Raw genomic sequence first — 72089 nt, 5'->3', positions numbered from 1 at the left:
GATGTTTGATGTTAGCACTGGGACTGATAGCACTCTTTGGAAGAGAAGACCTTGTACAACTAAAATGAAGATGAGAAGATTGAACCAATACTCAGGTCCTTTGCAATGGGTTAAAATGATGTTGACAAACTGGAAAGCACAGAAACCTGAAATCAAACAATTTTGTTATAGTAAAACAGAAAAAGGCACTGCAAGTACATAAGATATGGCTGAAAATGTATGTCTGAACAACAAAAAGAAAAAGGCTATATAACCAAACAATAAAAATGTAATCCAATTAATTTATTAAATCAGAAATAAGGCATACATTATTCATACGGCAACAAAGAACTGGTGGGATTACAAGCCTGAAGAAGTTACAGAAAATGAACATGTCAAAATACTCTGGGACTTCCAAATTCAGACAGACAGAGTTTTGGAGCACAATACTCATGACCTCAGAATCGTGTTAAAAAACAAAGTATGGATCGTCAATGTTGCAATCCCAGGCGACAGCAGGGTTGAAGAGAAACAACTGGAAAAGTTCATACAATATGAGCATTTAAAGATCAAACTGCAAAGACTCTGGCAACAAGCCAGTAAAGGTGGTCCCAGTGGTGATCGGAACAGTGGGTGCAGTGCCTAAAGACCTTGACATGCACTTTTTATGTGTTTTTTTGTTTTGTTTTTTGGGTGAGGGTGAACCATGAACACCTTTTTCCAAGACGTCATACTAAAATCAGGGCAGTTAATCAGTATGAGAATAGAGCAATCCTCCAGATGTTGTTAGGCTGCAATAATAATAATAATAATAATAATAATAATAATAATTTTATTTCTTACAACATCTCTAAAACACACAATCACCTAAAAACATTCTACAAAATACACATATTACGAAATATAACCAAATTATATATCTCAGGATTCCACAGGATGGAGGAATGATGATTAAAGTATTATCAAACTGTGGTGTGCAGGTAAGGAGTGCAGATGCACTTTTTAGTCACATGGTATCCAAATTGCATTTCATTCAGCTCTATATTTGCCAGACCACATCTAGAGAACTGCATTTACTTCTGCACACCACATTTTAAAGATGGCCAGTGGTACTATCAAAGCAAGACTTTGATAGAAGGCTCAGGCTCCTCTAGTAAAATAAATTGCTAATTTATCAAACAGTTGTCTATTATTACAGTTGTTACTTACTTTCACTGAATGCATATGTTTCTCCCTTGAGTTCTACTTCATATCTTGGATTGCGGAATTCTACACAGTGGAACCCAAAATAAGGCTGGTTTTCTTTGCAAACGCAGGGATCTTTTTTTTTGAAAGGAAAAGATATGATGAAGTAGAGAATAATGGGCAGTAAGCAATGCAAAAAAAAAAAAACCCATACAGGATTATGTGCAATTGACTCTTGGAAAGACTTCAGACTTCGGCTTCAGGATTTGTGATTTTAATGTTTTATATTAATATGTTAATTCCATGTTTAAATTTCTAAATGTTGTTTCTGTATCTAATAGGGTTAATTTAATTTATAGTTATATGTTACAGTTACTTTTATACTATAGATAGATAGATAGATAGATAGATAGATAGATAGATAGATAGATAGATAGATATGTTGTAAGGCATTTAATTTTTGCCATGAATTTACTGGAAACTGTTTTGAATCCCCTTGGGGAGAAAAGCGGTATATAAATGAAGTAAGTAAATAAGTATTTCACATGATCAGAATCATAATATCAGCTGCTCCTCTTCTGTTATGGAAGTAAAAAGCCTAGTCTTGACATGATCTACTGTAAATAAATGTCGTAAATAAATAAATAAAATAACTTTGAGTGCATCTACACTGTAGAAATAATGCAGTTTGGCACCACTTTAACTGTCATGGTTCAGTGTTATGGAATCATAGGAGCAGTAGTGTTTACAAAATCTTTAGCCTTCTCTGCCAAAGAGGACTGGTGCCTCATCAAATGACATTTCTTGTGGCTCCGTAGTAGTGAGTCATGGCTGTTAAAATGGTCAAACTGCATCAATTCTACACTCTAGATCAGGGGTCCTCAAACTAAGGCCCGGGGGCCGGATGCGGCCCTCCAAGGTCTTTTACCTGGCCCTCGCTCAGGGTCAACTTAAGTCTGAAATGACTTGAAAGCACACAACAACAACAACGACAATCCTACTCATCAGCCAAAAGCAGGCCCAGACTTCCTATTGAAATACTAATAAGTTTATATTTGTTAAAATTCTTCTTCATTTTAATTATTGTATTTTAAGTGGTTTTGCACCATAAATAAGATATGTGCAGTGTGCATAGGAATTAATTCTTTTTTAAAAAAAATTATAATCCGGCCCTCCAACAGTTTGAGAGACTGTGACCTGGCCCTCTGTGTAAAAAGTTTGAGGACCCCTGCTCTAGATGTACCCTTTGTGTTATGCGGATTAAAAACAGTTCCTTCCAGGATCAAGATCTATGTACCAAGTCACTGTGGAAATAAACACTAGAGGGCAGCAATAGGATAACAGTTTTAGTGTGAAATGCATCTTGTCTCCTGAGACCGTTATTTCTGAAATTAATTCCGGAGGTGCTGGCAAAGAAAGTTCATATGGAGTTTTTAATTAATGACTATTGCCATATTTTATTGATTCTATTGCTCTTGTTAATTTTATATGTCTGCTTTTAAAGGTGTTATTGGTTTTAATGTTGATATATTATATTTTGTATGTTGTATGCCACCATTGTGTGCTCTGTGGTGGGGTATAAATAAATGTTGTTCATCATCATCATCATCATCATCATCATCATCATGGAAACAAACACTTCAAAGTCCATCTCCTGTGAGAGAAGAAAATATTATCAGTCAGAGTGGAATTAAAATCTTACAAAGCAGACTGAAAATTGAGAAGTCCTGGAAGTAAATGTGATAAGGATGTGTGAAGCAGTTAAATAGGAGAGGAAATTAAGAAAGTAGAAAAGTGACCAAAATAAAGGAATCAGGAAAAGGGAAGAAGAAAAAATTAAGATGAACTGTAGGATCCAGTATCTGCAGGAGACACATTCCTGGACTTCACATGAAAACACAGAACTGCAGATGGCAGCAAACCCTATTGACATAAATGACGTAGATAATGATACTGTTATTATACCTCTGGTTAATATCTGTCATCTGCATCCAGGCCCTGTTTACCTTGCTAGCCCAGTTGACATCTTTGGCAGTAATCAACTTATACATCCCCAAGGAAATTTGGTAGGCTCTGGCAAATTGAGGCTTTTGTTTGATGCTTTGTTCTATGTGGATATAATTTATTTGATAGATTAAGTTTTATCTTAATATTAGATGTTAAGTTTTAATTTGTTTTGATATGTTGGCATTATGTATGTATTAGTTGTTGTATTCAGGCATTGAATGTTTGCCCTTTTGTGATTGGAATCCACCCTGGGTCCCTTCAGTGAGATAGGGAGGAATATAAATTAAATATTATTGTGTTTAAGTGCAGACCAAGGTCTTTAAGGACCACCTTGATTGGCTTGTGCCAGAGTCTTTGCAGTTCAATCTTTCAATCCTCATATCGTGTCACTTTTCCTGTTGTTTCTCTTCAATCCTGCTGTCACCTGGGATTGCAACATCGTCAATCCATACTTTGTTTTTTATCACGATTGTGAGGTCAGGAGTATTGTGCTCTGTCTGTCTGAGTTTGGAAGTCCCAGAGTAGTTTGACGTGTTTATTTTCTGTAACCTTTTCAGGCTTGTGATCCCACCAGTTCTTTGTTGCAGGCAGATGGTATTTGTGGCACAACTTCCAATGAATCATCTGAGCAATGGTGTTATGCCTCTGCTTGTAGTCTGTCTGGGCAATCTTCTTGCAGCAGCTGAGGATATTATTTATTTATTTATTTACTTTATTTACTTTATTTGTATACCGCTTTTCTCAGCCCTTAGGCACCTCAAAGCAGTTAACAATAGCAAAAATTAAATGCTAAAAATCATAAAAACAGTTAAGGGACAATTCAAGCAATAACATAGTAAACAATTAAACATCAATATAACATCTCATTAGTGTTTCATCAATAGAATCAAGATCCAATCTCATCATCCATTATTCCGTATTCCTATATTCATTATACTGCCTATTCAAATGCCTGCTCAAACAACCAGGTCTTCACTTTCCTCCGAAATGCCAATAGGGAGGGGGCCGATCTAATATCTGTAGGAAAGGCGTTTCACAGCCGAGGTGCCACCACTGAGAAGGCCCTGTCTCTTGTCCCCGCCAGGCATTGCTGTGTTGCAGGCGGGACTGAGAGAAGGGCCTCCACAGATGATCTTAATGTCCTAGCTGGTTCATAGGAGGAGATGCGTTTGGACAGGTAAGTTGGGCCAGAACAATATGATCTATTGTTTCATCTGCTTCCTTGTAGAGTCTACACTTGGGATCTGTCGTCAACTTTTCAATTCTGGCTTTGATAGCATTTGTTGTAATGGCTTGTTGTTGTTGTTGTTTATTATTATTATTATTATTATTATTATTATTATTATTATTATTTCCAGCCTACAAATACCATAGAAGTCCCACTGGAGAATATAGACAATGTCTATATTCAGCAGTGACATTTATCCACATCTGACATAATATGTCCTATATCAGATGTGGATAAATGTCACTGCAGATATGGGCACCACTGATGCAGATGTTGTACAGTAAGGTGGAGTGAAACTATGCCTGGTGTCTCACCAAGCTACCAATCCCAGTGTTTCATAGCATGAGTCATAGAAGTGAAAGTGATGTCAAAATGCATTCATTCTAGTGTTGATGCGCCCTGAGAAGCACGGAGAGCCGTAGCAATCAGATATGGGTGCTTTAGAAAGCTGACAGTTGGAGATATTAGGAATCAAGGAAGAGCAGAGTTGCTAGCTCTAGCAAGCTTTTAATGAATAGAGGTGCCATTTTATTGTGCATGTTTTACATATCTTTTAAACTTGTATGGTTTTAATTGCTTTTAAAATGCATTGTGATATTATTTTAATTGTTTTTAAATTGTATTACAAATGTTGTTAACTTCTTGTTTTTGGGAGCTGCCTTAAGTCCCAGGCGGGATATAAATAAGAGAAATATATTGCTGTTAAGAGTCCCTACAGCTCTTCGCTACTGGCCATGTTGTTTTTTAAAAAATCCTGTCAGAAGGTACTTGAGAAATTGTAAGACGCTTCTGGTGTGAGAGAATTGGCTGTCTGCAAGGACATTATCCAGGGGACGCCTGGATGTTTTACCATCTTGTGGGAGATTTCTCTCATGGAGAGCTGGAGCTGACAGACGGGAGCTCACCCCATCTTGAGGATTCGAATCATTGACCTTCAGGTCAGTAGTTCAACCCACACAAGGGTTTAACCCAGGGGTCCTCAAACTTTTTAAACAGAGGGCTAGGTCACAGTCCCTCACACTGTTGGAGGGCCGAATTATAATTTGAAAAAAATATGAATGAATTCCTATGCACACTGCACATATTTTATTTGTAGTGCAAAAAAACACTACAATAATTAAAATGAAGAACAATTTTAACATATATAAACTTATTAGCATTTCAATGGGAAGTGTGGGCTTGCTTTTGGCTGATGAAATAGGGTTGTTATTGTTGTTGTTGTTGTTGTTGTTGTTGTTGTTGCTGTTGTGTGCTTTCAAGTTGTTTCAAACTTAGGTTAACCCACAGCAAGGGCTGGGTAAATGACTTTGGAGGGCCATATCTGGCCCCCGGGCCTTAGTTTGAGGACTCCTGGTTTAACCCATTGCGCCACTGTGGCTTCTGCTATGCTGGCTGGCACTAAATAACACAATGTAACACAATTTGAAAAAAATCTGTTCCTGATTTGAAAGTGTTATTTCCTGCTTAATTATGTGGTAATTACTTTGAAAGTAGTTATTATACTCCAGAAAATTCATTTTTGTGGCTGACACAAACTGTGTTTAATTGGTTGAGACTATCAGGGATTCATTGAAAAACTATAGCAAAATGTGCTGCAGGATGCCCCACAAAGAACAAAAATTTTGCAGTTTAATAAACTTTTTCAATGTTTTTATGATAGAACCAATTAGGAAAAGACATTTATAACCCAGAAACAAAAATCGTGTTACACAACATCCCTGCTCTTGATGTAAAGAAAAGTCGTATCTTTGATAATGGCAGCATTGTGAGATATTGACACAGAGAGTACTGGTTCCCAAGCTCTAGTCCTCCGGGTGCTTTGGATTTCAGTGATCCATGGTTCTGAGAGCTGAAGTCCAGAACACTTGGAAGACTAAAGTCTAGGGAAAACATGCAAGGGCCTTTTGACATAACTATGAATCAATTAAAGAAAAAGGAGAAAGAATGCAGCACTTGCTTTCTCTCTCCTCGCCCCAGTCCCATAGAGAATCAAATACAGGCAGGCTTGTACATTTTGGGAAGGCATGACCTTGTTAGAAATCATAACCTTTTGGAAAGTTGATGCCATAACCTTTTGGAACATGGAATCTCCCTGAGAATAGTTTAAAACTCCCTACAGTTGGGAGTGGAGGAATAAACCACAGATCTTCTGTTTGTAGTTTGCTAATGTAAAATGTTAACTAGGAACTGTGGCACTCTTCATCTCAAACAATCCAGGGTCATAAGCCATGACTTCTTCTTGACTTATTTCTCTGTCATGTCTGAAGATCAATGTACTGTCAGTCCTCCTGGTTCACTTGTCATGCTAAACATGCCATGGATGGAATGTGGTTCTCCCAGAATCTCTGTTTATAGAGATGTGTAAACCAAAACAATACCTCCCCACTCAGTCTGCCCTTGCAATGCAAATAGAGCAGATAAGAAAATAAACACATTCTATTAAAAAGTATGTGTTATTTCATGTGATGGCAGCCAGCAAATTTGCATATGAGAGATTCGTTTTGGGATGTGAGATCAGCATGTTGTCTTATTTAGTACTGGAATGGTATAAGGATGATGAGACTGGCTATGATTCTACTAAGAGACGAAGCGGATTTTTATGTAGTTTGTATTTGTTGTATAGTCATATGTTGTTGATACTGGCCTCTGTAACTGTCTTTTTATGTGTACTGTACACCGCCATGAGTCGCCCGTAAGGGCTGAGAATGGCGGTCAATAAGTGCATCTAATAAATACACAGGTTCACAATCATTAACATTGTGGTTTATTATAAGGTGTATGTCTGGGAAGGTCCCAAATAGCCTAAAGTCACCAGATCCAATCTGATCTTGGATGCCAAGCAGGGTCAGACCTGGTTAGTATATACTTGAATGAGAGATTGCCATTGGATACCAGGTGCTATAAGCTGTATTTCAGAAGAAGAAACTGGCAAAACCACCTTATGAAAAACTTATAAAATTCATAGGGTCACCATAATAGGTGACTTGAAGGCATAAACACTGACTGAGCAAAAAAATATACCTTTGATGATGACTGAAAAAGCAGTGTTCTACTTCCAATTGGAAACTAAATGTGACTGTGAGTGATTGACTTTTTTAAAAAATTGCGGAGGCTCCTTCCACACAGCTGAATAAAATCCCACAATATCTGCTTTGAACTGGAATATATTCCAGTGTGGACTCAGATAACACAATTCAAAGCAGATATTGTGGGATTTTTTTGCCTTGATATTCTGGGTTATATGACTGTGGAAGGGCCTTGAGCAAATTCACAATTTTTCATTTTCATGGGGAGGGAGGATTCTGTGGTCCTAACTCCAGCTAATATGGAGGACTGACTATATTACTTTTGTGAATTTAACATAGTTATGTCACAGGGCCCCTGGTGGCACAGCAGATTAAACCGCTGAGCTGCTGAACTTGCTAAACAAAAGGTCGGTGGTTCTAATCCGGGGAGTAAGGTGAGCTCCCGCTGTTAGGTACAGCTTCTGCCAACCTAGCAGTTTGAAAACATGCAAATGTGAGTAGATCAATAGGTACCTCTTCTGCGGGAAGGTAACGGTGCTCCATGCAGGCATGCCAGCCACATGACCTTGGAGGTGTTTACAGACAACACCGGCTCTTTGACTTAGAAATGGAGATGAGCACCACCCCAGAGTCGGACATGACTGGCCTTAATGTCAAGGGGAAACCTTTTTATGTCAGAATTGTGTATATAATCCTCCAGTAATACATTGTGCTCAAAATGACAGAGGAGGAGGATAGTTACCTGCTACCAATCACTTCCCTCCCTCCCATGGGGCCCTTCCACACAGCCATATCACCCAGAATATCAAGAGAGAAAATATCACAATATCTGCTTTGAACTGGGTTATCTGAGTCCACCCTGCCATATATTCCAATTCAAAGCTAATCATATGGGGTTTTATTCAGTTATATCATCTCTTTGGTGTTCATTTTTAAAACCCCTTTGGGGTTTCCGTCATATTTGCAAGCCATGGCTCAATGCAGTTTTGTAATGTCTTTCTCCTTCTCTGCCAAAGGGGTGCTGGTGCCTCACCAAACTACAATTCTTAGAATTCCATATCATTGAGCCATGGCAATGAAAGTGATGTCAAACTGCATTCATTCCACAGTGTAGATACACCCCAAGTCAGTTAAGCACTCTCCTGGCTCTCCTCCAGTGCCACTTACTTGTCCTTGCATGTCCTTTGTTATACAGCAAAAACCATCTGGGCTTTGTTCCCTAAGGTATAATTTGTCTCTTCTTTGTCTAAGCAAATTGCTGCCTCTCGGTGTAACAAAAGAAGAAAATATGACACCAGAAGGCAATGATGGGTGGAGTTGGCCTCAGCTGGGAAAGAAGCCCAGGCAAGAGGTTAGATTAGGTTATGTCAAACCACTATTTGTTATTGTTTCTCAGATGGCTTAACATTACATTTTTGTATTTTTAAAAGGATTTATATCCTCCTCTTCAGCCAGAATGGTTCCCGGAGCAGTTTAGTGATGAACAAAAACAAAGAGTCCCTGCCCTTATGTTCTTGCAAACTCAGAAAAGCAAGGCTCAAAAGAAAAAAGAAGTCAGGAGGAAAAGCCCAACTAATCAAACATCAAGTGTTAAAGATATTCACGTCTCAGAATGGTAATAAAACAAACTCATCGGAGGTCAAAAAGAGGTCCTATCAGAGGTTGGCCATAGAGTGACGCTGGAAGACGGGAGAAAACCTATGAATCAAATCTGCAGATAATCACATCTGCAAAATTTTCACCTACAAATGTGGAGAGCCAACTTGTACCTCTCTTTCTTTTTCTACCCCCTCCCCCCCCCCCCCACACACACACTGTAAGGAGAATGAATAAAAACATTTCAAAATATATGTATATGTGTTTTAAAAGATCTAGTCAAAGGTATATTGTCCTAATGTGGATATGGGGTGCTTCTCCCTTATGATGACAAATGCAACTATTGTTTTCTGTGTGAAGAAGTTATCTTGTATTCACTTTTGTACGTCATTGAGCATTTGTTATTAAGCCTTTCAGGGGTATTTATAATAGAGTTGTTCTTGTTTCAATATTTGTTTTCTTCTACCAGGCTGTGCCTTTCTAAATCTTGCACGGCAAAGAATAACAATCTACATAACAGCCTGCCTATCAAACTTAATCTCATGGCTAAATAATATGGTTGCCTATGTCTTTTTTATATATACATACACACAATAATGAATGAGATACTCACATTAAATCCGTATCTCTTCTAAGGAGAGGTTTGACCTCCAATTTGCTATTAAAACTGAATTACCATGTTGTGAATTACCATGTTGTGAATTGATGCATGTCTCAAAAGTGTGTCAACAACATGCAATGTTTGGAAAGCTCTGACTTAGAGTTACCATTAGTTTTGAAGGCACAGAAAGGCTAATGGATTATTATTATTATTATTATTATTATTATTATTATTATTATCCCATCACCATCTTCTGAAAGGGACTTGAGGCAGCTAACAAGGCATAACTCTGTCATTGTGGGAGGCAGCCCAATGCAGTCTAAGATCAGCTGAGCACAAAGATGACCAGAGGGCTCTGAGAATGCTCCTTTAAACTGGATTCTACCAGTAAGTACAGATGCAATCTGAAATATCTATTTTAGTTAGCAAAACAAAAAAGTGAGGAACTGATTAAAGGCCTTGATGCTAAAGACAAGAATCCATCTGTGCATGATTTTCCAGAAGTTTTGAGACACCACAAGGTGAATGTGCCGAAAGATGTTTCTGCTCATATTGCACCATCCACACCCAATGCCCCCCAAAAAGCTTTGTTGGTGTCATCTGGTAAATTCTTTCCATCCCACCCTCCTTATCTGCTGTACCATCAAGGACCCTGGGTGTGGCATGACCAAAACCGAGTGATGTAAAGATTTTGAAAGCTCATGCATATATGGCACCCTTTAGACTGGCCTGTCCAAATTCTATAGGACATCTAATCTCACTTTTTAAATATAAAATTACATCAAGAATTCACTGGATCCATATGAATATTTCTGGTTTTGTCAGTAAAGATTTGCTTTCATTGATAGATCTCAGAACTGAACCCAGAACCAATTCAATGGAAGCAACACAATAATCAATCAATAAAAAGATTGGGGATAAAGAGGGCATCTCCTTCCTTGGAAGTTTTTAAACAGGAGTTAAATGGCCATCTCTTGAGAAGTCATCACAGATCTGAAAAGTTTGTAAAAACATGAAGGTGCACAACAAGAAGAAACTCCCATTGTTATGAGATTATGGGGGTGAGTTGCAGAAAAATAAAGACTTCTGTTCTAAATACTAGTTCCAGTTGGTTACTCCTTTTCAAGAACTTTTATATAGTTATCATTGTTAAAGAGTTATTTTGCAGGCAGGAATACAATTAAGGAGGTTGATTTCATTTACATTTAATAGCCGTTGGATCTATTAAGGAAATGCCTTGGGCTCTGCTAAACATCTTTTCTACTCTGTTTCTGGAATAAAGTCAGGTGGTAGGTGTGAGTAGTCACTTTCCCACTGAAATCTCATTACAGAAACTCAAAGAGAGATTTGCTGCTCCACTGAATTGCAGTGCAAATGAGGACATAGTATTTCCAGGGCCAACTATCATTTTTAAAGCTGTTTTCTCTCCTGTTAGATATCCCAAAGTGTGTAAAAGAGGGAAATGGAAGGAATCTGTCACTCTCACTGGGCTACTCTTTCCCTTGAACTATTTCAATCTAAATGGATGATTATTTAATGGTAAGTATTTGTTCAGGATACCCACCTCCTTGAGATTGGAAACATGTGGGTCAATGATTTTAGAGTCAACTGAAGAGAAAAGGCAACATGGTTGAAAGCAGAGTAGAGACTCTGACTCCCCAAATGTTTTGACCCCATCCAGAGGCGGTCCTAGGCAATTTTCAACAGTAAGCAAACAGTATTTTGCCCCCCCCCCCCCCCCCGGCCCAACAAATCATTGATATATATTTTCTGTTCGTCGTGGGAGTTCTGTGTGCCATATTTGGTTCAATTCCATCATTGGTGGAGTTCAGAATGCTCTTTGATTTTAGGTGAACTATACATCCCAGTAACTACAACTTGCATATGTCAAGGTCTATTTTTCCCCAAGAGCGCCTCAAGAGCACCCCTGGACAAAATCAACTATACTGTGAATGCTTACTTTGCGTAATGGGTTGAGCTGCCCCTGACCCCATCTCACATCAGCCCATCCAGAATGATCAGTGGAAAGAATTGTGACCTAAAATATCTGAACGCAGAGCCAAAGGGTCCACACCAGTGCACTGCTTAAATAGAAATGGTCTTGCTCTCAAAATTCCTTTTCTATCAACAGGTGGAGATGAACTAGGAGTGCATCTACATTGTGAAATTAATACAGTTCGATGCAACTTTTTTTGGAATATGGAAATCTCCATAATCTTTCAGAGATTTTATGATCTTTGGAAAGGCATGACCTTGTTAGAAGTCATAACGTTTTTAAAAGTGATGTCATAACCACTTGGAAAAAGTCTGACCTGTTAGAGCCATCACCTTTTGGGAAAATGGCACCTTTATTAGATTCCTCAGCTGCCAAACTGATGTACCTAGGCATGTCCCCAAACCATAAGGGACAAATACATCACATGCCAATGCACAAAAATATATAGCAGAGTTTTAGAAGTGTTGTTTTAGTTGCCCAAACACATCTACTCTCTTTTAAAATCTATTTGTCTTTAAATAATGTTCTCAAGAAACCAAAATAAGCAGATTTCTTTAAAAGTAACATAGTTGGTTTACTCACAAACGTCATGTATTCAGCATACAGGTACTTTGCATATCAATCCAGTTACAAATAGTATTTGAAGTAGTTTCTCTGTGTAGATAACACAGGGCATCTTTTCTTATAATCAACAGTCCAAAGCATCTCTCTCTTCTGAGAAGTCTAATAGAGTCTCTGTCTAGTCTGAAAGTCCAAAGGAGTATGAGATCTAAAATGGAGTCTGAGTCCTGAACAAGCCCAGATCTGATCACATGGTCTGCAGTCCCTCCCACAACAAAGAGTTAAGGAAAACTGCAAACTGATACTCACATGTACAATCCAGTAAGCAATCTGATTATATACTTAACAAATAACTAATGGAGGCTTGAAGAAGGTTGCTATTTCCAACAACATTAACTGCCATAGCTCAATGGTATGGAATCATGGGAGTCATATATTGGTGAGACACCAACATTCTTTGACAAAGAAGGCTGGAGATCTTGTAAAAACACAACTCTCATGGTCCCATAACACTGTGACATGTCAGTTAAAGTTATGTCAAATGACATTAATTTTTCAATCTGCATGCACCCTTGCTGAGGAGGCTCCAAGCAATCCATGGTGTTGCACCTTTTTTTATAGGGAAGACTGTGATCATTGTGATCCAGGCTGTTTACTTTAGAGCCAGGATGGGGAACCTTTGGCCATCTGAATATTGTTAGATTGCAGCCCCTATCACTTACCATTGGTTATGGTAAAGCTGATAGGAATAGCAGTCTAAGTCTATCTATGGCTCAGCTCTGTTGTAAAATTAAAAACAAGCAAGAAAAGGATTTACATGCTGTATAAATAAATGGGTGATGCGCATATGTTTGCTTTAACCAACAGGGATTGTGATAACCATGCTTAGATAGATTGATCAGTGATTAAATGTTTTTCATTAAAGATTGTCTGCTGCATCTAGATTAGAAAAGGGTTAAAGCCTGATAAAACACAAAAATGGAGTCCAAAGTGCAAGGCTGATTTACAGAGATTTTTCAGGTGCAAAGTTTATTGTAAGCAAAGGTCGCATTTTTAAAACCGTTCATGATCAAGGGTGTTGGATTTTAGTGGGTGCCAGACCATGAATCACATGTCAAGGTTCATAGAAAACTTGGCTTCAGCCATCCCACTCTCTCTTGGTGGAAAAAACTAAGTACTTGTCATGAGCTCTCTATCTGATAAGAGTTTTATGTGATAATGATAAAATGTCCCACCAGCGGGATAGATGTATAGCAATAATAATAATAGTAATAGTAATAGTAATAATAATAATAATAATAATAATAGCACAATTGACGAGAAGCAACTGGAAAAGCTTACATAATATGAGGATTTAAAGATAGAACTGCAAAGACTCTGTCACAAGCCAGTAAAGGTTGCCCCAGTGGTGATCATCACACTGAGTGCATTGCCTAAAGAGCTTGGCCTGCACTTAAAAACATTTGGCACTGACAAAATTACCATCTGTCAACTGCAAAAGGCCACCCTACTCAGATCTACACGGATTATACATCACACAGTTCTAGACATTTGGGAAGTGTCTGATGTGTGATCAAATACAAAAGCCTGCATAGTGATCTTGTTTACTGTGTACTAATCTTGTTGTGTATCTAACAACAACAACAACAACAACAACAACAACTTTATTTGTATTCTGCCCTATTTCCCCAAGGGGACTCAAGGTGGATTCCAACATGTAAACAGGCAAGCATTCAATGCCTTGACAAACAATAAATACAGATACAATGTAAAGAAAACTACCCAAATCCCAAAATAAACCAAACATCTAAGATCAAATTATAACATTAACATATCCATAACAGGCATTTGTGCAGGCGTTTGAGTAATTTAGTGCAATCTGGTAATGGAACATAGGAATGGAACAATGGACGACGAACCTGGACTACGCTTGGATGATGAGAAGATTGGGTACGGTTGTTTTTTGTAATAATTGTGCATTGTAATTGCTTATTGGTAATTTATGGATAATGTGTTAAGTCAATTGTTATATGTTGTATGGAACCACTGCTGTTTCTACTGTTTTTACTGTTTGTGAACCGCTGTGAGTCACCTTCGGGCTTGAGATACAGCGGTATATAAGCAAAGTAAATAAATAAATAACATATTACTGAGTGTTAACAGATGACTGGTATATTATTGAGAATGTACCACTCTGAATCTATAAAATACAGTGCAAAAATATTTTATAGGAGAACAGGCAGTCCCCTAGTTGCAAAAATTCAACTTACAAACGACTCATAGTTAAGAACAGGGGTGAGACAACAGAAGGTGAGAGAAATCTACCTCTCGGAAGGAAAATTCACTCCTGAAAGAGTTTTCATGGGGAAAGGGTGTCTCAATTGAAGCTTTATCACCAATCCTTGTTCCCACAACAAGCCAAATTATTCAAAATCCAATTATTATGGGGACAGAAAGGGAGGTGAAATCTTCTGAACAGGGGCACATGCAGCAAAACAAACACCACATGGGGGTTAACCCTTTCCTATGTTATCCAAAGCTAGAAAATATTTGTTTTTCGCTGGGGTTATTACACTTTAAAAATGTGCTTGTCCCAACTTACATACAAATTCAACTTAAGAACAAACGCACAGAACCTATCTTGTTCATAACTTGGGGACTGCCTGTAATTAAAACTTACATGTGTTTGTTTCAGCGCAACCCTAGAATCATTCTGGGATATCATTCCAAATGACTAAACAATAGGAGCACAGAGATGTGGTTTTGAAAAGGTAACCTTTTAGGTTAAGAGATGAAGCCCTGCATTTTTTTTAAGCAGCTTTAGCAAAAACCGCAAATGGAGGTGATGCTGGAACTTAAGTTTAGAGGAACACGTGCTTTCCACACAGGCCCGTAGCCAGGATTTTGATTTTTTTGGGGGGGGGCAAGCCCCCACCCACCCCCGGCTACATGCCTGTTTCCACACCATGTTCTATCATCTTCAACTCCTAAGTCTCCTACATTATTGCACTGCTCAGAATATAATTTAAACAGGTGGAATAGCTGCCCAGTTTTTTCTGGCAGAACTCACTCCCGCAGTACCTTAAAAGCATTCTTGCAGTATTCAAGCATGGAAGTTAAAAATTAACATTAACTAATGCTCATACAGCAACAATTGATTTAAAATCAAGACTAAGTGTGTATCTACACTGTACAATGCAGCTTGACACCACTTTAACTTCCATGTCTCAATTCTGTGGCATCCCCAAATTCCATCGCATTCAACCATGGTAGTTAAAGTGGTGTCAAACTGCACCCATAATTTCTACCAAGATTTGTATAAATTAGGTATGTAGGCAAGACAACATAGTTTGAGTGCTGGCCTATGGAGTCCAGGATAATAATAATAATAATAATAATAATAATAATAATAATAATAATAATTTATTTATACCTCACCACCATCTCCTCAAAGGGACTCGGGGCGGCTTACATCCCCACTCATCCATGAAAACCCACTGGGAGACACCGGACAACTCACTCTCTCAGCCTCAAAGGAAGGACACAGCAAATCTCCCCTGCATAAATCTTTACAAGGACCCTCTCTGATAAGATCACCATAATTCAAAGTTGAGGAAGAAATGTTATTTGGATTGTCTAAAACATAATTCTTTTCTAAAATTAATGCTTTAGTCACCATTTTTGCTGCATAATAATAGCAATAATAACATTTTATTTGTATTCCATCTTATCTCCCTGTGGGGACTCAGGGTGGATTCCAGCATATACAAACATATACCGACAAAAGGCAAACATTCAATAAATAATAATAATAATAATAATAATAATAATAATAATAATAAACTTTATTTATACCCCGCCACCATCTCCACAAAAGGGACTCGGGGCGGCTAACGTGAGGCCAAGCCCAAAATACAGGAAAATAAGATATGAAACAACAGAAAATTAAACACAGCAAAATGCATAATGTAACAAAATACAATAAACAATGCAAAATTACATAATAAAAACAAACACAAAGGGCTCAAAACAATGAAACACAGACACACAGATAAAGGTAAAGGCTCTGGGGGTGGTATTCAACTCAATTTCAAAGCCGAGGAGCCTGCGTCATGAGACTCACATGACTGCATGTAGCACTGTTTACTTTCCCACTGAGGGTGTACCTATTGATCTACTCACATTTGCATGTTTTAAAACTGCTAGGTTGGCAGGAGCTTGGGCTAACAGCATGAGTTCACCCCATCCTGCAGATTTGAACCACCAACCTTCCAGTCAGCAAGTACAGCAGCTCAACTGTTTAACTCCTTGCACCATCACACAAATTGTAATTGCCTGTCTTCTTCTGCATTGTGAAGTGTTCTGTAATTATCTATAGACATATACTGGAATGCAAATATTTTAAAATAAAATTTAAATAAGTTATTTTTCTGATACACAATGAAGGGTCAGAGAGAACTACAGTTTTGTGCAAGAAAAATCCCATCTTGCTCAATTATAGTTTCATAGACTATTCATTTAGGTTTTCAAGTAGTCTTTTAATATCCTTTCACATAGGAACAAAAATGGAACATAAATCATAGTTATTAGAGAGCCGTTTACACTTAATGCAGCGGGATTGAGCTCTGAGTGAATATGAATCAAAGTGGGCTGTCAGAGAATGCATAAATGTCAGTGCTGACCTACATAGGAAGTTTACTTACTACTTTGATCAGTATTTATTTAGAGCTCGTGTTCTATGAGTGAGATTTTCTGGCATTTGGAAAAGTTCACCCATAAATGGTTTGTCTTCTGATTAATATTTGGCTTTTTATCTGATGCCAAGTGAGAAATCATTTCAGCTAATTTGGCTCGGCCAAGCCACTAGAGTGCCTCATTTAAAAGAAAGTCCAATGTGTGATTAGTGGCACAGGGTTAGAATATAACATTAATGTTCAGGTGGCTAATAATGTCTGAAAAAGGTGAATCAAAAGATATTAATTTCTAAATATATTAGTATTCCAATCTACTGCATCAAATATTTTTCTGGCATACCCTCCAACATTTCACAGATGTTGACTGAGACCCTTTCTACACTGTCATATAATCCAAATTATCAAAGCAGATAATCCAAATTATCTTCTTTGAACTACATTATATGAGTCTACACCGCCACATAATCCAGTTCAAAGCAGATAATCTGGATTTTATATGGCAGTGTAGAAGGGGCCTGAGACACTTGTGTCTAAACAGCTGGGACACATGGCCAAGCAACATCCAAGTGTGGTCAAGATGGCAAAAGTTTTGAATGAAGAACACACAAGTTGAGAGATGCTGCAGCAGTTTGATTTTGCCTGAATCTACAGGGAAGAGCAAGATCCTACCCTGGTCTGTCTTTCCACTTGAGATAACTGAATTCCCATCTATATTGTCATATAATGCACTTTGAAACTGCTTTATACAGTCAGTATAGACTCAGTTTAATGCTGCAGTTTAATGCTGCATTACGTGGCAAGTGTAGATGGGGCCTGAGTTAGCAAGGAGTAACTCCTACTAACTCAATGTGCTTACTTTTGAACATGTATAATATTGAAGAGATTCAGTCCTGGGATAAGTATTCCCAGATAGAACGTCAGATCAGATTGCATTTTTAAAAATGGATTCAGAAGAAGGACTTTATCACATTAGGAAATACTCAGTTTCTGAGACTGTTTGAGAATGATTTTGAATGGGTCTCATCACGTGACGTTGGCCCATCACATCAGTATTCTGTTTGAATCCGTCTGCAAAGAATCACAGAAACAGATTATTTGCAGACAGAATTCGAATCATAGAATCATAGAGTTGGAAGAGACCTCCTGGGCCATTCAGTCCAACCCCCTGCCCAGAAGCAGAAAAATGCATTCAAAGCACCCTCAACAGATGGCCATCCATTCTCTGTTTAAAAGCCTCCAATGAAGGAGCCTCCACCACAGAGAGTTCCACTGCTGAACAGCTCACAAAGTTTTTCCTAATGTTCAGGTGGACTCTCCTATCCTGTAATTTGAAGCCACTGTTCTGCATCCTAGTTTCCAGGGCAGCAGAAAACATGCCTGCTCCCTTCTCCTTATGATTTCCCATCATATATTTATGCATGGCTAATGTTCTTTGAAATACTGCGAATTTTTCCATTGCTTAAGCACTGTTTTTGTGTGTGTGTTAAGAAAATCTGTATGCACCCCATCAGCAAATATACTTTTTTTAAAGTCATAGAGTGATGTAGAGGAGGTTTTGAATGGATTGGGAGCAGCCAGCATTCTGTAGTGTGATGGGATGGGTCAAAGTGCAGAAGGTAATAATCATAGTAATTGGATATGATGGGGTCATTATGTATCCCATCTGAAAATAGAGTATATTTAATCATAAAAATCATATTCAATCATCTGGGATGCATAATAATAGAAAGTGATGTCAAACAGCATTAATTCTACAATGTAAATGCACTCTATAAACTCATGCTAAAATAAAAGCCAGTTAGTTTTAAGTGCTGCCACACACACACACACACACACACACACACACAGAGCCCAGTTCCTATTTCCTTTTTATGCTGCAAGAGACTAACCTGGCTTCTTCTCTGAAAACTACTCCAATGATAGTTGATGAAGGGTTAATAAGAAGTAAACACACTGTGGTATAAAAGCAATTATATCTGTTGTATTTCTGTTGCAAGGAAGAAAAAAGAGGTTCTTTGTGAGGGTTTCAATGTAAGAACATAACATGGCTATCATTGGGTTGCTGTGAGATTTCCTGGTTGTATGGCCATGTTCCAGAAGCATTCTCTCCTGACGTTTCACTCACATCTCTGGCAGGCATCCTCACAGGCTGTGAGGTCTGTTGGAAACTAGGCAAGTGGGGGTTTAAATATCTGTTTCCAACGGACCATACAACTTCTGAGGATGCCTGCCATAGATGTGGGCAAAACGTCAAGAGAGAATGCTTCTGAAACATGGCCATACAGCCCGGAAAACTCACAGCAACCCAGTCTTCTGTTAGTTATTGGATTACTAACAAATTGCAATTAGCTAATTATTTATAACTAGTTAATCGCCACCTCAGATGCTATACTCACTGTCTTGGTGATGAGGCAAATGAGGTGTATGGCTATCATGTACCTTAAGGGTCAGTGTGGTTTGAGTTGGACTATGACTTTGGTGTCCAGGATTTGAATGCCAAATTGACCATGGAAACCTACTGGATGAGCTTGGGCAAGTCGCACTCTCTCAGCCTCAGCGGGAAACAAAGGCAACCCAGCTCTGAGCAAGTCTTGTCAAGAAAATACCATATTAGAGTTGCTTTAGGGCGTTCATAAATCAGAAATGACTTGAAACCACAGAGTAATAAAAAGAAAATACTTCCAAGGTGTTCTTGACATGGACATAAAGCATGATGAGTGATGCCTGTCTTGCAGTGAACGTGGTTTATATTCCTACCTGGCAACAAGGTGATTTCTGTATTGATTTGTCAAGCATAGCTGTCACAGTCTTTCCTTTCACTGAACAATCACAACTACAAAACATTTCTACCACTAAAGAGAATGTAGAAAAAATAGAATTGAAATGAAGAACTGCTAGCATTGTGTCAGAAGCAATCTTGTTGCCTTTTTTAAACAGTGTGTCTATTATAGAACAGAAGCAGATGACATCCTCAATCTATTTGAGCAGAAACAGGTTATATCACCAATCCTACTGCTCAAATAGAAGATCATTACATCACTGATTTAACAGCTAATGCTATTGCTAATCTAATTACATTAAATCTACTGAAGTAAGAGAATTGTGTAAGTGTCTATGTATCATGCAGGTTGAGTATTTTATATCTGAAATACGAGATTAACAGTGCAGGTATTGGATAATGGGAACTAGAATCCAACCAAAATAAAATCACACCAAATCACACTAGAGAAAAAATACACTTAAAATTACTGCAGAATTCTGGAGTTTTTAGTTTATTATTATTTATTTATTATTTATTTCTTGCATTTATTGACCGCCCCTCTCAGCCCGAGGGCGACTCGGGGCGGTTCACAACAACAAAAAGACAGTGTACAAAAAGCCGAGACGATACAAACCAGACAAATACAACATAACATATACTTATACTAAAAATCCGCTTCGTCAAGTTCTGGGGTCATAGCCAAATTCATAGTCCTAGTTCATTCCATAGTCCTTCGATACACTCAGTTGAAGGCCTGCTCGAAGAGCCATGTTTTCAGGCCCCTACGAAAGGCCATCAAGGAGGGCGCCTGTCTAACTTCAGCAGGGAGGGTGTTCCACAGCCGGGGGGCCACCACCGAGAAGGCCCGCTCTCTCGTCCCCGCCAGACGTGCCTGTGAGGCAGGCGGGACCGAGAGAAGGGCCTCCCCGGATGATCTCAAGGCCCTCGTGGGCTCGTAGGCCGAGATGCGGTCTGCAAGGTATTTTGGGCCGGAACCGTTTAGGGCTTTGTAGGATAACACCAGCACCTTAAATTGGGCCCGGTAGCAGATCGGCAGCCAGTGGAGCTGGGACAGCAGAGGCGTTGTATGCTCTCTGCGTCCAGCTCCCGTTAACAACATGGCTGCCGCGCGCTGGACTAGCTGGAGCTTCCGGACCGTCTTCAAGGGCAGCCCCACGTAGAGAGCGTTGCAGTAGTCGAGGCGGGATGTGACCAAAGCGTGTACCACCGTGGCCAAGTCAGACTTCCCAAGATACGGGCGCAGCTGGCGCACGAGCCTAAGCTGTGCAAATGCTCCCCTGGTCACCGCTGAAACCTGGGGCTCCAGGCTCAGCGATGAGTCCAGGGTCACACCCAAGCTGCGAACCTGCGCCTTCAAGGGGAGTGCGACCCCGTCCAGCACAGGCTGTAACCCTATACCCTGTTCGGCCTTGCGACTGACCAGGAGTACCTCTGTCTTGTCTGGATTTAATTTCAGTTTGTTCGCCCTCATCCAGACCATTACAGCGGCCAGGCACCGGTTCAGGACTTCGACGGCCTCCTTAGTAGCAGGTAGGAAGGAGTGACAGAGTTGGACGTCATCTGCGTACAGGTGACACCGCACCCCGAAACTCCGGATGATCTCACCCAGCGGCTTCATGTAGATGTTAAACAGCAAGGGGGACAAGATGGAACCCTGAGGAACGCCACAGGTCAACGGCTGCGGCGTTGAACAGGAGTCCCCCAGTAACACCTTCTGAGTACGACCCTCCAGAAATGACCGGAGCCACTGCAGGGCAGTGCCCCCAAGACCCATCTCTGCAAGGCGCCCCAGAAGAATACCGTGGTCGACGGTATCGAAGGCCGCTGAGAGGTCCAGGAGCACCAACAGGGACACACTCCCCCTGTCTAGCTCCCGGCGCAGATCATCCACTAAGGCGACCAAGACCGTCTCGGTACCATGTCCCGGTCTGAAACCAGACTGCGCCGGATCCAGATAATCCGTGTCTCTCAAGAATACCTGGAGTTGTGAGGCCACCACGCTTTCCATGACTTTGCCCAAGAAGGGAAGATTGGAAACAGGCCGAAAGTTGTCCAATTTAGTGGGGTCAAGTGATGGTTTCTTCAACAGCGGCTTTATAACAGCCTGTTTTAGGCTCGCTGGAATCTTGCCTTCCCGAAGGGTTTAGTGAGGCTGTTAAAGGTTCCTCCCTAAACTACAAACCCCAGAATTCTGCAGGAGGATTTTAAGTGGATTTTTTCTCTAGTGTGATGAGGCCCTCAAGAACAATTAAATCATTTTCTAACTCTGGGCTCTTCCACACAGCCCTATATCCCAGAATATCAAGGCAGAAAATCCCACTGAAAGTAGTGGGTTTATCCCGTGCCTTCCAAAAAGACGTGAAATAAGTCCACTGTCTAATTAATTTGCCACAAACCAGGGTTTCCCTGGTTTGTGGAGAATTAATTTGGGACTGTCCAGAATGTGGTCTGGACAGCCCCTCCTTTATTGCAGTAAATACCGCAATAAAGGTACTGTCTGGACAGGCCCTGGGTTATTTCAATCAATATTGAGCACAACAAGATTTGCAAAATGTCCCATTGATTCTAACCTTTCATTTTGCTTGAAGTAGAGTTCACTGTGCTTTGGTTCCAAGGGTGCGTCCATTAAATAAAATGGCAAACAACTCAAACAAGTGCTGGAGAGAGCCTGGAGACCTGTGAAATGGTGACTGGGTATGCCTTGGTATCAATGTAGTGCTTGGTGCATGGCAAAATAAAGGGTTGCTTTTTAGACTCCCCCCCCCCCTCCCCGAATATTATTGAACCACGGTTTGTTGAAGCCCTGGATGCAGAGCACATGGACCAACTGTACTATACTTTTCCCACAACAACAACAAAACATGTTGAGCTCTAGAACTAGCAGGAAAGAAATCCATATAATTCCTGTTGTCATGGTGGTCCTATGGTTTAAATGACCTGAATATGATAGAGTGCACATTCTAAGAAAATTGGATTGATATCAGTCTTGGGAAATTGATTGTTTTGTATTAAGTGGAGAGGAAAGAACTCCATTACATTGTAGATCACCCAATGGGATTCCATGACCAAGGATGAATTTGTTGGGATCAATTAAATTCAATGAAATTTGCTTTTGAATAATAAACAATAAATGATTATAGCCAGTTCCTGTAGTAACGGGCTAATGACATGCTGAGACAATCTTCCAAGCATTAGGAGAACTTTGTCTCTCCAAATGCTAACTTTGATAGCTTCTAGAATTCCTCCTCTTTGTAGGCACAACGAATCATTAATTTTAAGCTGGTAGAAAGCCTCCTTTGTTGAGTTAGCAACATGGATTTTCTTCACTGTAGTGAAAAGAAAACCAGGACACTTTCTGGTTAAATTTTTGTGAGGACAAATTACTTTTGGGTTCATGGAAAGGCCAAGAAATCCTTGTCTCTCTGGCAGAAAATTATTAAAAATTAATCCGATTACTGCCATAAAGGGGACAGGGCTTATATGAGTCCTTTCTGCATTCCTAGAATCCACGGGTTTTGTGTGATACAAACACAGCATATTTTAAATGGTGTCACTTGCCTACAACACTGTAGATAGATAGGTGCCTATATTTTGGACCTCGGCACCTTTGTCATTCTGCCTCAGACGTATCACCATATCTCTAGCAGGCCTCCTCTGCCCTTGGGGCTTTCAGCATGTCTTTGTGGCTGGTACAGAAGAAGATGGCAGAGATGAGTCATGTGATTGGAGCCAGATGACTCCATGGGTGACCTGGGCTAAAATCAGCACATGCCGCTCACAGCCCAAGGTGATGAGGTTGTTGATCAAATCAGTGAGTGTTTCAATGCACAGTCCAACACACATTGTTCATAGGATCATAGAATCATAGAGCTGGAAGAGACCCCATGGGCCATCCAGTCCAACACCCTGCCAAAAAGCAGGAAAATTGCATTCAAAGCACCCCCGACAGATAGCCTTCCAGCCTCTGTTTAAAAGCTTCCACAGAAGGACCCTCTACCCCACTCCAGGGCAGAGAATACCACTGCCGAACAGCTCTCACAGTCAAGAAGTTCTTCCTAATGTTCAGATGGAGTCTCCTTTCTTGTAGTGTGAAGCCATTGCTCCGCGTCCTAGTCTCCAGGGCAGCAGAGAATAAGTTTGCTCCCTCCTCTCTATGACTTCCTCTCACATATTTATACATGGATATCATGTCTCCTCTCAGCTTTTATAAGCTTTTTAAAATCTGGTCAGACTATTTATTTATCCAAATAGAACAATACAGTACAAAACCTGCATTTGTGGGATTCAAATCCATAACTTTATTTATCTGCATCTGACAAAATACAAATAGGAATAGAAAATGTCTGGCTCCAACAGTTGATTTTATGGTATGCTTCTTCCAGATATTAATGATAGAATCACACCGGAAGACCTAGTGATGCCTAGAGAAGTGTCTTCCCTAGGATTTCTTAGGTCCTCCAGCATGACTCTATGGTATGCTCTGCCAGAAGTTACACCTGCAATAGGATTCACTGTGCTTTCATGTTTTCAGTTTTGCATTTTCACGTGGAGTCCTGAAACGTATCCTGCACGGATTGGGGGGCCATGCTACATTGATTAAAGAGATTGCATGACTCCTTTCTCACAACACTTTCACTAACAGCCAGTCTGTTTCTGGGCACAATTCAAAGTACTAGTTATGACTCATAAAGTCCCATACAAATCAGGCTCTCTGGGAAAAGAATTTATTTCAAATCCATCACCATCCTAGGCAGATTTGGGATAATAAGTTTTCTATGGCTTTTTTTCACAACTCATGTGTTTCCATAGCATTAAGCCAATGCAGTGAAAGTGGTGCCAAACTGTATTTGTTCTACAGTATAGATGCACCCTTGCTTGCTTGGTTTTTTTTTTTCTGCCTGTAAGCCATTTTGAATCCCATTTTGGGAGGAAAGGAGGAATATCAATAAAGTGATTGATCAATTGAATGATTGGAGTCAAAATGGCTGAGATACGCAAGAGGGACGGGGAAAGCAGCCGTCACAAAATGCAATCTCATTTAGCACAGTGGCATTATTCAAATCATGTGAGTACTCACGTTACAAAATTCCCAGACTAAATACAAGGGGAGCTTATCGGCATTAACAGTGCCCAGTGGATACTATTCTAAAATACAAACCACAGAAAGCTTCGCTAAACGGTAAGGCAAGGCAGGGCAGACATCTAACAAAAGCCTGTTATATCATGAATTGAACGGGCAAACAAAGAGAAAACGAGCGCAAATCCCAGCCTTCACTCTGTCTCTGATCTATCAGATGACATTGGGCCTGTTACCTTTTGTTTCTGGATTATTTTGTAGGGTGTATGCTCTTGCTCTGTACAAGGCCAGGTGAAAGTGTTGCAAGACCACACCTAGGCAAGGGGCTACGAGAAATGACTCCATTGCTGGGAACAGGGAAGCTAATACCATCTCAGCATTGGGACCCAGTCAAGTGGTGTTTATTCCTGTGCCTAGTGAATGGCTTCCACTGATGGCTGAGATTTGGAAAGCCTCAGGGCCAGCATTGCTCACAAGAACTTCGTGCTTGGGGTAAAGAAAAAGAGGATGCGCTTTCTGAACCCATGCATAAAGTTGATAAGTCTGACAGTTAAATCAAAGTAGAAGTGTGTGTGTGTGTGCGCGCGCACGTGTGTGTGTCGGTCAATGTCCAGCACCAAAAAATGTACAAACGTCAGAACAGGTACATATACATTTAGGCATTAAGAAACAATGTCAAAAGCAAAGTTAAAACCCAGGATTGAATATGATTGTTAAAATGGTATCAAACATTTATATGCTAAAGTGACAATGATAAAAACTGAAATAAATATTAAAACCTTCTAAGACTGTGACAGCATCTTGTGCTGACAAGCGATTGCACAAACTAGCACAAACGTAGAGGTGTGTGCGGTACCCATTTCTCCTGTTTCATTCATTCTTTTGTTCCTTTTTTTTGTCCCCCCCACCCCACCCCCCGGGAATGAAAATTACCTCAAACCAAAAGAAAGCGGGAGCGGGTAACATTTCCTTGCCTGCTTTTTGTGAGCACAGTTCAATCTTTTTTATTAACCCCCCAGCAAACAAAAAGTAAACCCTAATTTACTCTCCTCTTCCAAGAGGTCATCACGCTTCCTTAAGCCTCCTTAAAATGCCTTGGAGAGTGTGTGGTGACCAAGGCCCTCTCCTCCTCCCTCCTCAGCTCTTGGAGCTGCCGCCTTGAGTTGCTGCTGCTGCCTGGCTGGGTGCCTTCCTCTCCTTCTCCTCTTCCATCTCTCATGCAAGGAAGGCACCTCCAGTCCCTCTCCTCTTCCTCCTTCACACCTCTTACTCTAGAGGTGGGAAGGAGGGAGGGCTAGAGGCACCTTCCTTGCATGAGAGATGGAGATGGAGAAGGAGAGGAAGGAACCCAGCCAAGCAGCAGTAGCAAAGACCCAGTAAGAGGCATGAAGGAGGAAGAGGAGGGGAGCTGGAGGTGCCTTCCTTGGAATGAGTCCTTCCCCTACGAACCAGCTCAGAGACTAAAGTCATCTGCCTCACAAGTACAGCTGGCGGGGATGAGATACAGGGCTTTTTCAGTGGTGGTCCCTCGGTTGTGGAACTCCCTCCCTAGTCACATCAGATCAACCCCCTCCCTACTAGCTTTCAGGAAGAGAGTCAAAACCTGGCTCTGAGAGCAGGCTTTTGAAAATTAGGGCACTGCAGTATTCCAAATATAGAATTATGTGCAATTTGACCTTGGAATGGCCTTAGACCTTGAACTCTGGATGGCGTGTTTTTAACTTTGAATGTATTTTAATCATGTCTAATATGTTATAATTTTAAACTATTTTTAGATGAATTTATTGTTTTAAGGCACTGTGTATGTGCCATTGTAAGCCGCCTTGAGTCCCCCTGCTGGAGTAGAGAATGGCAAATAAATAAATAAATCAGGCAGGCAGCCAGATGACAGCAGCAAAGACCCAGTGAGATGTGGGAAGGGAGTGGGGGTGGAGGCGCCTTCCTTGCATGAGAGATAGAGGGGAAGGTGCCCAGCCAGGCAGCAGCAGCAAACAAGGACTCAAGGCAGAACCTCCAAGGCGACCTATGCCATTGCCAAAAATGATGGGAATGGGAGGGGAATTCACACATCCCCATTGCTGCCAGTTAAAGAAGTGAGATAGTGGGGCTAGGCATTGGGCTGTGTGTATGGTGTGTGCAGCATCTTTGACGTTTAGCAGGAAGGAATGGTGCCCTGTCCTGCCTCCCTCCTGCTGCCGCTCTTGGAAAAGTTAGAGGGCAGGGCTAGCAGGGGGAAAGAGGGAATGTTTTAAAGATTTTACTTATAGAAAGAAAAAAATCCCTAAAAATCAGGGGATGACCCAAACACTATAAAACTTGGTTGGCTAAGAGTAGTAGATATACCCTCCATGTGTGGTGATTTTCACCCCTCTAGCCCTAAAACTGAGGGGGATAGGAGCCTGGGGAAGCCCACCCATTGCCACCCATTTTCATATTTTCGGATGTGGAATGAAAAACCCATTCGGAAAGGCGCCCTTTTTCGGAAGGTGCTCAGAAACAAAAACGGGGGCCTTATGAATGAATCAAACAGAAATGGATAGTGATTCTGTGCAAATGCACAAGTCTAAACCAAAGGTACATTGTAGAATTAATGCATTTTGACCCGCTTTAAAATGCTATGGGATGTGTCGTTTGGTAAGGCAACTGCACTCTTTGGCACAGAAGACAAAAGACATTGCCAAACTACAGTCCTCATTATTCCATAACATTGAGACTTCTGCAGTGTAGATGCACCCAAAGGCTCCTGTATTTGTTACAACCTTGGAAATAAATCCAGAAAATGGAGGAATCTAGCATAAGCTGTTGTCCTGGCCTGATGTCCCATACAGAGGTACTGTTTGGGGGTGAGGGGAGAGAGAGAATAAAACCACATGCCTGCCTATTTGCCTTGAGACAATTTATACTATACTATTTCCCCAATAGTTGTATTTGTAGCCAGAATAAACTTCAAAGTTGACTTATAGAATGCTTTGGTGGGAGAGGTTTGTTTCTGGACAAGTCTAGGCCAGTAATCCAATGTTCCTTGTCCACATCTAGCATTGTATATATCAGTGGCATGCCATTGGTTGTATTCACACTTGATCCAGCTAGGATTTAGTGAACATCTACCATGGCTTCATTTACAACAAAAAAAAGATGGGTGGAACTAGGGGAAAAGTGGCAAGAAAATGAAAGGTTTCGCCCACCCCTGGGGAAATGTGAGCAAAGGATAATGAGGAACCTTGTTAACATTCATTCTTGACACACCTGGCTGTACGGCATGCTAATGCCTGACAGATTTTTTTAAAAATATGTGATCACATGGTTGATTTGTTTATAAGCTTGGAAGCGCACAAAGAAGCATATACTTTATGATAAAATAGGAAAACAAGCAAAAAAGACCAGAGCTGCATGTCTTTTCATCCAATGGTCACTCTTCTGCATGAGGATCAAGATACATTTTTGGCATTTTGCAGCAACCAAGGAAAAACTGCTCTTTTTGATGCAACGTTTCTATCATTATTAGGCATGAAGCTATTACATTTTATTGCCACACCTATTGCATTTCTCTCTCATTACTGGATAAAGAACATTGGCATTGACTTCTAGGCAATGGAAGAGGCATGGCAGAAATCTTCACTGTTAAAAGTGCACGCAGTCCCTTGGGGAGCACTGCAGAAGCTTTAGGACAGCGTTTCTCAAACTGGGGGTCAGGACCCTTGGGGGGGGAGTGTGAGGGGATGTTAGAGAGGTCACCAAAAACCATCAGAAAACACAGTATTTTCCATTGCTCCTGAGGGTTCTGTGTGGGAAGTTTGGCCCAATTCTATCGCTGATGTGGTTCACAATGCTCTTTGATTGTAGGTAAACTATAAATCCCAGCAACAACAACTCCCAAATGATAAAATCACACACATCTCCAACCCCACCAGTATTTAAATTTGGGCATATGTGCCAAGTTTGGTCCAGATCCATCATTGTTTGAGTCCACAATGTTCTCTGGATGTAGGTGAACTACAACTTCAAAACTCAAGGTCACTGCCCACCAAATCCTTCCAGTATTTTCTGTTGATCGTGGGAGTTCTATGTGCCAAGTTTGGTTCAATTCCATCATTGGTGGAGTTCAGAATGCTCTTTGATCGAAGGTGCACTATAAATTCCAGCAAGTACAATTCCCAAATGACAAAACCAATCCCCCCCCAACCCCACCAGTACTGAAATGTGGGCATATTGGATATTAGGAAGGTTGAGAAAGACTGCTTTAGGATATGGGGCATGTCTCTCTTCATCTGTAGAGAAAGAGAACGAAATCAAAAAGGGTTCTCTAGCAGGAAAACATCCACCTCCTTTACACCTCAATTAAGTCAATTGTCTGAATATTGGAGTGGTACAAAAGAAGGAAAGAGGGTGTTTTGTTGGTGTGTTGGACCAGTTCTTCTGGCACATCACCAAAATAGGGGAAGATCCATGCTTCAAAAGAAAACAAAAAGCCACCAGTGTCTGATAAGCCTATGGACCCACATCCCATGTATTCATGTATGTCTAGAAATTTTAGTTAAAAAATCAACCCAAAAAACCTCATGAGTCATATAAAAATCCATAATTTTGGGCCCAAACCTTGCCCTTGAGTTATACATGAGGATATACAGTAGGATATATCCCCTTCCACAATACTGCATTCTATTTCTACTCACTTTTCTTCACTTCAGCCCTCAGCATTCTCTGCTCAATGTAACATGTTTATTTTCTTATACTGGACTGTTTTAATCTTTCCACATATAGAGGCACCTCCCCAAAACACTTTCACACTTCTGCAGATCTTAAGCAATGCTGATTCAGGTATCCATGTCTTAATAATAGTTCTAGAAAACAAAAAAGCAAACCTTTATTTGGCAATTTTATATACATTTAACTACAGACTTAAGTATACATAGACTTTGTATCAATTTGGGGGGGGGGGTTTCTGGAACCAAACCCCAGTGGATACCAAGGATCCAGTGTACTAAATGAATGGAACAAGAAAGGCTAAAATATACTTGGAGTTATGATCTTAAAGAGAGTTTTTATTAAGTAATGTAGCAATGGGGTAAGTTGGTTAGAAAGCATAACGATAAGTTTGTTCACATTTCAAACAAACTTATCGTTATGCTTTCTAACCAACTTACCCCATTGCTACATAATAACGATAAGTTTGTTTGAAATGTGAACATCATGCATTTTATCATATGTGGTAGCTGTATGAGAAAGTGAAAAAGATTAAGGCTCAAATACATATTTAATACAGAAGATTTTAAAATTTAAGTCAATTAAAATTGGACCTTTTCTTTTTCAAATTAGTGGGTGAACAATTTGAAAAAAATATAGAAGACTATTGCAACATATGATTACAGCAGCTCAACTGTTGTATACACAAAGATGCATACAAGTCATAAAGCTGAATGAGTTATGGCTGCAGAAATATCAAAGAAAAAGCATTATAGGATTGGGAATTCCAGTTGTCTTTTTGCAGGAAAAAAGAAACACCTTAACTCTAGGTTTTGATCATTAGTAATAGTAAATTGCCAGGAGCATAAATAAATGTTAATGATAATAATTATCACTTTCTTCACTCCCACAAACTGCATACATAGATAAAAATCTGGTGTTCTGTGCATGATGTATGTCTCTGAAAGTATATAATAAATCTGTTAGTATTTAAGATAACACAGGATACTAAACACATTATTGTTGTCAATGCAGATTAACAAACCAACAGACTCATTATATTCTGTGATAAGCATGTGATCATCTTTACATTACATGTTCATGGTTTGATCCTACAATAGTATTAACGTTATGCAGTGGTCTGCTTTTTTGGCTTGGAGGGAATATCTGCAAAAAAAAGCTCAATGATTACTTCTAAAGTGATGAGTAATTCTAGGTAACTAACTACTAATAGAGATGCCACAATGCAACTCTTAATAGGTCACTATATGACTCAAAGTTCATTTCAGAGGCAAAGGGATCCGTGCATTGCTGCCCTGACACAGCAAATTGTGTAAATACTTACACCTGGTAATATATGATTATTTGCAAAAAGAAAAAAGTTCCCTATTCATTACTCTACCTAGCACCACAAACAGCCTTGTGCTGAGCAGCCAATTGCCTGAAAAAGTCAATTGTTCCCCATGAATGGCCAAATCACACTTAAACAATTGTACAACACGGTTCTTAGCAACACAATTGAAAATGTTTATGGAGAAAGCACAGGGAAAGAAAGAGATGTTGATGTAAAATAAAAGAGATGGGGATAAGTGAATCAATGTAATACTTGTTTACAAAGTAGAACAGGGAATTGTGAGGAATTCAGACAGAAATAATAGTACTTTTAAGTGTCCTAGAATGGAGGGGTATTTCTTTGTATAGCATTTTGAAATAATATAATAAAAAAAATCAATAAGATTAAGAGTATAACTTTATCTACTGGGTATTTGTTCATCTTGGAGATTCAGTTGTTATAACCTGCACACAACAGCCATGCTTTGTTCTGTTGTCATTACAGGGTTGGTTCTACATGTGCTCAAATTTGGGCTGTATCTTCACAGTTAGTTTGATATCACTTTTATTGCCAATTCTATGTAACCTTGGAAGTTGTAGTTTAATGTGACACTAACACTCCTATGATTTCATTCCATTGAGCCATACACGTTACTGGTATCAAACTGCATCAGTTCTTCAGTGTAGATGTACCCATTTTCTTCTCCATTATCAACTTCAAATATGGACTTCAAATGCCAAGCCACTCGGGGGAAATATATCATCTTTTCAGGTGTGTGGTCACACTCCGTCTTATTTGCATATGGATTTCCCAAGTATCTCATTTCTTGGATATATATGTGCTTTGCCCCTCGCTTTTTCCTAGTAAGTTTTTTTTCAACCATGGATAAACATACTTTACTTAACAAAGCTCCTGTCAATGAAACTCCTTTTTACAAAACAAGAAAAAAATCACACCTGCTCAACCCACTTTCTTCCTTATCCACTAGGACAGGGATCCACAAACTTTTTAAACAGAGGGCCAGATTACAGTCCCTCAAACTGTTGGAGGGCCAGATTATAATTTGAAAAAAAATGAATGAATTCCTATGCACACTGCACATATTTTATTTGTAGTGCAAAAAACACTTAAATGCAATACAATAATTAAACTAAAGAACAATTTTAACAAATATAAACTTATTAGTATTTCAATGGGAAGTGTGGGCCTGCTTTTGGCTGATGAAATAGGGTTGCTGTTGTTGTGTGCTTTCAAGTCGTTTCAGACTAAGGTTGACCCTGAGCAAGGGCCGGGTAAATGACCTTGGAGAGCCGTATCCAGCCCCGGGCCTTAGTTTGAGGACCCCTGCACTAGGATGTTTCTTCATAGCATTGGCATCACAATTGAGAGATGGAGGGCTGGAGAAACACAGATTATTACAGTAGTTAATAGATCCAGAGTGGTGTAGAGCTTGCATGCTTTTACCGGAGGCCAAATGATGTCTCTGGTAAAATCTAATTAATTTGAGAAAAAGCAGGAAAACCCTGTTTTGTATGAAATTAAGTTCTGGATCTTCGATAAAATCTAGATCTTTCCAAGTATGGACCCAGTGTGGATTGGGCCCAGGGACTGCATCACATGATCCCCAGGCCCAATCCACACAGCCGTCTTGGGTTTTCTGGGCTCCATGAGGACGGCCAAATCTTCCCTATCCCCACCCCAAAAGGACTTAAAATAGACAATAGCTTACCTGGCCCTATTAAGGTCCTGCCAGAGTCCTCCTGACACATAGAAATCACACACCAGGAAAGGAGGGGGGGGGGGGCAGGAGGAAAACTGCTCCTCCCACCCCAACGTATGATTTCTACGTGGCAGGATATAAAAACCAAACATTTACTGATAAAAAATCAGCATTTGAAAGGCTTGCTAAACAAGCTGATTTTCCTTTTTGTGGAGTACAGCTGAGCTTGGGTCTCCCATTTCCAGCTGTGCTTCCATAGAACTCCCACAGACAGCACCCACCGGGTCTCACTTATCCACCATAAGCAGGTTGGCAGAATGTTGGATAAGCGAAAATGTTGGATAATAAGGAGGGAGTAAGGAAAAGCCTATTAAACGTAAAATTACGTTATGATTTTACAAATCAAGCACCAAAACATCATATTTCACAACAAATCCACAGAAAAGCCATTCAATACACGGTAACGTCATGTAGTAATTACTGTATTTATGAATTTAGTGTTGAAACAGCTGTGGATCTGGATGGGAGGCAGATTGCGTTGGATAATACAGAACGTTGGATGAACGAAGGTTGAATAAGCAAGGCTCTACTGTAGTAAAAAAGCTAGCTGTTGCAATTTTGACTTTTCATCTTATTTTGTATGGAAGTCGTTATCTAATCACTAAGCAGTGATAGTAACCCACACTTCTTATAGTGACAAAAAGCTTGCTAATCACTTGAATCTACTTTAACAAAAGTAGTCATAAACATGTGAAAACAGTATCTTGAACTCTACAAGTATAAGTAAGAGTGTCCCCAGGAGAACATGTTTTTTGGATGTACAGATTGTTTGTTCGAAGTCACACAAAGCAGTATAAGAAAGTAGTAGTATAAGCATAGAACCTTTCCCTCATCACTGAACCATCACAATTGATTTATTGTTCTGTTACTGTAATTCTTGTTATCTGCACAAGTAAAGGCTTGTTTGAGCATCATGTGCCCATATGCTTGCCATCTTGTTTGAATGCAATCTTTCAGTATGGAATTTTATCTTGCCAAAAAGGTTGCCACTTCAGAACTTAGCCCAAAGGTTTACAGAAGTACCAAAGAAGGGATAAAAGTAACACAGCAAACAAAAAATAGACAAAGGATGCATCTATTCTGTAAAATGAATGCAGTTTGGTACCACTTTAACTCCAATGCTCCAGTATTAATGAAATTCTAGGAATTGTAGTTTTACATGGTCTTTAGCCCTTCTTTGCCAAAGTGTGCTGGTGCCTACCCAAACTACAATTCCCATGGAGCCATGGCAGTTCAAGTGAGGTCAAACTGCATTAATTCTACTGTGTAGATGCACCCATGATTACAAAACAAACCAGCTGTCATGGAATATGAATGTCATAATTAATTCACTTGAAAAGGGCAGACTGAGATTGAAATCCTGAATCTAATGACAAGGATTACACTCAACTTCATGTTGAGAAAAACCCTTCAGAATCACAAATTCAGTTATTAGGACAGGATTGGACATGGGACTTTTCCAGGAAACTGAACTGTGGGGGCGATGCCAGTCTTCAGGCTGAATTCCATTCAAATTAGAAAGCCGGATATAAAAGCATTTTTTCCATGTAAATTCAATTATCATTTAAAGAGTGATAAAATATTGACAAACATTTAGTAGACTTCAGCAGGAATAACATTTAATAGACTTTCGGCAAAGGCTAAATTATCAGTTAAGAGTCATTTTCAGTTTTTTAAAAGACTTGAAACTTTGTAACTGAAATAGAAATTTGATTTAATTATAGTAAGTTTATATAAAATATAGAATGAAGCATACAATTTAAATTGTTTTGTCTTATGGAACTACTATTCATGATTCACTAAAAAAATGTTTCACCCCTCCCCCCATTTTTTCTGGCCTACGGGCTTGTGAGTAGGTATACATGAAATTACATTGTGTGTTTTGTACTGTGTAAACATATTTTGGAGCAAGCTTTAATAATACGGCAAGTCTTACTTCCATGTCAACATGTGTGCAGCTACTGTACATTAGCAAGATTATAGACATTTTTAATGATGGGCGAGGCTGCTCTTAAATAACATCTCAGTTGTATATGAACCAACAAACTATGAAAAGGGTTTGTTATATTAATGGATGGCATGTTGTATCATGCACATTGGTGCCAGAGCAGAATCCTAAGGCATCTTAAATTTAACAACAGTTTTCCTCAAGATGCAGCCTTCTAGATATATTGTGCAACATCTGCTGTTATCCACAATATCTGGTTGAAGGTGATGGGATTGTAGTACAATATACCTGGAGGGGGCAAAGTTCCAAAACATTTGCTTAAAAATTAAAACATGTGTTGTGGCATGAGCTTTGGCAGGCATGAATCAATTAATCACTTGAAGGAAATGGTAGGCATGGAATGGATAGATGTGCAATATCATGGAGTGCGTGTGGATGGAGGGAGTTACGTAAATGATATGGGAACAGATTACATTGCATGGTAAAATCAAAGATAGGGATGGCTTGGCCTTGATGGCCACCAAACAGATACATGCTGCTGACCAATTTCTTCTGTAAGAATTGAATGTGGCCCATGCTCCTAAAGCTGGAACTGGCATGGTGTGCATTTCTCACAACACTTGTTGGAAGTGTGACAATGATTAGCACTGAAGAATCATTAATGTCTCAAAGTGGAAGCTGAACACATTAAACAGCACTGGAGGAACTTTTGACGTTCCTGGAGAGAACTCCTCTCTAGGGATCTCTAGATCCTCTGATGTGGTTCCATGTTCTCTCTAGAAATCTCTAGGTTCATCACTGGAGGATGTTGACCACAGAGGCACACTGAAGGACCCAGGGATTCCTAGGGAGCACATTTTCAGTAACACCCCTGAATCTGCCAAAGATAAAACTGGAGGGATGACGATAGTTTAGATTAGCATCCTGCGTGAGTTTTCTGTCTTTGAATGGAGTTCCTATAATAACGACTTCAGTTTGTTTCTCAAAGTTGTTGCTGCCTCTGTTTCTTAATCAGGATCTCTTACCATTGAGTGAGCCAAAGTGCTTTTTCTCCCTATTCTAACCTCCTTGTGATGTAAATTGATACTCTTATTGATGGTTTTTCTAGTGCTTCTTTTCCCCTTTCTTCCAGTTGTTCCCTAAACTACAGTCAACCCCCACACTCACTGGAGTTAAAAACATAGGAACTTTGTGAAAGTGAAAACTCCTTTTTTATATACCTGAGAAACACCTCTCTATGAATTTTTAGGTCTTTGAATATGGTTTTATGATCAACTTCTGCTGGAAGCTCAAAATATAATCGCATTGGAGGAACTAGAGATTCCCAAAACAACTCTCTAGGAACCTAGATCCTCCAATGAGATTTGATGTTTTTTCTAGAAATCTCAAGGTCCTCCAGCATGATTGGTTGGGGTTGACCAGTAAATCATATCAGAGGACCAAGAAATTCCTAGCGAGAACATTTTTAGTTATATATGTGAATGATCAAATCTGAAAGTCAAATATGGCTAGGCAGTTATAGTTTAAATCAACACACTGAGCAAGTTTCCTATTTTGGAATGGAATTCCTATGATAAATCTTCAGTTTGCTCCTCCAAACCATTAGTGTCTCATTGCCCTGAGTGTACCTAAAATATATTCATTTGCAGACATAGGGTGCATCTACACTGACGAATTAATCCAGTTTGATACTGCTTTAACTCCCACAGGGTCAATGCTATGAAATTATGGGAGATATACTTTGGCCTCCTCTGCCAAAGAGTGTTGGTGCCACATCAAACTACAAATCCCTAAAATCCATAGGATTGAACCATGTCAGTTAAAGCTGTGTCAAACTACATTAAATCCATAATGTAGATGCACCCTGATACTGGGACTGAGGAGTGTATTAAGAAAACAATTGGTTGTTTCAAGGAACTATGGTATAAGCAATCTGATTAAAAGCTGGCCATTGTCAAACCCAAGAGTTCCTCCACTCCATTGCTGCATGATCATATTTCTTCTGTCAGCATGACATGGCTCTTTCTGACATGGGACGTTGCATAACCTCAACACAAGCACTGTGTGCAAAGGGTCAAACAGTGGCTCGCTTTGTCACTGTGCTCTTATTGGAGGAGGGAAATTAAATGAAACATGAGAACAATTGGGCAGTGTTTTTGTATTGCCACAAAACTGCCTCTCCTAGGGAGTTTACTACTACACAACATTTAAGACCTTGTATAAGAGAATCGATCTCATTGCATACAGAAGATTGTACTGTGAAGTTGCTGTTTCGACTCTTCCTTGGGAGTAGGCTCTTTCATAAATTAATGGTTAATTATTTTTATAGTGCAATCACCGTACATGACGCTTTGTAGGGAAAAGAACAACAAATCTGTTCCCTGTCCTCGGGCTTACAATCTAATTAAGACATGGAACAAAAAGTATTAAGCCCAGTAGGTAATGCCGCTTCTTCTATCTCTCTCTCTAAGGCAGTGTTTCTCTATCTAGGGATCAGGACCCCTGGGGGGGGGGGGGAATCACAAGGGGGTTCCAGAGGGGTCGCCAAAGACCAACAGAAAACACATATTTCTGATGGTCTTAGGAACCCCTTTGGCAGAGAAGGCTGAGGATCTCTCTGCCTGTCCTTCTCTTCCACCAAAAGCCCCCCCCCCCCCTGCTGTGACTGGGGAGAGTAGGTGTGCTCTGCGCATGGCAGCATAGTGCACATGGACGGACAAAGGAGAGCGTGCAAGGTTGGAGGGAGGCTTGCACTAGCTAGTCCCTTCAAGGCGTAGGGGAAAAGTGCCCATGCAATATGGTACTGAGAGTGGTCCAGCAGCATCCATCATTGTTTGGGTTCACAGTGCTCTCTGGATGTAGGTGAACTACATCTCCCTTAAATCACTGTCAATTCCTTCCAAATCCGTCCATTATTTTCTGTTGGTCATGGGGTTCTCTGTGGGAAGTTTGGTCCAATTCTATCATTGGTGGGGTTTATGGAGCTCTTTGATTGTAGGTGAACTATAAATCCCAGCAACTACAACTCCCAAACGACAAAATCAATCCCCTCCCCAACCCTGCCAGTATTCAAATTTGGAAATATCAGGTATTTGGTCCAGTAAATGAAAATACATCCAGCATATCAGATGTTTACATTACGATTCATAACAGTAGCAAAATTAGTTATGAAGTATCAACAAAAATAATGTTATGGTTGGGAGTCAGCACGACATGAGGAACTGTATTAAGGGGTCGTGGCATTAGGAAGGTTGAGAAACACTGCTCTAAGGCCAGGGCAGTGGCTGCTGGGGTGCAAGACAGGGCTTTTCATCTGCATCTGGGCTTAGACATGCTGGATCTGTTCCTGGCTTCTCCCCATTCCCTCTAAAACCAGGGCAGTGGGAGTTGGTATGCAAAAAAGGGCTTTTTATCTGTATCTGGGTCTATAGATATAATGGAGCTGCCCTTCTTCCCGTCCAAAGACAGAACGGTGGCAGTAGCATTGGAACAGTATTTCTTCTGTTCCTGGGCCTTGGCAAGATGGCGTTCTTCCTTCCTCTTCTCTCCTTCTCATGCCATGGCAATGAGTTGCAGAACATTGAGCTGTGTGCACAAGATAATATACTTTGGAGAGTTAGTCATATCTTGCCCTGTTCCTTGGAAGAGCTTTGAACAAAAACTGATAGTTATAAAGCTCATGCATTAGCAAAACTGCAATTATTATGACTATTTTAAGACATAGAATTAAATATCCTGGATTTAACAGATAAGAGACAGATAATAGATGAGACATGCAGCATATACAAAATAAATGTGTAGCCTCATTTTCTCCAACAGAAGAGAGGCAGATAATTGAATATGGAGCTTCTGGTCAGGATAATCAAACGAGATCCATCCTAACTGTAAACGTCTGCACACAGATTACCTATGAATTTTGTGCATCATATGACATCCTAGAAGTTTTATACTGAAAGAGCAGTGCCTCAATTCACCAAATAAAAGCTTAAAATCTAGGCTTAGGGTGCATCTACATGGTAGAATTAATTTTAATACCACTTTAATTGCCACAGCTTAGTGCTATAGCATCCTGGGATTTGTAGTTTGGTGAGGCAGCAGCATTCTTTGGCAAAGAAGGCTAAAGTCCTTGTGAAATGATACCTCCTGTGATTCCATAACACTGGACAAATTAAAGTGGTGCCAAACTGCATAAATTCTGTAGTGGAGATTCACCACCAATGTTGCTTTGCGGTGGCGCAATGGGTTAAACCCTTGTGCTACTGAACTACTGACCTGAAGGTTGGCAGTTTGAATCCGGGAGACAGGGTAAGCTCTCTTCAGATCCTGCCAACCTAGCAGTTTGAAGAAAAAACATGCAAATGTGAGTAGATAAATAGGTATCGCTTTGGCAGGAAAAGGCGAAGAGATGCTCAAAGCAATCTTGTTGGGCACACAACCAGGAGGTGAAAACTCAAGCTCCTCAGTTTGAAAATAGAGAAAAGCACCTCCCCACAGCAGAGATGAGCACTGCCTACAGAAGTTGGAAATGAAAGGAGATGCCTTACCTTTGTTTGTGTTTGTATGTGTCATTGTATATCATTGCAAAGGCATTGAATGTAAATGTTGTAATCCGCTCTGAATCCCCTACGGGAGAAGGGCAGAATATAAATAAAGTGTAATATTATTCAAAGGTAAAACTTTCCCCTTGACTTTAAGTCTAGTCATGTCCAACTCTGGGGATAGTGCTCATCTCCATTTCTAAGCTGAAGAGCTAGTGTTACCCATAGACATTTCCTAGGTCATGTGGCTGGCATAACTGCATGGAGCGCCGTTACCTTCCCGCCAGATCTACCTACCTATTGATCTACCTACCTATTTGCATGTTTTTGAACTGCTAGGTTGGCAGAAGCTGTACCTAACAGCGGGAGCTCACCAGATTCAAATTACTAACCTTTCGGTCAGCAACTTCAACAACTCAGCAGTTAACCTGCCGCGCCACCGAGGGCTACTTTGTATTATTGTTGTTGTTATTCGAAACCTTCTTCTTGCCTCACAGGATAGTAATTGCAGGACTATTGCCACTGATAGGACAACAGAATAAAATGCCTTTTAGGATTGTTTTACTTGCTGGATAATTACGCTGGGATTTTGTTATTGTGATTTACACATGTGAAGTTAAATCAGCACCTTTCCCCTTGAGAAAGGGGTGAATGCATGGATTTCTTTACCTCATTCTCTTGCTCTCTTTCCCTGTAAAACCTTGATGTGCCCAGATTAGTAATACACACATTTCCCCCTTTCATGCAAAAGTACAAAGTACATGTTTCTACTCCACCCAACAAAGCCGCCCTTGGCGCATGCAAATAACCAGGTGAGGCAAAGATCCCTGCAGGCCTCACCTTTTTCTTCCTTTGCATTTGCTTCTGACATTGCCTTTTAGATGGCTGTTAGATGTGGAGTCTTCCCTCCTTTTTGCGTATCCCTCTCACTGTGCTTGGAATCTTCCTCCATTGAAGGACCCACAGCAAGAGGAAGACAAATGATCCTTCTACATTTTAGAATCAATGCAGTCCGACACCACTTGAACAGCCATGGCTCAATGCTGAGAGTTGAAGGAGAACTCTTTGGCAGAGGTGGCTAAAGATCTTGTGAAACTACAACTCCCATGATCCCATAACATTGAGCCATAACCAGTAAAGTACTGCCCAACTACATTCATTCTACAGTGCAGATATATCCTCAGATCGAGGTTGAGCATCTCTTATCCAAAATGCTTGGGACAGATAAATTTCATATTTGGATTTTTGAGGACCTTACTACCTCTGAGGATGCTTGCCATAGATGCAGGCGAAACGTCAGGAGAGAATGCCTCTAGAACATGGCCTTATAGCCCCCAAAAAACTACAACAACCCAGTTTACTATATGTTTGCATTGAGAAGCAGTGAGTACAATTATACAGTTTGGACTTTTCAATTATACTGTATATTTAAAGATTTTGGACCTTGGCCTATTGATTAAGAGTGATGCCCTGTGTTCTCAACACAGAGAAACTACATCCTATTTAAGACTGAACTTTAATAAGAAATGTGCCTGTATGGTGAATTAATACAAGATATTGGTGAGCAAACAAGATGTGTTCTTTTTCAAAGAAGACTTTGTGGGGTTTTAAAATCTCTATTTAAACTAAGAGGTTTCAAGGGAGAGTATATGTTTTGGGCAACTGCAACTTCAAGCAAACATTTTCAAAACTCTGCTAGCCATGAATAGTGGCACATCTTTCTCCCTGGCAGTTCAAATATATGGTTCTTCAGTTTAACAACTGAGTTATCTGTGTACCATTACACAAATGCTTGTGAACATCACTTGTTCAAAGGGTTGACTTCTAGCAAGGTCATGCCTTTCCTTGACTAGTGGTTTGCTAAAGGTGGTCTCCAGATGTTCATAAAGGGCTCTTACACACAGCCCTATATCCCAGAAGATCAAGGGTAACACCCCCCCCCCCCCCCAATATCTGCTTTGAGCTGGTTTATCTGAGTCCACACTGCCATATATTTTATATGCTTTAACGGTTTTTATTTTGTTTTATATTGTAATGTAGATTATTTTTAATGGCACTTTTATGGATGCCTGACATTCAATTATTGCAATCTGTAACTCGCCTTGAGTCACTGTATGACTGAGAAAGGCAGGCTATAAATATCGCAAATAAATAAATATATTCCAGTTCAAAGCAGATAATGTGGGATTTTCTGCCTTGATATTCTGGGATATAGGGCTGTGGGGAAAGGTCCAGAGTTTCACATTTGCCAAAAGATGTACTAACATTTCCTGAAGATAGGGCCCATGAAATTAATTTATGTTGCATATACGTTGCACTTTATACACTTAGCTTGAAGGTCCATCTAAAAAGACTATTTTTTGCACATGAAACCCGGTTGGAATACACTGAACCCCCCAGGTATCAATGGTGGCACTGTCTCAGCCCCTTCACCCCAAAGTTTTCTGATCCCAGGTATGATGACTGTCCAATTTTCCATGGATTGTCGAAGGCTTTCATGGCTGGAATCACTGGATTGTTTTAAGTTTTTCGGGCTGTACGGCCATATTCCAGAAGCATTCCCTCCTGACGTTTCGCCTGCACTTATGGCAGGCATCCTGAGAGGTCTCCAATCTCCAATAGCATCCCCCCTTTGAAACTGACAGGTGAAGGTCAGTGACGTCGCAAGAACCCGAAAGGGTGGGGGGGAAAGGAGGAGGAGGAGGCGATGCGGCGGGGAGAAAGTGCTGAGTCACCTTCTGACGTGCGCGCTGGCGACAACCAATCCCCGCCCCTTTTGGTGCCTCATTCTTTCTATCGCGGCGGGAGGGGGTTGGAGTGCGCGCTCGTTATGTGCGCGCGCGCAGCCGCGAGACCCATCGGGAGGCAATACATCTTGCTCCAGTATACACACACAGGCTCCTCCCACCGCCTACGTCACGGTAGCGAGGGAGAGGGAAGGAAGAGCGCAGGGCACCTTCTATCTCTCTCGGTCTCTCTCTCCAGTCCACCAGCACAGAGGCTCCTCCCACTGTTTACGTCACGGCTGTATAATATATAGAGATACACACAGAAGAGTCGGAGGAGCACGCGGGCGGGTGCGGGTACGCGCGCGCACAGGCACGCGCTGGAGTCGCAAGCAACCGTTGTGCCGGCCGTTGGGCCACTTCCGCTTTGAGGCGCGAGCCGGCGTAAGGCACGGGGGGGGGGGGGCGGAGAGAGGAAAAGGGAAAGCGGCGCGCCCATTCGCCTCTGCCGCGGCTCCTCCTCCTCCTGAAGTGAACCCTCCCGCTTCTCGGCTTCCTTCTTTCCCTTCCCTCCTCGGGGACGGCCGCCTTCGCCGCCTTCTCGTCCTCCTTCCGCGCTCGCTTGGCCCCGAGGCTTGCCCTCTTCCTCCCTCTCCCTCTCCTCCGGGGGCCCTTCCCGCCGCCCCGGGCCATGGGGCTCCTGTCGCAGGGCTCCCCGCTCAGCTGGGAGAAGACCAAGCGGCACGCCGACCACGTGCGCAAGCACGGCATCCTCCAGTTCCTCCACATCTACCGCGCCGTCGGCGAGCGGCACAAGGACGTGCTCAAGTGGGGCGACGAGGTGAGACAGACAAGGCCAATTTGGCCGCGGGGGGGGGGGGGTCCCTTAATTCCTGCGCCCTTGCGTGGGCTTGGCTTCCAAGGTGGGCGGGTGGGAGGGTGTTTCCATCTTCCAAAGGATGTCAACACTGAGGAGGGGGCGACAGCAACACAATGGAGCTATGTAGATTCAGATGAGGCGGGGGGGGGGGGGCACCTCAACATTTGGAAGAACCTTTTCATGGTCAGAGCTGTTTGGCCTTGGAATGTGCTGCCCCAGAGTGTGGGTTAGAGGGTTTAAAGCGGGAATGCTTTGATTGTGCGGTGCATGACAGAATGCGGTTGGACTGGATGGCTGCATGTTATGCCTCTGTTGATTTAGAGCAGTGGTCCCCAACCTTTACTCCTCCAGGTGTTTTGGACTTCAACTCCCACAATTCCTAACAGCTGGTAAAATGCCAGGGATTACTGGGAGTTGAAGTCCAAAACACCCGGAAGACCAAAGGTTGGGAACCACTGATTTAGAGGCTGAGAACTTTATAGTCCTCCAAACTCCACAATTCATCTCTGTATCAGCACACAATAATATCCTGAGGAAACTCACTGATAGCACATGGGGTACAGACCTCCCTCCTCCCAAAAAAACCAGTAGGCGAGAGGTAGCCAATGTGTTTCTGATAGACTGGCTTAGTTATCTGGGGGATTTGCTCTGAAATTGTCCTGTGCCTAGAAGGATAATAATAATAATAACAACAACAACTTGGGAAGTGTCTGATATGTAATCAAATAATCATAATAATCGAATGATAATCATTAGATTATAATAATAATAATAATAACAACAACAACTTGGGAAGTGTCTGACATGTAATCAAATAATAATAATAATAATCGAATGATAATCATTAGATTATTATTATTATTATTATTATTATTATTATTATTATTATATGATAATGATCTAATAATTATCTAATGATAATCTTAGGAGCTTCTGGTGGTGCAGTGGGTTAAACCCCTGTGCCAGCAGGATTGAAGACCGACAGGTCACAGGTTGAAATTTGGGGATAGCGCGGATGAGCTCCTTCTAAGCTCCAGCTCCTCATGCGCGGACATGAGAGAAGCCTCCCACAAGGATGATAAAAACATCTAAACATCCTGGTGTCCCCTGGGAAATGTCCTTGCAGACGGCCAATTTTCTCACACCAGAAGCGACTTGCAGTTTCTCAAGTGGCTCCTGATGGAACAAAAAAAAAGATATTCATAACAACTTGGGAAGTGTCTAACTTGTGATATAAAAATAATAATAACAACAACAACAACTTGGAAAATGTCCAACACATGATCAAATAATAATCATGTAATAATAATAACTATTTGGGGAGTGTCTGATGTGTGATATAATAATAATAACAACAACAACTTGGGAAGTGCCCAACATGTGATCAAATAGTAATAATCAAATAATAATAACAATAACTTGGGAAGTGTTTGATGTGTGATGAAATACAAAAGCCAGCATAGTGATCTTGTTTGCTGTGTATTAATCTTGTTATGTATCAAACAACAACAACAACTTTATTCTTGTATCCCACCACCCTCTCCAAAGGGACTAAGGGCAGCTTACACATGGCACAAAAGTTCCTAATAACAGAGCATAAATAAAACACAATATGAAATGCATTTAAATAAAACAAATAGATATGTAAAACATGCAGGGGTTCATGTGTCATTGTATAGATTTGCCTTAACTAGTTTTCTGCATACCTCATGTTGGGGGGGGGGGGGGGTAATAATGAGTATCAGTTCCTTGGTTTAGTTTTACATTGTGTTCTTATGTGCACTGATGCACTGAGCAGTGAAATCCTGCAGGGAGTCCTTTTTCATGACCCGGCCCCCTTGAACCTGCGCATAAAAAGGACCAGGGAAGGCTTTTTTTCAGGGATGGCACCAGCACCTTGGAACTTCCTTCCGTAAGAATTAAGGTCTGCCTGTCCCTTCCAAGTTTCCGAAAGGAGGTAAAGACCTTCCTATTTAAGAAGACCTTTACCTAAAGTTAGAACCACATAAGGTAGTATTGTGCTAAGTTGTTAGATCCAATGCTTTTAGCTTGAAGGGGTTTATATGGGGGAGGGGGGTTGTTATATTGAATATTTGATTTTAAATATGTTTTGCTTTGTATTGCATATGTTGTAAGGCACCTTGAGTCGGCTTGCAGAGAAAGGTGAGGTAAAAAAAATCTTAAATACAATAAATAATTAAACAGAATTAATAAGAACATCGGCCCTAGAAGATTCCTCCACCTTGTGCGACTGTGGAGCAGAACAAACAACTCTGCATTTATGTGATTGCCCACAATGTCCTGCCTCATACACAAAGGAAGAAATGATCAAGGCTACAGACAAAGCACTCGCTGTTGTCTGTTTTTGGTCATAAATTATTTAGCTGCCTGTGTTCCTTTTATTTTATCAGTTTTATTTTTTATTTATTTATTTATGCAATGCTTTTGTCACAAAATGAATAAATAAACCTCTGGCCCGAATTCAGCATTTGGTGCCAACTAAACCCTCCATTAGGTCACTTATAAAAGTGTTAATCTGTCAAGCTGACATCCATTGGAGCCACTGAATGTATGTGGCACACATAAGTGAGGATTTGCCAAGCTGCCTTCTGTTGGATCCACTGGATAAGTGGGAAGTGTATAAGTGCTTATTTATAATACATACATTTTGATCTATCAAGCTGCCATCCATTTGAAAAGGTCCTCTGGATGGTATGGTAATGTAGTTTGATACCACTTTAATTGCAGTGGTTTAATGCTACAGAAATGTGGAAGTTTTAGTTTGCTGAGGCACCAGTATTCTTTAGCTGAGAAGGCTAAAGACCTTGTAAAATGACAACTTCCAGGATTCCATAGCATTGAGCCATGCCAGTTGAAGTGGGGCCAAACTACATTGATTCTACAGCATAGCTGAACCTTAGGCACATTTTTATTCTTTCAGTAATTGCATGAGGCTTATCAGGCTGAGAAAGTAACACGAACTCTAGTCTCTCACTTTCCTCTTCAACATGGTTATCTGTGGGAAGTGAGATAAGTAAAAGGTCTTTGAAGTGCCGTAAATACAGTTTATCAGCTTATCACATAGCTGTGAGACCAATTGTTTGAAACTACAGTACTGCCCAAGTTATGACCATTCAGCAGGTACAAGTACAGACATTATATGTTCCCAGACTTCATGTGAATACATGAAAGCGTGGATAATAGCAAACTATTGCGATAAAGGACTGCTGGCCCAAGAATACCATAGAGTCATGCAAGTGGGCCTAGAAAGGACATATTTTGTTAGTCATGGATGAATAAAACTTTGGATACTGGCCCCATGAATATACCCTGGTAAAATATGTTATATATGTAAATAAGAACAACAGTAGTGATGATAAATGGCAGTGTTAGTTGTGGGCAGTCTTCTAAAGATTTTAAAACTAGAAGAGGTCAATGTAGATGGTTATATGCATGTAACTGTTTATTAGAATGTCCACTTTCCCTTGTTATAGTTCAAGATCAATTTATTATATGGTTGTGTTGCCAAAAAGCTTTTTGAAAATGTCTCATTGGGTTGTGATATTGCTATTTGCTTATGTCTCTTATCAGCTGATGAGTTGTTTCTAAAGCAGATGTAGTAAGTAGGGTTATTCCAGAGAATTCAGAAATAAATACGTACAGTAGGGTATTTTGATTGTCTTTGCATTTTTAGAACAGCATTTTTGATCTGTGATCATCTTCTGAAACTCTCAATGTTCACCTCCCCTTTCTCTGTTCATCGGGTGCCTTTATCATCTTTCATTGTTGTTTGTTTGTTTGTATTTTGGTTAGTTGGGAATATACACAATTGCTATATGTAAAGATTACCTTCTTGGTTTATTTGGCCAAAGCATTAATCAGATGACAGTTTCCTGTTCCAAATGATAAAATAGTGCCTGAATATCAAATGTGCTAAGTTTTATGTTTGGGCCCCTACATACGTACATGATCCGAATTAGTGTGATTGAGTTTGTCAGATATAAATGGTGCTTTAAAATGCTTTTAACTGCAGATCCTTTTGGTCTGTGACTTCACTTCCCATTATATAATAACAACAACAACAACAAATTAATTTTTTTACCCTGCCTCCATCTCCCAGAAAGGACTCGGCGGCTTACATATGGCAAAATGTGCCTAAAACAACTCATAAAATAAACACACAGTACAATACAAAATAAAACCAATTGCATATAAAACAATTTAAACCCAAAACAGCAACCAATAATCTATGGTGATAACTGTTGTGATCAAGGTAAGGTTTTATTTGTGCATAATTTCTGAGAGGGCATTTTGAAAACATTGCTGCCGGATGGTACTTATATTGAAAGCATATAGAGTGAAGAAGGACTTGTTTTGAGTGAAAAAAAATGTTTGAAATGCATATCTTTATATACATTTAAAGCATTTACTCACCACCTCTGAAACATAAAGGTTCCTGAGGTGACATACACATGATAAAACCATGTAATGTATTAAATAAACTTATAATGGCCATTGGTTAGTAATATTTAGCAAGCAGAGTTATGGGGATTTCACTTGTGGAGGGAATGTGGGAGGAAGAGAATTTTCTGGTGCATAATAGGGTGTTTTATTGAGCCCAATGCATTTAAAATCTGAATCCTTAAGGGTACTTTTGAACAAAAGCAGTTTTGAGTCCACACTATTGCAAAATAATAAGGATCAAAGACTCAAGTAAATACGGTTTATAAATTGTTGAAATACAGTGGTTCACATTTGGAATGCTTTCATATGGTATGTCATCTAATCTTCTGTCCTATACACCATATTTTTATGACTTGATCAGCAGTTCCAGATTATCTTCATTTTAGCAATGAAATGTGTATTTTAAAAGCCCATTCAGCATTGGACTCTTCTCTTTATGGGTGTTACTTGGGGAAGACTTTTGTGTGAGAAATAGGTAAAATGTTAAAGATTCAGTAGAAATATAAACCAGATTTTTATAAAATGATCTTCAGAGGTTTACCTGATAATATAAATGAATGTGTACTTCGGAAAAAATTCCCTTGAGCATGGTAATAGATTTGTCTATGATAATTGCTTGCATATTGTAAAAGACTCCTTTCATGAGGCATCTCCAGGCTTGTAGTGCCGTGGGCTGTAGTGCCTCACAAAAATTGAAGATGATTACCTATAAACACTGTTATGTGGAATACCATCCAACACCTATTTGTTTATTGCTTTAAAAATGGAAATTTGTGTAATTTAGCCACAAAGCACACAAAATGCACAACAACTAATTTTATTATCCATAGCAGAAGACAGAATTGATATTGGGGGAAGGGGAGTACCTTTTCCAGCTTTATGTTATAATACATTGACAGTTTTCAAAAGAATTTCCTTGCTTTGTTTATTTCCTAGAGGCTTTCAGAAAGGTTATACCAAATCAGTCTTATATATGGCTACATGAGAGCATCTTTCCAGTGTTTCAGACAGGAGCTTTCTCATCCTTTTCTGTAGGTGACAAGGATTCCACTTTTAAAGCATTTCTCTATTGCAGCCTTATAACACTTTTTCAAATTAGATGCCTAGAAGCACCGAAAAGTTGTTGAATTGCCTGTTACTTGAGGCTTGTCTTTCATCATGCTAAGCTAATAAAGTTAATTTGTGTGAGAAATAGGTAAAATGTTAAAGATTCAGTAGAAACATAAACCAGATTTTTATAAAATGATCTTCAATTGATTGTAGTTGATATCATCAGCTGCATGCAAATTTGATTCATTATAGAGGAAGAGCTCCATTTTGTTAAAATGGAAGTTTATTGCTCATCTGGGATATGAGGAAATTGCACTTTTGTAAACAAGATCAACAAGAGCCATCAGGTCTAAGTTTGGTTAGAAATATGCAAATAGGTAGGCTTCAGACACATTTGTAGCTCTATTTTTCCTCAATTACGACAAGTATGTCTATATGAGGGGTACCTCTATAATTTTGTTCAGAAATAAATACAGTTGCATTTTATTGTGTTCCCAGGTTTGCAGCTTTAGTGGGTTCATTGTTACAGGTCTGCTTTATTTGGATTGGTATGAACAATGTTTTTTTAAAAAAGAAAAGAAATTGGTGTCGTTGCCAGAAAGAGTTAAGCATGTAAACCCTATTTATTTCAATAAAAAGCTTTTGCCTTGAAACTTATTTGATTTAGGAATAGCGGCCCTCTTATCAAATATAAAAGCTTTTGTCTTTAAAAAGGCTTTGCCTTGTGCCATAGTGATATACAAATATATGTAAATAACTGAAGTCCTTATCACAGTATTATAGGAGTATTATTCCACTTTAATTGCCAGATCAACATCCCATGGATGTTAAGATTTAGATTTTTTTCAGTCTCACAGAACTACAAACCTCAGAATTCAGTGGGATGTAGCTATGGCCGTTCACATGGAAAACTGCTATAACAGTGCAGTATAATTTGAATTGCAGCAGCATATCTGTAGTAAACATTACAATGAAGCTTCAGCTGGGAAAGAGTGGGATTGTATTCTACTTGACCACACTATATTTGTGTGTATCTCTGCCTCCAGTGGGCAAGGTAAATAGCAGCTGCCTCCATGAACCCTTACTTGAGTGTAAGAAAACAGCTAATTGGGGAAAAAGAGGAGATCAAATAAGCCTGTCTTGGCAACTGTCCCCACCATGTTACAACATACAAGTTCAGCCTCCAAAATGGACAAGTAAAATAAAGACTGGTGAAAGAAATAAAGAAAAATTCCTGGATGCATTTTGGAAGTAGTTCTGATACATATAGAACAAACCATCAACATTAGTAAAACAGAATGAACATGTATTCTCCATCAGTTCTCCCTAGTATCAAATGGATTTAACTTAACTTATTCCCTTAGAAAGAGCTAAGAAAAGAAAATCAAGACCAGAAGTTTGGCTTTGCAGTTTTCAAAAAGATATGAAGAATTATTGCATCTTGTCTTCTTTCTTCAGAAAAGAGACCTGCGCATGAACAGTCTGGTTGCTTTAAAAGCTTTACAAGCTCTACCCAATTACTATACCCTGGTTTGCCATTTTCCCCCTAATATTGATATGAAAGAGTACAAGCATGGAGGAGTGTATTTACTCTTTTACAGTCTCTGCAATTCTGGTTTGTTTTGTACCAAAAAAATCTGCCCCTTCCCAGATACTTGTTTTTCTTTTAAAGGCATGCAAATTTTAAGTCAAGCTTGGTCATGCTCTGGAGTTTGGAGAGCCAATACAGTGATCAGATCAATGAAAATCCCAAGGCTACATGAGACGAGCTGCAACCTGTAGGCGATATAGTTCTCAATCCCGTTCTAATAGAAATGGACAGCATGAAACAATAGAAATAACAGGATAATTTCCAAGCTGAATAAGACAGTGTGGTGATGCCCTCCATCCAGTTAATGTTGCTACTTACCTTTTTTTCTTACAGTGATATTTAAACCTGGCATTTTGATTTCTCTCCCTCCCTCACCAAACTAGAGAAATAAACGGTCAAGTCATGAATTATTTGTCTGGCTTGACAGGAAAAAATGAGCAGTTTCTGTGTTTCGATTTCATAATAAGCACACCGAAGGTATATGATCAGTGGTTTATTTATCTTCTTCCATTTCCATGGGATTGGCAGTATATTTCAGTACTACTGTTTGTAGTCATCACTTCTTTTGGTTACAATTGACTGCCGGTCTATCGTAACCAAAGCCTTAATGCACAAAACCCTTGTGTACTATATGTGTTGGATAGGCATCCCCTAAGGACACAGCCCATAGGTTTTCTTCATACATACTTCCCTACATATAGAGCCTCCGCTATTCTCTTTTGTGAAAGGGAATTCTCTTTGCAAACCTAAATTATAATGTTTGTCATGAACATTGGCAGATTAATTAGAATTATAAGGTTTACTTTTAATCCAAGTTAATTGAAATAGTGAGGGTAGAATGTGAATAGGAAGATTGAATGTGAATGATCTCAAGTCCAGTTGAGTAGCTATGTTTGTATTCCCATACTACAGGAGGGGAAGATGCTTATGGTATTCAGCTGATGGAATACTGAGCCCACAAAAACGTATATTTTAATGTTTCTGGAACAGTTAACCTTTTTGTCTGGATTCCAGTTGTCTTACATTGAAAATGTATGCCTATTAACAGACATTTATGTGTGAAATGTCTTTAACAAGCAGTATGCTATCACTGAAAATAATATAGTAACCCCCGTGAAGACAGCACAACTGGTTTTTTATATGATCTGCCTTTGGCTGCCTCCATGGACTGACAGGCTCCAGGAGCCAGGATCTTGCCATTGAGAATTGTGCTATTCCTCCAGATTAGGACAATTAAACTTTTGAGTGTTTGTAAGTTACTTCCAAGTTCATTAAAATATATTTTACCAAAGAAAATACCAGGGGAAGACTCTACATTGTTGAAAGGAAAATTGCTATCATGCTGAAGCTTACAAAAACAATCATTTGTTGTGTTTTTGATTTTTTTTTCCCGGGAGAAAAATCATTTGAGCAATACAAGACCTACAGAAACAGTCTTAGAAAGCTGCACAGCACTCAGAAGTCTCATGATTCCTAGTCTTAATAAGTATGACTCTTTTAGTCAGATTAGTGTTGCCTCTTTCCCCTCAACATCCTCCTTGTTACCATGGGATACCAAAGATTGGCACCTACAGAATTGTACTTTCTTACATTGATACCCTACCGTTTAATGCAGGAAGGTGATTTCTCTATGTTCCTGCATGGCACATGGGAAATAGAAACTCCATGAATAGTTTATTTGCCACACAATTAGTTATCTCTGATTTCTTGAGTGTCAGTCTGTGGATTATGAATTAGAAGAATAGTTTTGGTCAAAAGTGACAAGTTTGTATAGTCCTAAAATGTGCATGTCAGACCACTGTGTGGCATGGAATAACACATCAACTTAAGAATTGCTATATTCACCTTTGTACTATGGTTTTCTTGGAAGAATTTCTGTTGCTTTTCACAAAATTGAAAATGTGTTGAAATACTTATATCCCACCCTGTATCAGGAGATCCCAGAGCAGTGTACAATAAATAGTTTTAAAACACAAGAAATATGTTAATCACTGAAGATTATACAATTCAATGCCAGTTAAATCAATTCAAAATTATTTATTTATTTTTGTTGTTCATTCGTTAAGTCGTCTCCGACTCTTCGTGACCTCATGGACCAGCCCACGCCAGAGCTCCCTGTCGGCCATCACCACCCCTAGCTCCTTCAAGGTCAGTCCAGTCACTTCAAGGATGCCATCCATCCATCTTGCCCTTGGTCGGCCCCTCTTCCTTTTACCTTCTACTTTCCCCAGCATAATTGTCTTCTCTAGGCTTTGCTGTCTCCTCATGATGTGGCCAAAGTACTTCAACTTTGTCTCTAGTATCCTTCCCTCCAATGAGCAGTCGGTCTTTATTTCCTGGAGGATGGACTGGTTGGATCTTCTCGCAGTCCAAGGCACTCTCAGAACTTTCCTCCAACACCACAGTTCAAAAGCATCTATCTTCCTTCGCTCAGCCTTCCCTAAGGTCCAACTCTCACATCCGTAGGTTACTACAGGGAATACCATGGCTTTCACTAAGCGGATCTTTGTTTATTTATTTATTTACAGCATTTTTGCCCCGCCCTTCTCAACCCTTGAGGAGGGACTCAGAGCGGCTAACAAAGGCAGCAATTAGATGCCACAATCAATAAAACCATGAATACATACAGAGTTAAAACAATAGCAGTTATTTATAACCAAATTATCATAAGTCATTAAAACATTAATGACAACCATACCATATACACAATTTGTATACAATCAGATACATTTACTTGAGAAGTTCTTTCTTTTACTAGTCAAAGAACTATATTCCATATTAAAGTTTTATTAGTTTCCCTCACTGTCCTCTGGCAGTAGCTGATGAAAACTAATACTAGTACTAATTCAATGTGTGTTTGGGAAGCAGCAAATTTGCTTTTTACCGAGGTTCATTTTTTCTTTCTGACTTAGTGGTGCTTTGACCATTGAAATTCTGTCACTTTTAGAGAAATCAAGCCTTATCTAAAAGTGACATTTGTTGTCGTCACATAACTCTCGATATCACTACTTGTCAGACCTTTACTACTATACACTGCTTTTACATATTTGTAGAGTAAGTAGTTGAGACTGCCATGTGTAGTACAAGCATTGTGATTAAAAGTCATTGAAAGTTCCATTGAACTAAGCATAGTTTGGTTCATAATAAATATGGTAAGGGTCACTAGTAGTGAACTGCATCTTGCACTTGAAAAGTCACCTGGGTAGATGTTTTTTTTCTTCTTGAAACCAAAAAAGGGGAGGAACATTAGCATGATCATGTGTAATATGAAACCGTACAAGAGGCTTTGCTTTTTTAAAAAGAAAATACAGTTTTCAAATCTTTTATATATTGGTAGATTTAAACCTAGCAAACGTAACTTTTAGAATAGCTGTTTTCATACTGTTGTCCTGATCTGTAGTGTATTGTTCAAAGAAAAAGTACACTCTGTTCTGTAATCTTTCACATTTTAAAGCTGGTACAAATGATTATAATCTCTGGGTTTAGTTTCCATAGTAAACCTAAATCTTGCTTCCTGGTTTATGGTATGTGTTGCACATCCTTTGTGTCAAATCACATGACACAGAATAGAGTACACTGCTCTGCGAGAAACAGAGGGTGAATGGCCAACACATAAACAAACACAGAGAAAATTTTATTTGCATGGCAGAGCAAATATATAGCCAGGGGTTATGTATTAAAACACTCTGTAAAAGTAGCCCAATATATTTCTAGCCAGGAGAACGTTCTCCTGGCTCTTGGCCATTTGACGATAGGATTAGAAAGTATATCTTAGGCTTACTATAGCTTTCTATACTTTTGAATATTAAAAGCATAGTGTTGAAATAGGGTGCACTGATTCCCCTGGGAGGAGAATTCTGGTGAGTTTATTTATTTATTAAAAATACTCTGGACACATGCTGGGAAAGCTCAGTGAGAACTGCTAAGCACTGCCATGAATGTTATTGAAGGAGGGAATTCCAAGTTCATAATGGGAAAAGATATGTATGACTGTTACGTGTACAGAACACAATTCTTAGTTGCATTTTATAAATCCTGGTTAACATGCTATATTCAGCTGACTGTGTAGATATTTGCCAACCTAGTGTGCTAAACATTGTGTTTTTGTTTTCCATACCTTAGGTGGAATACATGTTGGTAGTCTTTGACCATCAAAATAAGAGAGCACAGCTGTCCTTAACAGGAGAAGATGTTCTTCATACTCTGCAAGAAAAGGGTGAAAGGGTAAACCCCAAGTAGGTAGCAGCGGCTCTGAGAAGCACACCCTCATTCCCTGGTGTTCACCCAGATTGCATATACTCAGAATACATTAATTTTCATGGATGGAAAACTATTCGGGATAGAAAAACAGAATAATGTTCATTTTCATTTGTGTAATCAACTTTCAGCAATAACCACCTTTACAGTAGTGAAGAACCTGTGTGCATTTATAATAAGATAATAGCATGTCTTATAAAATCTCAAGTGGGTGAATCTATTTTGGGCAAAGACCACTAGTGGGTTTTTTTTAGCTGCTGTGTGATTTTAAATTAAATTGTTACTTATAGTATTTCTATTTATGGTTCCTTATCATAACATTGTGTGTTGCATTTGCAGTTGTTGAAAATAGTTCAAATGTATCACTATTTGCCTCACAGCCATCCAACGCTCTGGAGACCAGAGTATGGAAGCTACATGATAGAAGGGACACCTGGGCAGCCTTATGGAGGAACAATGTCTGAATTTAATACTGTGCAGGACAACATGAGGAAGCGACGTCAAGAAGCCGCTTCCGTACTGAAACAAAATCAAGCTGTTTGCACTGTCACATCCTTTCCAAGGTTAGACTCTGTTTCCAAGTGATATTAGAAAAAATAAGGTTTTTTTCAGTGGCTGTGAGAGATTTTTAACTTGAAGAAATATGGTTTGTTGATGCGTTTTTTCTCTGAGAAAGGAAAGGGTTTCCTTATGGTGCTTCCCAGCTAGTGCCTTGTCCATTTAGTTCAGATCAGAGAGTCAGTTTCATCTCTTTCTGATGCCAGGTGGGCCATGTCCTCCACTGCTTACCCATTTAGTCACCTCCTGCTTGTCCTCCTTCACCAGCTGTGCCCTCCAGCAGTGAAGTCACATGTTGAGATACATAACAGTATTTCAGAATTCACTTTTAAGCAGTCATTTTGGGTGTGAGTAAGTGACTTTGGCTGAACCCTGTATCAATGGCTGAATTGGTTTGTTTTATGTGAAGATAATCTTCATACATAAAGGTTTTTAACTTTGCCTCCCCCCCCCCTTTCATGGATAAAGATACTAAATTCATTTACAGCATCTGAGAGGAAATGTTTACACTTTTAAAAGGTAGTCAGGTAATTTTTGAAAATTGCTTCTTAGTTTAACCATCATTTTTGTGCATTGTCATAGTGAACAAAAAGATACACTTTTTTCCATTTAGAGAACAAAGGGTGCCTTATGTTCAGCAAATCCTGTGCATCCATGAGATTAGTTTGGCAAGACCAAGGCTAGCTAAAGTATGTGGATCTGATCTCTTAATTGATTGAAAATCTATTACAGAGTATCTCCCAATTATTTCCCCTCCTGTCCATGAAAAAAGTTAGGCCAAACACAATATTACAGTTTAGATTTCTTTGCAAAGGTGCTTTTCTTTTAATTTTGTTCAGATGTATTTCCAGTAACAGTGAACTTAACAAAATAGAGATTTCCTAATTTCTTAGGTGTATGTTTAAAAATAATGAAAATTTTCTTGAAATTTTTAGATTAGGTTGTCCAGGATTTACGATACCAAAGTATGACCCAACGCCTATTGAGACAGGAGCTTCCAAATCCCTGTTTTTTCCAGATGAAGCTATCAACAAACATCCCAGATTTAGGTAAGTTTTAGAATTGTCACTGCAATATAATGCAGTCAGGGTTAATGTTTCCCTTTTAGTGTAATATAAAATCTCAGCGGAGAACATTTCACTTTGAAAATGGAGAAAGATGTAATGCTCATCTCTGTATAGCTGAGTACTCGTTTAGCAGTAAATTTTGTAACAGTGTTGCTTTGTTACTCAGTAATACATATAAACAGAATATAAATCTTGATTATTTTTAAAAAGATATTGTTAAATTTTTAACTACAGTTACAGACTGCATTACCCTTGAAGCAGTAGTCCAGGCTTATTCTTACCACACTTTACAGAGGAGTATCTCCATTTTAAAGTATAGGTTTAAAATATAGTTGAGGGCCTGTGGAGAATATGTGTTCTGTACTAATCAAATAAATTCTGTGGAAATTTTCATCTAGAGTTAGGCTGAGTTTGCTGTGGTAAGAATAAGCTTGTTTTGGAAGCACAATTCTGCTCTTATTGCCATCTATATTTGGGTTGAGCTTGCTAAGTTTGGGTCAAGCCCATTTTGAATGTATAGTGCCATTGCTCCTTTCCGGCCTGTCTTCCATGACAGTCTTGCTTCATTTCTCCTATTATGCTGCAGTATTGATAAATATACAGGGGAGCTGTGTTGGTTTGTCTTTCTCTGGTGGCATTTAGGCAATTTTAGTTGTGTCACAACTCCCAATAGTGCCCTTCATTGATGTTTCAGAGAAACCTTTGAGTGAAAAAGCAAATGGAAACCTGATTTTAGCTTTCCAGGATAAGTGTGTAGAAAGCTGAATACCCAGGAGATTTACCAAAAGCAAAAGTCCTTTTAAAGATGATTTGCCTTAATATAAAACGTGTATTATCTGCTAATACAGTGCAAATATTGTGTGAATATTTGTTTGGAGAAAACATTCAGAAGGCTTATTTTTTATTTTAGTACTTTAACAAGAAACATACGCCACAGAAGGGGAGAGAAAGTGGTGATAAACGTACCAAGTGAGTGAAAACAGCAACTTTTCAAACAAGAAAAAACGGATCGTTAGTAAAAGAGTTAACTTGTTGTCATATGTCTTATGTAGTATTTAAGGATAAGAATACTCCATCGCCATTTGTAGAAACATTCCCTCACGATGATGGTGAAGCAGCAAGAGCAGCCAAGCCTGATCATGTATATATGGATGCCATGGGGTTTGGAATGGGCAATTGTTGTCTTCAGGTAAGATCAGTTGATACAGGTATTAAATCGAGTAGTTTAATATTTTTGATTACTGATTTAACTTTTGTGTTAAATCTATTGTTAAATTGGTTAAATCCCTTGTCAGGTGCAAAACAATGAAATTGAATATGATTTGTTAACCACCACTTATTTATGTCCCATTGATTTCCCTGTATCTTTTTTAGTAGGAAGTTGTAAAGGATTAAATCCTTTTTCCAATAACAACTGCAATCTCAGATCTTTGTATATTTTGCATATTTTCCTATTGTATATTTCTCTGTTTTTCTAAACCTGTGTATTATTTTGAAACTGGTAAACATCAGCTGTAGGACCTAAATATCTTAAGGGTACCAGATCCCATCTGATCTTGGAAACTAAGCAGGGTCAGACCTAGTTAGTTTTTGGATGGGAAACTGCGAACAAATCACAGGTTCTGAAAACTATGTTACAGAGGAAGGAGCTGGCAAAACCACCTTAGAGTATTCATTGCCTAAAGAACTATGAAATTCATGGGGCCATCATAAGTCCATAGTTGACTTGAAGGCACATGCACATACAAGCTACAGTTGTATTTATAAAAAGAGGAACGTCAGTTCTATTTAATGTTCTTGAACTAGGGAAATAAAATTTAGTCTTGAGTCCACAAATTATGAAGCATTGCTTTTCTCCATATGCACATATGTGTCCATTCATCTCCAGAGGCTTTTATTTGGGTTTTCTCACAGGCAGAACTGGGCAGACAGCTACCAAGAAAGGGTGCTCTATTTGTGGAATACTTTTCCCAGGCATTCTATTGCTGTTAGTTTGGTACAACATTTGTTTTATTTTCCAAGCCTTTTAATCAAAATTCTTACTGCTTTTGGGTTCTTGGGCATCTTTTTCAAGGCTGCATACTTTTCTGGCTTTGCTATATTATGTATATTGCCAATTCGGTTTGATACATGTGTACTCAGAGGTGCCACAGAGTTCAGTGGGACTTCACCACTAGTAAATGTGTGGGGTTTGTAAGTGGGGTTTATGCAGCCTTTGTTTAATCATGATTTGTATTGTTCTGCAGGTAACATTCCAGGCTTGCAGTATTTCTGAAGCAAGATATCTTTATGATCAGTTAGCCACCATCTGCCCCATTGTGGTGAGTGTTAGAATTTTATGCCAGCACGTACTGTATATTATTTGTAGACGTACCTGACTACAGAAAGCCACATACTGCCTCATACAGCCTAGGAATGTTTTTCATGAGTAAAGGTAATATATGTTTTCACATAACTTAAACACAGCAACTTGTAAAAATGAAAGTTAACATTTATTGCTCACTGCTACTATTACATAGAATAAAAGTGGTGGCACTGTGTTGTGAGAATTTGTGCTAGAACAAAAGGAAGAAATTCTTCAGGAGAGTTCGTACATTTTAGAAAATGTTTATTGAAAAGGCCCGTCTCCATTCTCATATGAACACTCATCAGACAGCAGTCCTGAATAATGCCAGTTTCAGACATAATGATTTGCAATGATGATAAAGGATAACACAGTTGGGGATACTACAGTGGAGGATTTTGAAGATAGTCTTCCTTAATTTATTGAGACTGCTTTTCTTTCCCATACACCACCTTCCACAGCTACCTTTCCACTAGCTAAAGAGGCTTTATAGTATGGGTAAGGCAATGATGGATTCAATTAAAAATGAATCTGCAGGAGGTGAAACTGGATTTCTTCACACAAAAAACTTCATTGAAATAACACTATTCACACAAAATCACTTTTGATATTCTTTGAATAGAGTTGCTGTTACATGCTCTGATTGGAACTGCCTCATTAATTTCTTTCTGAATAGTAAAGATGCAGAAGGAGCAGCATTAAGAACAGAGTGCATGACAAATTAGAAAGAGGAAGATAGAAGATACTGAGCGACGTTTATAATAGTATGAATTAGCAAAAAGCGCTACTGCTGTAGCCAGATAATATTTTTTGTAAACTTCATTTGCATTGGAGACAAGCCATCTTGAATTTCAGAATACAGCAACTTTTAGGTTTATATACTAATGTGTTTATAACTTTACATGTTATGTGTTTTCTAATGTTCTTTTAGATGGCTTTAAGTGCTGCAGCTCCATTCTATCGAGGCTACGTGACAGACATTGATTGCCGTTGGGGAGTAATATCTGCATCAGTAGATGACAGAACAAGGGAAGAGAGAGGATTAGAGGTATGAGACAGAACAATCTTGTACTTTCTACACAAAAGGCTGCAACTGTATATATCATCAGTTTTACGTGTTTAAAAATAATAGTGTGTTAAAAAACACTTACAATTCCATTAGCTTGACTTTCCTCCGTTACGTTAAAGCGCTTTGCAGAAATGTTCACTCACCCCTTTGACTTTTCTGCATTTTGTTTTCTCAAAATTGAAGCAATTGCCAGTGTTACCACTTGATAGAGAACAAGCCCTATGAGGAGCAGCTTAGAGAGCTGGGCATGTTTAGCCTGAAGAAGGGAAGGCTGAGAGGAGTCATGATAGCCATGTATAAATATGTGAGAGGAAGTCATAGGGAGGAGGGAGCAAGCTTGTTTTCTGCTGCCCTGTAGACTAGGATGCGGAACAGTGGCTTTAAACTATAAGAGAGGAGATTCCAGTTGAACACGAGGAAGAACTTCCTGACTGTGAGAGCCGTTCAGCAGTGGAACTCCCTACCCCAGAGTGTGGTGGAGGCTCTTTCTTTGGAGGCTTTTAAACAGAGGCTGGATGGCCATCTGTTGGGGGTGCTTTGAATGCAATTTTCCTGCTTCTTGGCGGGGGGTTGAACTGGATAGCCCATGGGGTCTCTTCCAACTATGATTCTATATGCACAGGATGCTCAATACTGTGAAAGTGAAAAATAAAGTTTCATACGTATTCATGCTTCTTTGTCAGTACTTGGTACTGTAGAAAAACATTTGGTGGTCATAGCTGCCAGTCATCGTGGGTGAATCTATCAAACTGTGTTTCTGAATCCTATGATTCTGTCCATTCTTGGGCAAAATTACCCAGCCTCTCATGTTGGATGGGGATCATAGGGAGAGAGCCACTTTCAAGTTTTTCCACAGATTGAGCTTTAGTTTACCCATTCTTAGGTTTCAGATTCTTGTTTGTAAGCCACTTTAGTCTTCCTTTAACTGTGTGCTTAGGGCATTATTCTGCTGGAAGCTTAACCTCTACCTCAGTCTAAGATCCCTTGCCATTTAAAATATCTTTTGACTAGAATTTGACTCCACCCACCTTGCCCTTATTCCTAGTCAGTTAATCAGTGCAGAAGACCTAAATCCCAAACAATCTAATCCACTGCTCCCTCTTTCTTCCCTTTCAGTTTTTCTTCTCCTGCCTTGCCAGGTGGTTGAGACTTTATTTCTAGCTATTATTAATTAATGAACTTTGGTAAACGGCATTACATTTATAAATATGGCATCAGTGCAAGATATGTTAAAAAGAGAAGTTGGATGTGGTTAGAGAGTAGCTTCGTTTTCCATTGGAGAAAAAGAATAAATAGACAGATGAGGAAATCGGAGTTGATTGATTGCAAATATAGTTGCAGAATACCTAGTAAACTTCAATGGCAAAGTTGATTTCTGTATTGCATTCTGAAAATTACCATAATAAGAAAAAAAATCTTACTATGTGTCTGTACAAATTAAATGTGATAGTGTAAAATTACGGCTACATAATGCCAGTGAACACTTATTGGCTTAATATAATCTATCACCTATGGCTTCTATCTTGGATTTAAAATATGACAAATCTCCTTAATGAAAACATAAACCACTGAAAAGCGTATTTCTAGTTTCTGCTTTCAAAAAGTCTAATTGTTTAGTGTCTGTACCCTCCATTGTTACATAATGTTTATAAGCACTAGATATTTTTCTTCTTAAATTACATAGCCATTGAAGAACAACCGTTACAGAATCAATAAATCCAGATACGATTCCATAGACAGTTATCTCTCTGAATGCGGTGAAAAGTACAATGACATAGATTTGACAGTAGATAAGGAAATCTATGACCATCTAGTAAAAGAAGGTAAGTATTTGAACCAGTGTTATAGTGGGGCTCTCATTTAGCAGGGCTTCTTGTGATTAACTTTGCAATAGCTGTGCTTTTGAAATATAATACTTTTCAGTACTAGGTATGCTAATTTTTTTATGAAGAGACTGCCACATCTAGAAAATGTGAAACAATATAATATTCTTATGCACAGAACAAATAGTGCTTCTCCTAGCCAGAAAGTGTGTGTGTGTATGTATGTGTATGTGTGTGTGTATGTATATATATATACACACACACCTTTTTTTTTACTCCAAAAGCTCTATTTCATGTTTTTGTAGTGATTACATTCATGTTTTTGTAGTGATTACTTTGTGAAATAATGTAGGCAAATACATTTTAATCTTAATCTTTGTGCTTGATTGGGTGGTTTTTCTTTTAATATTAAAAATGTCCCAACATCTTCCTTTTGTAGGCATTGACCATCTTCTTGCTCAACATATTGCTCACTTATTTATTCGTGATCCACTGACTCTGTTTGAAGAGAAAATACATCTGGATGATGCAAATGAGTCTGATCATTTTGAGGTTGCATATTATTTTAGTTTCCTTACATTAAGCTTTATATATTTGTGTTTACTTTATTGCAGAACTGCTGTAGGGCATAAAATAAAAATAAATCAAACATACAACTATGGTAATTTGAGATACACTAGATCAGTGGTGCTCAGCCTGTGTGTCCCCAGGTGTTTTGGCCTACAACTCCCAGAAATCCCAGCCAGTTTACCAGCTGTTAGGATTTCTGGAAATTGAAGGCCAAAGCATCTGGGGACCTACAGGTTGAGAACCACTGCACTAGATAATTATTTCCAGTTGCATGCAGTTTATTAGTGTTCCTTAAATTACAAGTACAGATGTTAGAAATATCTTAAATCATATATGATTCATTTTAAAGGCTGCAATTTGTAAAGATAGTACTTTGAACAAGTGCTTCATGAGCACAAGTAAATTTGATTATTCAGTATCTTATTGCTTTTATTGTAACTTCAAATTTCTGGTCAGTTCAAGGTCTTGGGAAAAGTCTTGTTAATTCAGCAGTTTGAAAACATAGTCATAATAAATGTTCTCTTTCTTATAGAATATTCAGTCAACAAACTGGCAAACCATGAGATTTAAACCTCCTCCTCCAAATTCAGATATTGGATGGAGAGTTGAGTTCAGACCAATGGAGGTAAGGAACTATCATGTTGAGTAGAGGATTTGAATGTGAAAATGAAAACTCCATACAGCAGGATTCTTCAGTAATCCCCATTATTCTCATTCTCTATCTCTTAAAAATAATACAAAGAATTGGCAGTTTTATATAAAAAGGCCATAAATCCAGGGCCGTAGCCAGAAAAAAAATTCGGGGAGGGTTGACAATTTCGGGGGGGGGGGGTTAAAATTTTTGGGGAGGGTTGAAAATTTGGGGGGAGGGGTTGAAAGCTGCCTCCTAGCTCACGCTGAAGCAAAGAGCACAGCAGGGGGCAGAGCAGCCTTCAATAGCCTGCAGCTCCGCCGCTGTTAACCACCTCCACCAAGTCTGGCCTCCTTAATGAGAGCATTCAACACACACACACACAACTTGGTTGCTTCACTACATCGGCTATTGCTGCAAGTAGTGACAGTGTGAATAAATTGTCAATATTTGCTTGAGATAGTGCTTACAATTCTGGAGGGACTCTTGATTTTTTGCATCTCATAGACTTAGCACGGGGATTTGGTTAACCAGTTAAAATTCATGAGTAAACTAGGTTTTTTTAAAAAAATCTGAAAATTTCGGGGGGGGTTTGAACCCCTAAAACCACCCCCTCGCTACAGGCCTGCATAAATCCATTTCCTTGTCCCAGTCTACAATTCCAGAGTATAGCATCATCTGAACTAGGCTGTCTTTCACATCAAAAAACAGTTCATTTTCTGAACTGGCTGTGTAGTTGTGCATACATGTGTTCCTGTATTATCCTTCATAATATTTTTGATGTTTCTCAATCCCAAGGTCCAATTAACAGACTTTGAGAATTCTGCGTACGTTGTTTTTGTGGTGCTGCTAACCCGTGTTATTCTCTCATACAAACTGGATTTTCTCATTCCTTTGTCCAAGGTAAGAGTATCATTATCTTCCTTTGCATAACATATTAAATGGTTCAGCATTCTGAAGCCAGAAAAAATGCCTTATTTTTCTTCTATTGATTTGTAAGAGGGAAATTGCATTATTAGGCGTTCATTGTCCCTATATTTGCCAGTTTTTTCATATTTTTATAATTTTATAACTGGTTTTGAGATGACTGTTAAAATTAAATACTTTTCATTCAGTGAATCTGAAGTTCTCACAAATTGAGGCACACTCTTGCAGTGGATTATTTCAATCCTTGAAAAGTTTCTTTGAGAGGGTCAAAAGAGCCCTTCAAATGAAAGTTGGATATTGCCTAAAATTGAGTGGAAGAGCTCCATTGATGCAATTTCTCTCCACCTAGTTGGGGACAGTGGACCCTGTTCAACCTGTTGTGATACCGAGTCCACGCTTCAAGATGCAGGGGTCTGCAACAAGAAACAAATATTGGCTTTGTGAGTGGCTGCATTCCTATGCAAACTTTGCAATTCCAGCATTACATTTAACTTGTTCCAGTTCCTCAACTTCTTGTGTATTGTCATTTACACACTATAGCTTTTTATCAATTTTTCTAAGTAGATTTTCCTTTGTTCATGCCAATGGAAATTTAATAACTAATTCCCATTAAAGCAGATTTATTTGGCTATTGTAGTTTAATTGCTTCTTTCATCTTGGAATGTTAGAACAGATGTGCGTGCTGCGTTGAAAACCACATTGTTAATAATGTGGAGCCACCACAGTGAGTTTGCCTGGGGCTGAGTTTCATATTACATGTAATGCAGACTGCAGTACTAAGCCTCCTTGTATTAAATTTATTTATTTATTATTTATTTATTTATTTACTTCGCTTGTATACCGCTCTTCTCAGCCCTTAGGCGACTCAGAGCAGTTAACAACAAATTCCAATATACACAGTAGAAAATTGTTAACATATAAAAGCAAGTGAGTAAACATCAACATCAATACATCAATTTAACAATCCATCACGTCTCATTAATAAAATCAGAATCCAGTCTCCATATCCATTTTCCGTGTTCCAGTAATCAATTCAATTGCACTGCCTAGTTGAATGCCTGTTCGAACAGCCAGGTCTTCACTCTCCTCCGGTCTTTCGCTCCTATTAGTCATCCTATTGAGCATTGCCACACCCTCTGCAACTGTTGCCATTGATAAAAGGTAGTGGGGGGAGGGGGCAGGATATTACAGTTGTACAGCGTGATGACATGAGATAATGTGACTGACATTATGAAAGTGGAAAATAATTTGACAAGCTTTCTCACAACACTGTCACTTGTGATAGCAGCACTTTTGTCCAAAGTAAGTTGTAATTTCCATCTTCAGAGAAGAGACTTTGCATTTATGTAAACAGACAGGATGGCCGCTTTGGAAGAATTGTTCCCTTGCTGCTTCCCTGTACCAGTTTCAAATTAATGTGTTCATAGTCTCTCTGCAAGTCTCACAGAGTGTAAATGTCTTCTTGCGAGGCTTACAAAGAGATTGCAAATATGTTCACTTAGAAATTGTATTGCTGCTGCCTCTGCTACTGCTGTGGGCTATTTTTCATGAGGACTTGTCTATGTGTGTTTTTTTTCATATCCATGGATGTCATAGGGCCAATCTCCATATGGATACCGAGGGCCCACTGTGCTTAATTGGGGATCAATTCATCTGAAATCCTGCTCCTAAATAAAAACTTTGCAAAGTAATGCAACTAATGTGTTAATAAATGAGTTGGATCTAAAGTTTGTCTTCCTCTGCTGGAAGAAATCCCTTGGATCCAAAGATGATACACTTGTTTGTCTTTTAGAGAGTCTGTCTTTCTGCAACAGTCCAACTCATTCTGTGTATATTCAGAATGTACAAGCATTGGGAGATGTGACCTTACACATTCCAACTTTTCTGCAATGTAATATATATAACTGGCTATTAGTTGTGATGTCAGTTTGTTATCAGGATGCTTGTGATGTTTTTCCCCTTTAAGCTCCATGTCCTGGATCTATCATAGGTGAGCATTTGAAAGGAGAAAAAATGTTTTCCCCAGATAGGCGAGAGAGCCTTTAAATGTCATAGTTATACATGTTAACAAACTGGTTACAAATTTATATTAGGTTGCACCAGGTTTATTTCCATTTAAGAGGGAAAAGAACTCCCCATCTCTGTGTGGACCTTTTCTGTCCAGTCATTTTTCATGAGAAAACTAACGAGGTTTAGTTAGTTTTCTGGAAAAAAGATTTTAAAATTAACATTTTTAAAATGAGATCTGTCTTGTGAATACTCTTTTTCTGAACTGTTCTTCCCTTTCCCCGGTTTATTGTAGCTAGCTAAACCTCTTGACACGTTATAGTAAAAGAACAACAATAATTTGCCTGTGTCTGTAGGAGTCCCACAATCTGGACTGCATTAAGCAGAATATTTTTCAAAGTTTTAAAGGAATGCTTAGCAGCTTCCTGTTTTTGGGACCAAACAAGAAGATGGGTGACTTCTTCCAGCAGTGCGGGATATTGGACACCAAATAACTTTAATTATCAAAGACCTATCTTTAGTGTTTAGTTGGGTATATGCTGTATGGTTAAATTTTTTATTTGAATTGTAGCTGAGAGAAATGTGAAACACCAGGTTACATGTGGGGTTTTTTTTTTGTGCAGTTGCTGCCCAACCCATATTATGCATTCTTCCCCTACTGTCCCCAAATATATGTTTTTCTTCTTGCTGCTAGGCATTTCTGTAATATTTAAGTACAAAGCGTTTTGCACTACTTTTTTCTCTTTTGGTGATTCTTGAGGGATCACCTCAAACCTCTAAACCCCCTCCCTATCTAGGGTAACATAAGATATAGTCAAGTGGAATGTAGCACTATTATGGGTGTATTATGAATGAGTCCTTCCTCTCAGTCAGTCTTTTTTTCTGCTGTTAGTGTTCATCTCATGAAGAAACCAAAGGATCCCTTCACACTGCACTAGTACTATGTTTCTGTTTGAACTGCGAAGTGGCAGTGTTGGTGAGGTTCTGGAGCTCTCTGTCTGAGGATTCTAAGCACCTCTCACCAAACTACAAACTCCAGGATTCCATAAAATAAAAAATATGGTAGTTAGTGGAATCATAGCACTGTAATTGTATGAGTCAGAAGTGGGGGGGGGGGGGGGTCATGTGGCCCTTCAGATGTTGTTGGAGCCCTTAGAGCTCTGGGAACTGCAATCCAACAAATGTCTCCCAGGGTTGCAGGATTCCCAAGTTTGCTATACACTAACATGGCATATGGATCGAATGGCAAGGTATTTGTTGGATTTTCATAACTTGTTGACAATCCATCCAGTGCTTGAAATTGGCAGGATGCAACCAAGCAAAAATGGTGGAATTGAAGCATGATAATCGTGTAATCTTGAAAGGGCCCCAGGGTTTTCATAAAATGGTGATTTGCTGGACTGTTGTGGTCTGAAGAAACTGTCTTCATAGCAAGGCATATTATTGGTCCATCTGGCTTAGTGTTGTCTCCTCTGACTAGTAGGCCTTTCACATGATCTGCTATCAAGTCACTTTAATGGAGATTATTAAGAATTGCTTTTCCCATGAGAAATGGCAAACTTTTGACAAATGAGCACACTGGTTCTTTGTAATACCTAGCCTCTGGAAAATATCTAGTGGTGGTTTACGTGGTTTCCGTTGTCATAATAATTGTGGTTGGAAGAACTTCAGTTACTGTTTACTCATTTTAATTTTTTTTCCCAGATACTGTATATCACGATATTCATGTGAAACAGAGTCTCTGTAGGCCTAGAGCACAGATTATTTTCTCTCCCCCATCTCCTGAAAATCCATTGTAACTTTCCGTCCATCTCTCTTCGTTAGGTGGATGAGAACATGAAAGTTGCTCAGAAACGGGATGCTGTCCGGCAGGGGATGTTTTATTTTAGAAAAGATATTTGTAAAGGTACGTAAAGATTACTTGTTTGCAGTTACATTTTATTATAAGATTAAATGTAAACTTAAAATTAAATTGACTTCTATGGATTTTGTTCCCCCCCCCCCCCCACCCATTTGTTTTCATTTGGAAAGGTGGCAATGCTGTGATGGATGGATGTAGCCCAGCTCAAAATGGAACCGAAACAGTTGGAGAAGAATATGCCTTAATGAGCATAGATACAATAATCAATGGAAAGGTGAGGATTCCTAATATTTGACTAAGGTGACAATGAACCTGCAACTAGTTTACAAAAGTTACCCCATAGTTCTTTATTAATATATATTGGACTTGTGCTTTTTGTCCAGTTGTTCTTGTCAATGTAATGCATACCCACAATCCTCTGGGATTTTTCCTCCAGTATTGCTCTAATGATCAGACAGTGATTAGGTTTAAGCTTTTCATTTCCTTAGCTCAACAGTGGAAATTGTGTAGGGTTCTTGGATTGGCACCCCAACCTTAGTTTTTATTCACTGATTTTAACAGAAAGCATTCAGAATCAGGATGTAAACTTAAAATAAGCAGGTTTTTTAGTCTGATTTTGGTTTCCTTCATTCTCAAAATAATAGACAAAGGAGAATGCTATTACATGAAGGGTTTGAGAAACCCTTGGAAAAGGAAATGAAGCGCTTGAAACATTTCTTATTTTAACAAATATTGTACCTCTTGCAGGAAGGAGTATTTCCTGGATTAATCCCAATTTTAAATTCTTACCTTGAAAATATGGAAGTGGATGTGGATACAAGGTGCAGCATTTTGAACTATCTGAAACTAATAAAAAAGAGAGCATCAGGTATGAAGACATTTGCTTTTGTATTAATACAAGTGAGCTCTGTATTTGCATACTTTGCACAGAGTATACTGTATGGCTGATCATTTGTACAGTAGGTTTGCAGATAATGTGAGGGACCCTTCTAGGACTCTTTATGTAATATGATTGTTGCATAATCTGGAACCCTCTTATCTGAAATGAGCAGTGTATAGGGCCTCTGGCTAAAGCCAACCATATACGTGCTCTGGAGGATCTAGCAGTACTTAAAGAATTGTTGACCATTGCATTGAATGCCTAGAGAGAACACTTCTGTAGGCATTTCTAGGTCCTCCAGAAGGATTATATGGCAGTTGTGTCAAACTGGTGCTGTATTTAATATTGAATTGCAAGTTGAGCCTATAAAGTAAATGGAGGGAAATGTAAGATCCAAGAGAATATTCATGTATACAATTCTTCCTAGGAGAGTTAATGACAGCTGCTCGATGGATGCGAGAGTTTGTTGCAAACCATCCCAAATACAAACATGATAGCGTGATCACGGAAGAGATGAATTACAGCCTGCTGTGGAAATGCAACCAGATTGCTGAAGAGCAAGTCGAATGCCCTGAGCTGCTGGGAATGGGCTTAAACAAAGTAAAATATGGTGGAAACAAACCTGGCACCTTTTGATGAAAGGCCATTATTGAGTGAGTGAAATGTAAAGGATTCTCTGCCGAGGTGTCACTTATATGACTGGTGGACGCCTGCAGTTTCATAGTGTGAAAACTAAAAATGGTTCTGCTGCACTATAAAATGGGCCAACCTGCCTAAATGTTCTCTTTAAGACTTCCTTCAATAGGCATATTCTTATATTTAAGGTTTATACTGTGTACATGTAAATAATAAAATATTTTTGATTTGACATCCATGTATTTTAATAACATACTGAAAGTCATTGTGAACCAGCTTAGAACCTTTTATATGCTTATTCTGGACAAATTCTCTTTATCAAGCAACTTTGTAAATGTACTATATTGATACTTGTATATTATGAGCATTCCAGACATTGAATGTTTACTCTGACTTTTGTTATTTAGAGTGCACTTGAATAATCTACTGTATTTTAAAAAGTTCAGCGCCTTATCCACATATTTCCCTCCGTTCTGCTTTGAGAAGCTGAAGAAGTCCTGATCTGCTAACATGAATGGCAGAATCCTCCCCTTTCAGTGGAACCGGATTTGCAGTCAAGCAGCCCAGTTTACAAACCTGGACTTAAATAGATGCTAGCCCCATTGTAGTCAGTGGACTGTAATAAATCCAAACTAATTTGAAATATAAATCTGTACATTCTTCAGTTTTGCCATTGCTCCCAGTCTTTGCCACCTATAGACCTCATGCAGTGTATGCTCTTGATTCCAGATAGCTAAAGTGTCTATGAAATGCTCCCATTAGAAGCAGCATGAACATGTTAGGTTCCTGAAGAAGTACATTCTTGATTGGTCAGAATTGAAGTACTTTGCTTTTATTCTTGAGCAAACTTCTTGTTGTCCCCCCTCCTCTTTATTTTTATTTTTCAAAATTATAATGTCCCTGGTGAAGTGCCCCCCCCCCCCCATACACACACACAATTTCTCCTTTTTCCTGTAAGTTGTATCTTCTCTAGTATATAACAAGTGTCTCAAGACAAATCATGATATGCACTAATACTTCTCTGGATCAGGCATCAGAAGTGTAAAGAAGTTGTACAGCCAGTTGCTGTGATTGTACATATACTTAAAATTTAGATAAGAGGAAAGGATTTTGTTACTAGCTGCCTAAAATAAAGAGTACCGTAAGCCAATTTTACCATATGATAAGATATGAAATAATTAATATACTATGATAAGGCGTAATGGATTACCAGAAACCAGTGGGAAAATTGCAGTAAAACTGCCTGGAGAAAGAGATTGGAGCTTGTGCAGTGTTTATAGGGGTGCTTTAGGGAATGCTCACTTCTAGTTGCAAATGAGGTAGCACAGGCTCACTGATGTGTGGAATGAACAATTTGCAATATATTGTGAATGTCTGAGTGTAAAGTTAATTCAGATATATTTTCTTCAAAAGCCGAAAGCTAAATAAAGTTTTACAATATTTGAAACAAATATGTTAAACATGATGTCCTTTTTATTGATACACCCTACAGCCATTCAATCAGAGGTGAATTAGTTCCATAGGTGACAGTATATATTGCAAAATTTAACTTGGAGGTCCAGTTTGGTAAATATCATAACAAAATAAGAGCAAAGGAACTAAAATATAAATATAGATCAAGGACGCAGCCCACTTCATAGAAAAAATCAGCAATATCAAGCTAAATACCAACGACAAACTGATCAGCTTCGATGTGGTGTCTCTATTTACCATGGTCCCAGTAGCAGACACCATTGCACTAATCAACCAGAAGTTCCCAGAAGACATCACAGCTCTGTTTCACCATTGCCTCACCACCAGCTACTTTTAAGTGGGACAATGAATTCTATGAACAGAAAGATGGAGTAGCTATGGGGAGCCCTCTCAGTCCAGTCATTGCAAATTTCTACATGGAACACTTTGAAAAACAAGCCCTGGAAACAGCAACAAAAAATCCTACTACGTTCAGCAAAGGACAAGAGGGATCCTCTCACTTCTGCAAGAGTCTACCGTATACCATGTAGCTGTGGACAAGTCTACATAGGGACCACCAAACGCAGCAATGCCCAAATATGAATCAAGGAACATGAAAGGCACTGCAGACTACTTCAGCCAGAGAAGTCAGCCATAGCAGAGCACCTGATGAACCAACCTGGACACAGCATATTATTTGAGAACACAGAAATGCTGGACCACTCTCACAACCACCATGTCAGACTACACAGAGAAGCCACTGAAATCCACAAGCATGTGGACAATTTCAACAGAAAGGAGGAAACCATGAAAATGAACAAAATCTGGCTATCAGTATTAAAAAAATCTAAAATCACAACAGCAAAACAACAGAGAGGAAACAATCAGGGACAGCTAATCACCTCTCAACAAAAGATTCCCTCAGGCACTAACAAGCCACACCAAAAAAACTGCCAGGCCATCACATGCTAATCAAAGTGGTCAGTTGAAACATTCGCACCTAGCTCCAACAGACGAGTTATTTGTCCCACCCTGGTCATTCCACAGATACATAAACCCAGTTTTCCTAGTTCCAACAGACCTCACTACCTCTGAGGATGCTTGTCATAGATGCAGGCAAAACGTCAGGAGAGAATGCCTCTAGAACATGGCCATATAGCCCGAAAAAAATCTGCAACAACCCACTAAGTTTCCACTAAAATCCCAAGACCAAAATGTTTTTGTGCTAAAATAAGAATGATCTCTCTCAAGGAATCATTTTTAAAAGGCTTTGCTTGATCTGTCTGAAGCCTTATCTAGTCAAGAATTCTGTTCCCGTTGTAGCAAATGGTAATACTTATGAGAAATGTGAAATCTCTGCATGAACCACTGACGCCTCCATCCAATTCAGATTGTCTAGCAATTCATTCCTATGAAGATGAACCTCCAATTTTATGAGGTAGAAATCAAGAAATCAGAAGACTAGGGCTTGGAAGAGTAGCTATGAAGGACCTGGATGACCCATGCCATCATATTCTCTATTTCTATATTTGGTTGTGAAAGCTGGACAGTGAAAAAAGCTGATAGGAAGAAAAGCAAGCCAGGCCTAATGCAGAACAACAGTTCTATAGATACAGTAGACTACTAAAGAATAATCAGGTGGCGCAGTGGGTTAAACTGCTGAGCTGCTAAACATACTGACCAAAGGGTTGGCAGTTCAAATCCAGGGAGCAGGGTGAGCTGTTAGCCCCATGTCGGTCACATGACCTTGGTGGTGTCTACGGACAACGCCAGCTCTTTGGCTCAGAAATGGAGATGAATACCACCACCCAGAGTCAGACACGACTAGACTTAATGTCAAGGGAAAACCTTTACCTTTACTTTAGGACTCTGGTAAGTGAGTGTTTTAAAGGTGGTCATACTAGAGATTTTTATGAAGGTAGTTAATTCTGTAATCTTCATTTTATATTCCTTTTCTACTAATCCCCAACATGGAATTTCTATTTTCATAGTACCTTTACACCAGGTTGACATTTTAATCCATCTGTTCCCTCAAATGCCACTAGATTCCTTAACTGATTAATGAACTTAATCAAATCTATTCTTCTCATTTCTTAATATAATTTCAATAACTAGATGCCCAAATCTTCCCATAATCTTTTAGGGCAGAGAATACTGCAGCAGGATATCACTACAATGTAAGGATATCCAGTGGGTGGCAGCAGCATACTGCAATACAACAGATTGCTTTCTTATGCCAAACTTGTGAAACCAGTGTTCAAAAGGGGTGCAAAAGCATCCAA

The 72089-nt window shown here is 39.4% G+C and overlaps 1 protein-coding gene across 1 annotated transcript; it reads left to right on the top strand.

The window, feature by feature from the left end:
• The first annotated feature begins 42182 nt into the window (after nt 1-42182).
• GCLC (glutamate-cysteine ligase catalytic subunit) lies at nt 42183-69806 on the top strand. The gene is made up of 16 exons (XM_060788265.2): nt 42183-42581; nt 53848-53960; nt 54363-54545; nt 55476-55589; nt 56518-56576; nt 56660-56796; nt 57854-57928; nt 58883-58999; nt 60705-60843; nt 61283-61395; nt 61946-62038; nt 62843-62947; nt 66803-66884; nt 67010-67113; nt 67587-67707; nt 68147-69806. The coding sequence occupies exons 1-16, from the start codon at nt 42432-42434 to the stop codon at nt 68353-68355; spliced, it is 1914 nt and encodes a 637-aa protein (XP_060644248.2). The 5' UTR covers nt 42183-42431; the 3' UTR covers nt 68356-69806.
• Nucleotides 69807-72089: the final 2283 nt, after the last annotated feature.

The sequence above is a fragment of the Anolis sagrei genome, chromosome 1 (assembly GCF_037176765.1).
Source record: "Anolis sagrei isolate rAnoSag1 chromosome 1, rAnoSag1.mat, whole genome shotgun sequence".
Classification (NCBI taxonomy): domain Eukaryota; kingdom Metazoa; phylum Chordata; class Lepidosauria; order Squamata; family Dactyloidae; genus Anolis; species Anolis sagrei.
This window is presented reverse-complemented; position numbering and strand designations above follow the sequence as displayed.

Bases quoted from the DNA above. Each gene is read 5' to 3' on its own strand.
- GCLC (XM_060788265.2), top strand. From the start codon at position 42,432: ATGGGGCTCCTGTCGCAGGGCTCCCCGCTCAGCTGGGAGAAGACCAAG. The intron at 60,844-61,282 runs GTAAGTATTTGA...TTCCTTTTGTAG, and splicing joins TGACCATCTAGTAAAAGAAG to GCATTGACCATCTTCTTGCT. The intron at 62,948-66,802 runs GTAAGAGTATCA...TCTCTTCGTTAG, and splicing joins TTCTCATTCCTTTGTCCAAG to GTGGATGAGAACATGAAAGT.